The following is a 72,089-nucleotide window of genomic DNA, read 5'->3' as shown; positions in this document are numbered from 1 at the left end:
GGACAATGTTTGCCAGTTTCCAGGCAGCTGGGACTGTTCCAGTTCCCCATGGCAGCTTGAAAATCACCAGTTGAGCAAAAAATCATTTGCTATCATGAGATAATAGTAAAGCTATCATCCAGCTCCTTGAAGATCTTTGGGTGAATCCCATCAGGCCCCATAGAGTTATAGACATCAACAAATACAAAGCAGAGATTGATCTTACCTTATTATGGTATTTCCAGTGTGCCAAGAAGTAAAATGATTTATGTATCTGAAGCTCATTGTCAAGTTAATAAAGAAGTACCTAGCTCTCAGAAGTTACTGATGTTTCTTTAAGCAGAGCAAATAATTTTTTCCAGATGTGGTACTGCCTGCCATTCTTCCCAGTGTCATGTCACCTTGGGGACTGTAGTCAATTGAGAAAAACTGCAGGTACTCCATAGCTGCACTGCAGTAAGGTATGCTGGTTTCATACAATATGGTCTAATCATCTACAAAAGAAAATCTCTGGAGAAAAAGAAATATATTCTGCCAGGCTGTAAGGCTCTTGTACACTATGCTGAAAGAATGCCAGCATAATAAAACACAGTTCTGGAAATTTTGCAGTGTGTTGGCATAAATTTGTCTTTCACCTATGTAGATATGCATGCGCATGTACAGCATAATTTGAATTCCCCTATTTATGAATCTGAAGTAAAATATTGAGCCTGTCCAATTCTGGTGCCCCTACAGTACTGGCCTTTTTTAACCACAGCCCTCTGCACCTGCTCACCCAGTCTCCTACCAATGGGATTAGGGAGAGAATCATAAGGGCAAAAGTTAGAAAACTCATGTATTGAGATGAAGAGAGTTTAGTAGGGAAAGCAAAAGCAAAAGCTGTGCATAGAAGCAAAGCAAATCAAGGAATGAATTCAATTCTTCCTGCGTTCAGGCTGTAGTCCAGCCACCTTCAGGAGACCAGGGCCTCATCATGAATAACGGTTAATTGGGAACACAAACACTATCACTACAAATTTTCCCTCTCTCCTTTGTGTTTCTTTCTCCATATTATACACTGAGCATGAGGTTGTATGGTATGGAATATCCTTTTGGTCAGCTAGGGTCACCTGTCCTGCTGTACCTCCTCCCAATCTCCCAAGCATCCTCAGCTTCCTGGAGTAGGGAAAGCAGAAAGCATCCCTGTATTATTGATCCTGTGTTCAGCACAAACTCAAAACACAGCCTCATACCAGCCACTAATGCTACTCCAGCCAAAACCAGTACAAGTACTAACACAAGATACCATCAAAGAACATCTCTTGTTTTGAGTACATATTCCACTTAGCTGTCTGCCCTGATGTACATCCTTTCTGCTTTGTTTTATAGCTTCAGTAATGCATGCTGAACTGGAAAGCATCAACATCAAAAATACAAGAATACATAAAGAGATCAAGCGTATTGCTGGAGGTCATCAGTGTTTGCAGACTTATTATCATGGAAAAACCTGTAATGAGACAAAATGTTAAGACGAGCTAATCTGTGATGAACCTGCTGAAAAAAAATCTCAAAATTGTCCCATAAAAAAGAACAAATTGTCAAAATTTTAGGCAAATAGTTAAAAAATACTATTTCAATGCAGAAATGACTTCAGTTGAAGGAATTGATATCCCAAAATATATTAAACCAGTATGTCTCTAGCATTTGCTAACCTGTGTCTGATTTAATAGATGGTAGCTTTACCCCATAATTATTTTTTATATCATAATATATCTTCATTCACAACAATAAATCAGAGGATCTTCAAAGGACCATGTATTAAGAGTGAGGATGGGGGGGAGTGGGGCAGGAAATTCAGTGCTAAAAATCCTTGTATCAGACTATAACAGCCTAGAGTGCTAATACAGAGTTAGTGGGCTTGCATTGCATAGTTCTGTGGGATGAGAAAGGACTTCAGATGAATGGAAAATTTTTCACAGTGTTTTTTCTTTTTTTGAAATCACGTAAGTCTTTATTCAACACTAATGTTTCTTTCTACAAGCAAAATGTATAAGATAAAGTGGAGAGAAACATCTATGTTTAACTGCATGAATTGAATTCCTTTCATCAATAAAGAGTCAAAATTTCTTCGAAGCTGTTCATCATGGAGAAATTTTAGAGTTTATTCAGGTTTTGCTGCTACCCAGACATTTGTTTCTCTGTCTGTACTTTCACCACTGGCTCACATGAAGGCAAAGCATTTCATCCACATCAGTGCTCTTGCAGCACAATAATTGCTGTGTCCTAGATTCTGGTTCTACTACTTTAAATGAATGCCCCATTTTTTTTTAAGATTCTTAGAAGAAAAACTCTTTCGTAACAGATGTAAAATTTCATTTTTTGCCTTTAGTTTTCCAGCTGTGACAGCTCAATATTCTAATCAGCCCAAAGTAGAAAAGGGACTCAAGCACATCATAGTTTTTATCCCTTAAAAGTCACTTTTATCCTGATCTCAGTGATTATCTCTGTGCCACAGAGCAGTGAATATTATGAAGATGAATTTTATAAGTAACTATAAATTTAACTACAGTTATTAATATTTCACTTAATGGTGCATAAGAAAACAGTTTTAGAAAACATTTCTACATGTGAATATTAAAAAAGAGTGTTTAATAATGGATATTTCTTTTGAAAATTAGAAAGACTCACATAATAATTTTGTACTTTGAAAGTGCTGAATAAAGTATGAGGTCACCATGCACAGAACTTTTTCAATAAATCTATTTATTAGAGAACTAGATGCTTCCCACCTGTCTTTACCTGAGTTCACCCTGAAGTCTTTCACTCACTGGAAGGGGATGGATATTGTGCCCTTTGCTGCAACACTGAGAGCTAGGCCATCCAGGGCAGCTGCCTGGATTATGCTACCAGTGCCTCTCCTGCTTCACACTCTTCCAGCCTGAATAAACCATCCTACAGTTTTCCACAACTTCATGGTTACTTAAAAGTTTTCTCAAGTCATGGCATTTCAGCTCCTCTGCCTTGCTTTACAAATCAAAGGCTACTTACTATTTCATAGCTCCAGAGAACTCCTCCAGCTCTGTTTACAGCTTAGTGCAATTACAAAATACCCTGCTGTGTGCAAGCACAGACTACACTGATATTTTTTTAGACAGACAATCTCAAGTGACAAAAACAAAAGTTTCCCCAGCTTACTCTTTATTTCTTTCTGACATTTTCCCCTTTCTTGGACACTGGAGACATTCCCTCCACAGATTGAGACTAACTCCTGAGCCATCTTGAAAGTTTGCCTCTCTTCCAGGTTTTCAATAATTAGGGAAACTGGAAACTTTTGGCAAATACTACAGTACAAAACATACTCATATAATTCAGGCTTCTCTAAAGTCACAGTGATGGAGAAACCAACTATGTCACATACACTTCATTTGCAGACTGCAAAACTCCTTTCTATGTGGAAAAGTTTAGATTTTCCTCTCCTGTAAACTGAGGAACCTGTAACTTAATCTGCTCAGGAGACATAAATGTGCCAAAGAGCTGGAAAAGAAGGGGAAAAAGTGGAAAGGGAAAAGTTAGAATTGATTTATTTCACACACATCCCTACTGTTTGACTGCTCTTTTGAGAAATCTGGCATCAAAACTGTTCTGCTTTCCTCTTATCTGCAAATCTCTTTGACAAACCAGTCAGACAGACACTGTAAAACTCAGGATGGATAAGCTTCCTCATCAGTGGCATTTCTGGTATTCTAGTGTTTATATAGAGAATGGAGTTTCAGTCCATGTGATTCAATAGAAAAGAGTAATGAGGCTGTACGCCTTTTCAGACCTTGTTTCCCACAGTAAACTGTGTTAGTTATCCAAAAACAAAGTATAAAAAAGAAACAGCACATTTATCCTGGTGACAGAAAGTGGTTTTTTTATGTTACTTTGTTAAGCTATGAGACTGGTGCACCACCAAACATCTAAACACAGCAACGCTTTGAAGGAATCCTTAAAGAGACATTTAGTAAAGATTTACCTTCTTAGCACTTGCTTAGGCCTTTTGCATATCATTTCCATTGCCATATGTTTCGTGGAGTAGTGTATGTCTGTGGAGCTACTGGCAAAGGAGAAACAGGGAGAAATAAATAATAAATTCACAAGAAGTGCACAAGAGCTCCTAAAAGTCAGAGGTTTTGGAACACTTCATGTGGTAGATGGGCTTTATGGGGCTGCAAAGGGAAACTTCTCAGGCATGGTGGTGAAGGAGGGCTCTGGAAGGAGGGATTTTTTATGTATATATTGAAAAGCAGTTTAAAAATGAAAGGAAACTCTTTCAGTCCAAACATTACTGAATAAATAAAGTTTATGCCTACTGCATGCTTAAGTACTTAAAGATGTATCTCAGTGGATGGCAGCTTTTTAAAAGATGTGCAGTCTAACTTCACAAAGTGTTCAAGGTTAACTAATTCTTGATGCATTCTTTAATTTCACTGAAATATCTTAGAAGTGCAATGTGGTTCTCAAACTCTGACTGTGGCTGATAAAAATCTTCAATATGTGAAATCCATTTTAAACTTTTAAACATATTCATTTGTCTAAAATTTCTCTTCCTTTCTTTCATACTAGTAAAGATACTGACTGTGTGTTGAAGTACTAATGGGCCAGACAAAATCCATTTGGATTCCCTGTGTAATGACATGAGCATCTTCTAAGAGAGCCTATAATATAAATGTCCCATAGTCTTTCCCACTAGCTTTTGAAATCAGCATGACCAAATCTGAACAAATCCAGAGAAAAAGTCAGTAAAGTTTTATGATTAATAGTAAATATTTCCATGAAGAATAAAGTCTTTGTTTTAATTATAAAAGGGAAACTAAAAATTTGTCATTTTAACATTCAGATCTATATGTACAATAATGAGTTCTGAAAGAAATAACTATTTTAATAGGACCCAGTATGAATTTCTTCCTGATTATACACTAGATTCTGAAGGAAACATTGCAGTTACTCTTGTCTAGAGATTTCCTGAGTGAGCTGATACAGGATGCTAACATTTTCAAGAATAAGAACACAGAAGTTCACAGATTACTGAGGAAACAAATAGAATTCTGGAATATTTTAAAGATAGATTTTTTTTCCTGTGGTTAAAAGTTAAAGGGTAGTTTGCATTTCTGCACAAGCATTTTTTTTTTTTTTTAATTAAAAGAGATAAAATACGCAATGCATATAAGGTAAGGATTCTTGGGAGGAGCAGAAAGCAGTAAAATTGTATAATTGCTTTATAGCATTAGTAGTATTGGTGATCTTTATTTTCCAGTTGATTTGGTCAATTTGTTTCTCCTACCACTTCCCTCCAGAATCACAGTTGCATTCTTTAACCCCAAATCCTACATCAGAGTAAATTTTATAATATCTAAACCAGCGCATGGGAACTATGCTATCAAGTTCAAGGGTTTTTTTAATAAACATGATTTCAAAACATCACTCAGTCTGATACTCCTTAATAATTTGTGCCTGTTCAGAGACAGAAAACTTGTAAAGCACAGTACCAAGCTCTGCAGTAACTTACATTACTTGACATCCTACAGAAAATGCAGCTAACTGGTAACAGGGTCTCCTATGCTAAAGGCAGAGACCCATCTTACTTTGAGAAAAATCGAAGTGACATTGGCAAGTACCAAAGTTCACTGCTTACAAAAGTGATTTGCTTCTTGCAAATCTTGATTCATAAAATCTCTATTGTTATAAAAGAAAACAGACATCTTTTGCAGGAAAAAACAGCTTAGTAGTATTTCCTGGAGATAGAAATTACATTTATAAGAAGAATCCTTGAGCTAAAATAGTATTGTTTGTCACAGATGAAATTTATTTTGTGATTTCTTTTTAAAACACCTAATATTTGACCCAACTGCAGAGCACGCCAAGTTGTTCTTATTCATTCTGTAGGAAAGACTTGTGAGATCTCATCTTCATACTGCCATTGAGTAATTTAATTTCTGAGTTTAGTGATCCAGAACTCATGATTTAAGAAACTGAAGACAGCAGAAACTAATAAAAAATAGGTTGCATAGAAGCTTGGGGAATAGAAAACCAACACTGGCTTGCCTTGAGATGGCTGAATAACTCTTCCTTTGAAAGCCTTTAATCATGTTATTTCATAATTGTCTTATGTATAGTGTTAGATAGAAACACACACAGGAAGAGAGTAGAGACCTGTGGCTGTTGTCATCACCTAGAGAACCTTGCTAATCCTGTATATTGTTTTTTGTATTTCTAGATTTTGACTGAAGGATATACTGTGACTGGAAATTCTAGACTTGTAAAATTCTTTGAATAAATAGCAACATATTATGCTTTCATTGTTATGCTTGTACAATAGACCTAGCCTTGCATAGCCTTAGAAACTCATATCTTATTTGTCTTTTCACAGGGCTGAACAAAGAAACACAATTTTACAGATGACAGAGGTGACATATGAGGCTTTCAATATTCAGCCTTCCAGAGAATGATCAAAACATTTTGAGTTTTGGAATGGATAATAAAAAGTAAAACATAATAAAGAAGCATACCATGTGTTCTAAAAGCAAAGATCAGTGATAAGAGCAAATCCATTATTATTTAAAACAGAAAAAACTTACTCAGATTTACTATTGCTCTTTCACAAGGATTTTCTGTTACCATTAATTGAGCTACTCAATCTCATTTCAATTAAAACTACTTGCTATCCTAGGTTTAGGCTAATCTCTGAGAATTACAGACACAAATGATATATACACAAGAAGAGAGAAAATAGTTATTGATAGCTACTCATGGAGACGAGATCTGGGCTTTTTCAGGTTATCATGTATATGTTTCAGAAGTGGGGATTGTTGCATAGGTGGGCATTTAAGATTTTATTTCAAATTAACCCCAAAGCATAAATATCCACAATTTCTCTCTGGTCTAGATCTAAGTAGCTACAGCAAACCAATGCCAAAGAGTGAGGGGGTGTGGGAGACAGTGGGAGATGATGGGAAGAAAGGAGAGAAAGAATGTAAAAAAAAAAAAATGAGGCAGGTCACAAACAAGGACCACTACCATGGTACATTCAGTGAATTTTTTAATTATAATGATTTCAGATTTGCTCTGCTTCTTGTAGAGTCAGCAAGTAAAACATCTGTATTTACTACAGAGATACAGAGTGAAATATGCTCAGTTATCACTGGACTTTAAAATCCTCATGTCTCCTACGTGTGCTTGGGGAACAGAAAGCAAATTGAACCACAGAAAAGACTGTAATGTTGACTTCATCAGGGAGTCTCATGGTTACAGAGACAGAGGAACCAGAGACAGGTGAACCTGCACAAGTCATTTCAACCCAGAAATGAAGGGAAGAAGGACTTAACTCATACTATGTAATGATAACAAGACCATTTATTAAGATGAGGCTTTGCTCTTAATTTTGAACTATCATAAAGTGAAAACACCATGCATATTTGTAAAGATCATCTACAAACTACTGCTGTAGCCAGCAAAATGTAGATGGTGAAAAAACCTGTTTGTGACAGTGTGGCTGCTTGTTTTCTTCTCTTCTAAAACCTATTGTTTGAGAAAGTATTGTACACAGAAAACTGATAAATGGTACAAGAAATGGAGTTGCCATTTTGATAATTTATTAAATGGCAATCAAGGGAAATCTTTCAAAGCAGTAAACAATTTTTGATTCTGTACCGAGTTAAGATAAACATCTTCTATAAGGTGCCCTCTAAGAACTTCTTTATTGTATCCTAGGATCCTAGGTATATGGATTAAACTTGGAACAAATTGACAACAGAATTTTTGTTGTTCCATGCCAATGTTTTGTCAGGAAACAAAAGTATTTGTCTCTATAAAAGCCAAAGGAAATTATAAAGTTAAGAATTATTTATATATGTTTTATCATCTTGCCTTGCATAAGATTTTTTTCTTTAATGGACAGAAGGACAAAATAATAATTACAGAAAACTAATTGAAAGAAACATTGAAAAGATAAACCTTGAAATGGGAAATAGAAGTATCTTCATGTGTGCACTCCAATCTAAATTAATCCTGCTTAAAATCATGACTTTCATAAGATTGGAATCCCCTGGCTGGAACCAAGGAATGCAATGAATCTGGTTTGTTTAGCTCCTGCACCAGCCCTGAGGATGCCAAGTTTTGATAATTATACTTCATTAACTGGAGGAAAGGCCTCTCTAGTGCTCCCTGATAAACAGTTGTGATAGGAGCCTCAAGAGCCAGTTACCTGTCAGTCCTTCCTTTCTGCTATAATCTTGTTTGTGCATAAAGATTTGCTCTCCGGACTTGAATAACTGTGCCTTCAATTGCATGTATCAGAGTAATTTGTAAACAAGCATTCATTAATAAGAACAAATGGGTAGGAGATTAACTATTTTAGTTTATTTGTTTATAACATCCTTATTACTGATTTGGAATACTAAGCCAACACCAAGCCACTAACAAATAGAAATACAGTATTAATTCCTTGTATATATTATTCATTTCTTCATTTCCCACCATATAATTAAAATTATCTGTGGACTTATGACCAACACATTTTACCAGGAATTCAATGATTCTTACATGTTTGGAAAATTTTACTGTCTTCTAATCCAAACTGCTAAAAAATAAAAGGCTTATAATATAAAAATAAAAGAAATGGGTTAGGAACACAAACTTTTAGATAGGAAACACTTTATAGAGGAAAAGATAAAAATATTTTTTTAATATATGCTTTGACTATGGAATATTGTCTTTTAGAACATTTTAATGTCCCTTTTAATTGAGTAGTTTAGAAAGACCTGGAAACAGTCTTAAAAAAAGTTCTATGTAAAACAGATTTGTTGAGATTGGTTGTCCAAATGGTTTGTACTTGTGCAAAATATCCATAGCAGCAGAGGTTAAAGAAACCTATTAGAAAATGGCATTTTAGTCTTCCTAATACTCAAGGGAGATACTTTATGATAGCTAGGCTCTCTACTATAAACAGGAAACCTCTAACAGGTGATACAGCATCTATTCTTGAAACAACAATGAAGGGTTGTTTAACATCAGAAATGTTTTAATTGTGAAGCAAGGACTGATCCTGTAAGCCTGGAAACCTCCAGGAAGCCTGGAGGAAACCACTCAGGAGCCTCAAGCTGTTTAAAAGGTTAAAGCATAAAAAGAAACTATCCATTGCTGGGGAGATGAATCACAGTTTGGGGACAGGAAAAACCCTGGGATATAAAGCTGCTGCCCCTATAGAAATCACATTTTCCCAAGTTCAGAACAGCTTTTCCACATTTCATCTATACTGTCTCAGCCTTGTGGAATACAGGAGTACAAGTTTGAATGAATGAAGAGATAATTCTTAAATTTCTCTCAAGCTCAGGAGAACAAAGCTCATGACATGTCTTAGAACCTATTGGAATTTCACGTTGTTTGACCAGTCTCTTCTTCTGGAATGACAATATCCTTAATCAGTAACATGCAAGAGGTGCAGCACCCAGTGTCTGTGTCATACTGCCAGTGTCAGCTTGTAGATCTCTGAAACTGCACTGTGCATGGCAAAAATGTGTAGGATTCCTGGCCTATGGCTTTTTGCCTCCTGAATTAGCTCACACAAAAAAATAAAGAAATCTTAGCCACAATAGCCTACAATAGGCTGAGCTCTGAAGGATGATCTGAAACTTTTCCAGTCCACAAAAGAGAAATTAAGTTTTGAGCAACAGCATAACACTGGTATTTTTGCACTTAACTTGTCTTTTCTGTTTGAATTACAGAGTATCTTTTCAAAATACATATTATATTGATTTAGGAGTTTCAGGTGAAATGGAAATAGTTCCACTGTTAATACATTGCTTTATCTTTAGCTGGCATTCACCTCCATCAGCTTCCTTCTCTTGATCTCTTTACACTTTCTTTTCTGCTAAAAGTCATAAATATTTCCTATGTAGATACTTCAAAAATGAGATGAATTCACAGGCTAACCTCCTGTTAGATTATTTGATTTATACCTTAATTCTTCCACAGGAGAAGGACCTTAAATCTTACCGTTCATAGTCCATTATTCAGATTTCAGACCATCTCACTAGACCTTTTCCAATTTTATATATTGCTTTTAAATATGTCTTTCAGACATAGTAATAGCCTCAGTGATGCTATAAAGTGTAGGAGCATTTTCCTCCTTCTCCTAATATTCTTCAGCTGCTCGGTTCTCAGGCTGTATTTGAGATGTGTTTCTCTAGCTTCTTAAATCAACGATCACCTTTTTTAAAAAAGGTGGAAACTTTAGGAAAGCATGCCAACCTTGGATTAAATTTTTCCATGTATCTTTTCAACTGAGTTTGTCCATTCAATAGAGGCTATACTAATTGTATGTGTGTTTTTAAAATCAGAGTATGTGAACTGAGCCAAAAATGTTCTTGGCCTGATTCTCTGAACAGTGAAGATATCATCCTATTCTGCAGCACTGTTTTAAGTATTAAAAAATATGGTCCTCAGTTGATGGAGCACCAGAGTCTTACTCTGAAGCATTTTCCTCTCAAACAGGATATAAATATTTCTTCAAATATTGCTGTTCAAACAAATGTGAAAAACAAAATGCTGCATGTCAGTAAGCATACCTGGTGTAATCTTTCCTTCAAACACTTTTTCTCGCTGAATACTAAGAGCACAAAACACTGGGCCTGCAGTTTTACACACTGCACTTAGGGCGGAAAACAGATTGTAATCCCTTTTCCTCTGAAAATGAAAGAAGAAAACCAACCCCATTTTACCATATGGTTGGGAAGTGTAGAGGTAAAAGAATATGACAGGGGTTGTATCTGCCTGCATGTTTTGGACAAAAGCTTCTTGCTTTATATATTGTATAGTGCAAGAGGTGGGTGCCCAAGTGTACACCTATAATTATGTTGAACCAAACACAGGTGTTTTTTTGAGGCTATGAGGATAAAAGAAGTGAGACTACCCATATGAAAGCATAACATTTTTGAATTTTACCTCATAGTGGTTTACAGATATGGGCTCTTATATCACTAGATTGAAGCTCTGGAGATGGAACTACTTGTCCAAGGTCTGAAAAATGTTTAAGACAAAGCTGGTTTCACAAGCATTCAAGCATTTGTATCTTCCTTTGAAAGCTGTGAGAATGTAAATTATCCAGATCTAAACCCTTGACATAAGACCATTGCTCTGGGATATCTGAAAAGCATCTAACACATTTTGACAAAAGAATCATTATATTTGGGTTTCTAGTGAACGCCAAAAAATCTATGATGGTACAGCATGCAAACCATTTCTCAAGAACAGAGTTCAGTGAAATCACAGAAAAATAGGTCTCAATCTTCATTGCAGAATTCCTACACCAGTATCTACATTTCTTGAGATTTTATGTATGGTGACTGAACTTCCCCTATTCCATCTCATTACAGAATCAGACACACCAAGGCATATTTCAATGCTATTTATCATTAGGTCTGCTCAAACATTTTGTCTAGATTAATTCTGTTGAAAAAGATTTTTTTTTTGGTTTTTTTTGGTAAGGAAATACTTTTGTCCTGTGAATTTTTGCTGCAGAATAAGCAGGGATTCATTTACCTGTTTTCTAAAGTAGGGTTCAAAGTCACCTTGTTCCCAGCTATGTGCCAGATTGCAGACCAAATCAGCAGGGCCTAGCAAATGAGCCAGAAATTATTCCAGGCACCTGTCGTGATGTTTCTTCTTCTCCACAAGGTTTTGCAGGAATGCTGAATTTTTAAACAGTCTGCTTCCAGACTGTCTTGGGAATGGAATTGTCCATATAGATCTCAAAAAAAGAGGACACGTGATGATCAGATAAAAATACACAGCAATTTGCTGTTGCACAAGGAAGAACCCAGCCTTTTCCACTAAACACCAAGGGGTGGAATGCCTTCAGCAATACCTATAGGTACTGTCTATGTACCAAACATATACTGCCTAGGAGGATCATCTTTCCAGAAAACACTTGACTTTCCTGAAGTCCTTTTTGACACAGAGTAGGTCTTTGTCAATATCCATGACACTTTGGATCAAACTCTGTGATAGGAGGATATAAAATGTTTCAGAGCACCAGTTTTCTGATGTACCATTTTAAACTTCCAAGGCTTTCTCTGTTTTGCGCATTTTTTGTGGCTTTTTTGTTTGTTGTGAGTTTTTTGTTTGGTTTGATTTGATTTCTTTCTTAAAAGGAAAAAAAAACCAAACCAAATCCCCTTACCCAATAAATCTGAATTTCGAAACTTTAAAGCATCATCCTATTTTTTTTTTGTTATGAAAACCATTGGTATGTTCTAAGCATTGAAAGTCTTTGTAGGAATATTTCTACATCCTATTTGTAACACAATGTCAAGTGAAATATTATTTTCTCTTCAGCTCATAGACACCACATTATCAGTGGTCCTTCATTGGCAAGAAAGTGAAGTCCAGGGCTATATTTTATAAAACTGATGCCTTCCTGCTTTCCATACAAAGCTGTCTTAAACACTTTCCATTTCTTAAGAAACCATAAGTATTTTCAAGATTATTAGTCATGTATGAATTTTCTTTCCAAGAACTGTTATTAAATTCCTTTTGACACTTGCTCAGAACATTTAGAGTGTGGTGATTTTGCATTGTCCCAGCCTCTTTTTTAAACAGCATTATTATTAAAGAGAAAATATTTTGAGGCAGCCTTGGAATTAGTCTTCCTATGGGAAAATTAAATCTAAAAATACTTTTCTTTCTACAACTGATCACAGATTTTGAATCACTGGAACAATTTTCTATAATTAGTTTGAAGCTTCATTCTTGCATTTTACAGGACATATTTTTCAATTATTTCATTATTTAGTTTTTATGAAATAATATTTTCCTTTATTTCCAATACTTTAAATTTCTGCAAGGGTTACTTAGGATCAAGACTTAATATGATGTAGTGGTTAGGGTCCAGGCAAAACAAACCTAAATTTCCTCTTAGTCATAACTTCAGCCTTTTGTACTTTAGTCCTGAATTTACATTAGAACAGTAATAATGGCAAGTTAATTACATTTGAAATTCTGAGGGTTTTATATACAAAAATAATATATACCTAGAAATTCCAAAGTAAAGACATTGACACAGATAGGCCTCTAAGTTCCAAATTTATTTGACTAATCTGAACTCTTGTTTTACCAATTACCCCAAGAAGGAAACTGGACAAATATATATATATATATATATATATACCAGATAGCACATATAGAGATTACACTAGAAATTCTAGTAAAAATATTAATTAAAAGTAACATTTAAAATGGCAAAATAATTGATAACAGAGAGCAGTGGATGTCAAAGAGATCCACATTAACTTTTGTTTCATTTATTTTGCTAGCTGATGAACTTAAAGCAATAAGTGGAATGTGAGTAATATTTACAGATGTTAAGGTTTAAGCTGGTAAAAATAAAAGAACACCAAGACTAGACAAGAAATTAGAAGTTAGAAATTTGGTCATAAAAAAAAGAAAATGTGTCTGATTTGCAAAAGATGCAGGTTACTCCAGGGGATGATTAACCTGAAACAAATATCAGGAGAAGGATTCAGCCAAAATCCCTCAGGGTGACTCCAGATAGCAAATTCTAAGGGAATATTGCAAAGGAAGACAGCAAAAAAATGAACACCAGTGTAAATTTAGGGGGTATGTGTAGAGGCACAGTGCTGTGGGCTAGGGAAAAGATCGCTCTAGTCTGTGCAACATGAGAGAGACCACGCCACTCATACAGCTCATGGGAACTGGCACCTCTCTGCCAAGGAGCTTCAGCATGCTGGACGCAGCTCAGGGAGAGCAACAGAAATAAACATGTGGTTGTAGGGATTATTTTATCTGGAAAGTTCAAATCAAATAATTACCTTGATTTGACTTTGTAGCTACTGGGAAGGAATACGATTACGTTCTTCAAACACTTCAGGACTGTTATCATCAAGGAAGAAGATAAATAGGATGCATAGAAGATCTGGCCCTACATCTACTTTCAAAATGTTCATATGCTTGAAAACAACTTCTGTATTGTCCTCCAGATTAACTCTTTCTTCTTACATCAAATTTCTCACAAAAATGGAAGTATCAGTATAGAGATCAAACCTAAAAAAACAACAAAATTTTTTTGTTAGACTAAAAATATCATTGAACTTAAAATATTGTTTAATTTTATGTCCCTTTCTCCTAAAAGACATTAGGACAAAGGTTAGCTCTTTCATAGAAGATCAGCCTTTCAAATTTTCCTGATGATGTAGTCCTATTTTGCATAAAATACAAATCAAATGTTATTGACAGCAGGTCTGAAACTCCCATGTGTCAGTTCCTAGAGAAGTGGTTTAAACTATAAACCATATGACTGAATGGGGAAATAGCTAGAGGGAAAGAAATGGAAATTAGAGGTAGAATGGATCTCAGTCAGGATTTTCACATCTTAATGGTAGGCTGAATAATAGGCCTCAAGAAGATAAGTAACTTCCTTCTTATTCATTTGGGAGACAGGGTTTGGTCCCCTTGGTAAAGCTGGAGAGGGAACTTGAAATAGTATGTTCACAAAAATGAATGAGGAAACTTGAAATAATATGTTCACAAAATATAAAAGTGAAATTTCTTGCTATCTCAAAACTAATTGTCCATTTAGCACAATCTAAACCACTAACTGAATAAGGGCTGGATTTATAAACAGTTTTACTGTGACAAAGTCGGCATTTTTCAACTAAAACTCATTAGGCTGTAAATACTTCCTGTGCAGATCTGTTTATTCAATTGATATACACAGTTTAACTGACGTTCATAAAGTACAAGTCAATTTTAAATTTGATAGAGTTAAATTATTAATGGAAGTGTTCACTCATGTGCACATTTAATTGATTAATATGAAATTAATGGGTATTCTGAACTTATCTTCACCACTGGGGACTTAGAGCTGGTAAAATTAGTCTTTCTTAGTGGAAACATGTTCAATCTGGGTATGAGTAAAGCAACATGCCACAAATAAATCAACAGCCAGAGTCATCTTGGTAGAACTCCCAATAAACATAGTTGACCCAAAATCTTCAAGCTTACTGGGAAGAGCAAGAATTTTGGCCTGCTTTCTTAATTAAGGGACTTTATGATATGTACCTCATTTGTGCACTTACTACACATTTCCAGACACAATTTAAGACACAAACACAGAATTTAAAATGTTAATACCTTTCTACTAAGATGTTGTAATACATTCTGCCAAGTAGAAAGCAAAAATGTGATGAACATGTAGTTCCATGGTGCTGTGGGACAATAGACTAATTCCATGTTTGCCTAAATATAGATCTATTTGCTGAGTTTCAGGCAATACATTTTTAAGCTGTTGACTTTTATTTCAGGACAACTTATTCAAGTCAAGCTAACAAACTCACTGAATTCAAAAGTAGTTATTGCTAAAAGTAGCTAAACTGTATTATAATATTGGCAAGAAAATCAATATAAATCTATTTCTGTTGACAGAGGAAGTCAATCCACCATATAAGAGATTCACATTGAAAAATAATTGACTGTAGCTGCATAAACTTTTGAAAGCACCAGGCTACATACTTCTGTAGGGAAAACATAAATATGAGCCTCACGTGCAGTAATATCTCCAAACAGCAACAAAAAAAATTCAAGGACATTTCTATGCAAGAGTTTTTGACAGGGTTTGGTAGTTCTGTTTCCACTTTTTTGGGCAAGAAAATTGTGTTTTGTCTATGTACACTGATACTGTTCATGATTCAGTTTAACACTTCTGTGAGATGCTTGCCCAAAATATTTGTGTTCTTCCACAACAATCTGGAAGCATTTCCCATGTAATCAGCACAGAATGTCCTGCAGCTATTTTGCTACACAGCTTTACAGAGTGAAGTGAGTATAAATTGATGGTTTACTCCTAATGAAATTAAAGACATTCCAGCTCTTGTCAGACTAGATTGGGCCCTTTTAAACATTTAGACAATTCTGAAAGTATTTATTCCATCCGTATTTTTTGCCACAAAGATATTATATTTTGACAAGAAAAACTGTCCCCATACTGCTTCTCCCTCTCAGAGAAAGTAACAATTAGGTTAGGTAATAGTTCCAAGGGCTTTTTCCTATGCATAAACAGAACAAAGCTTTGAAAGTTAAAACACTTGCATGTATTTATATGCTTATACCCTGAGGATGCAATATACTGTAATCATTCTTTTTTCAACAGCCATTGATTCTTCTGAACTGGTCAATACTTACTTAATTCCATAGCCTATTATACAGATTCCTTGGTTCTTGCATTCTATTTGGTATAATCCATTAAATGTGATCCAGCCAACCATTTGTCTGAATGTCCTTGAGCTTCACAGTGAATCAAATGATAATTTCCTAAACAATCTTGCATTTCCAACAAAAACAAAACAAAACAAAACAAAAAACCCAAAACAAACAAAAAAATCAAAAAAGTGCAGATTCTGATAAGCATGAACCACTTTTATTATTAAAATGTAAATGATATTAAAGAAATAAGGAATAAATAGCTGGAAATTTTCTTGCAAGGCAGTTTTGCATTTAAAATAACATAAACCCTCATCAGACCACAGTAGAAATGGATTTGATCTGTAAAATGAGGGTTTGGTTCTCCTTTTTTTTGTGAGACAGCTTGTTCCAAGCCTACCAACCTTCTGGATTTATGCTGTTTGTGGTCTCACACTAGAGTTTGATTCTCCCTACCAGGTCTAGGTTAGTTAGAAGTCACAGTACACACGTGTGAGAAGAAGACAGTACAACACATTAAAAAAGAGTAAATTACATAAGTCACACGTTGTGGCACTAATATTTAGTATACTGTGTGTCCTTTATTGTCACACAAGTCATTCTGGAAAAATACCTGGAACAATTTGGACAAATAAACCTCAGCAAGTGTGCAGTTTTTGGTGGAAAGGTTAGTCTTCAAGCATTTCTAGTGGATTTTGTTCAAGCTAAGATCTTACTGTTATATTTTAATTTTAAATGTGAGCTATTTCTGCTGGCTCACCCTAGAACCACAAAGTCTGTGTATTTTCTGCTTATGGGGTCTGTGAGAAAGCATGGAGATAGGCCACAGTTAACTTTTTCTACTCATTTTAAGAGAAGAAAGGAATCTTTTAGTTAATCCATACCTAACTCCAGAGACACTCTATGAAAAGCTGAATAAAATGTCTGAACTTCTTGATCTGAAGACACAAATTCTGCTCCACAAAGATACTGTGTACACTTATATAGCCCCAATTAGAAGGATACTTTCTGATTAATTTACCTCTCTTTTTCTGGGATAGTCTAATGGCTCTAATAGGAGAAAATTAAGAATAGGCTTTTCTTACTTGTTCTTTATTGACAGGCAATAGTATAATTCCAGCATAAGAGAAGCATTAGCAAAAAGAAAATCCAACCTTTACCTATAGTCTGAGTCACGACCAGTTGGCAATTCATGGAACAAGGATATGACTAAAAATATTATCAGTGCCTAGGAAAAGCATTAATACAGAACAGACAGAGAATGACAAGTGGATTTGTCATTCGTTTTCCTGATTTCACTCTTCCATATTTGAATTACACTTTTATCATCTTCAGGGAGAACACTCCAGTATGTTAGCACAGAACTCAGGGGAGTACATGCTAGCAATATTCAGGATTTATCTCCAGGGAAAGAACTATGAAGTGTTATCTTTACTCAATAAGATGAAACAGCTTCCCTAATCCTTAAAAAAAGAGAGGGGAAAAAAACATTTGTAGGTCTGGGTTTTTTGTTTGGTTTGGGGGCTTTTTTGTTTGGTTGGTTTTGTTGGGTTTTTTCTCCCCTGCTCCAGCATAAGGTGAAGATATCTGGCAAGTTGACAAAGAAATCAGGAATTTTAAACATCTTAAGCAGGTGCCATGATATACAGTAGTACTGAATGAACTATGACTGAATGATTAATATTTTCCCTACTCCTATCACAATGCATATTTTCTCTTCTTTTTGAAAGACTGACTGAAAAGTTGGCCTAGATTATAAAAAACCTTAAAAACAAGCACTGGCATTTAAAAAAAAGCTAACTCATAATCTGACTAATAAACTCCATGCATTTTGACTGAACCCTGGTATAGCCACCATTTCAATTACACCATCATCAGAGGATATTGCTACATGATGATCTCTGTAAAGATTAAGAAGAAGACAACTGAAAGGTGAATTGTCTGTCAGTAATGTGGTGATAACAGAGGAATTTTAGAGGCAGTGAAAACAATGAACTCTGGATACTAAGCAAAGACCATTTGGCAAACTTTCATTTGGAGAGATTCAGTGTCTGCACAAAGTTGTCTCTGTGCAGGCTCAAAGGATAACCAGAAGGAATTAGTTCCTGATTCAGCCAGGCATTTAAGGCCATGAATAGTCCCATTGAAATCAATGAGATTACTCACTCACTTGAAGTTAACCACATACTTAAGTATCTTATGAAGTGAATACCTAATGGATGCCTACACTTGCAGAACAGTTGTAGGAAACTGGTTTGCCAGAGACCGGCTACAAATCAGCTTTGTAATGTTTGCTTGGAAAGTTTGTCAGAACTTTCCCATGAATAAGTTCCCTTTTCTACCCTGCTGAACAGCCAGAATAGCTAGAGGCAACTAGGTAAAACAGATTAAATAGTCCTTTGCACTATTCTTTAAGAAGATTGTGCTGCAGCAGAGAGTAAACTCTTCCCACTTTGCCTAGTGTGTCAAGAAAGCCGGCTGTTTTCCAGACTAGATTTTCTTGTATTTGTCTCTTAATGAGTGAGCTTATTAGTGTAGCAAATGCTCCTCGTGGGAAGCACTTCTAAAGTGAAATTAAAGTGCTGATTGGTTTGCAAGATTTGCAAAATATTATTAATTTCTTGGTTTTTTTTTTTTTTCAAAAAGGCCAAAATATCCCAACTACATTACTCTGAAAGTTTGAAAGGAAGTCTATCAGTGTGGAAAATGAGCGTTCTCAATTGAAAAGAAAATGAAGCTAAACGGGAAGATGAAACTATTAGTCTTATCTAAATTCAATTAGTTCAATGAAATGGAGAAACTGATGTCCATGTTTTCTGGTTATGAAAATTATAAACTCAAAAAAATAAATTAATCATTAATTTAAAATAATTTTAAACTATTTTAAAATGTAAACAGTAACTGCTTCATATTACTTAACAATGAACAAAAGTCCTTCTAATTTCCAAGATGAGGCTAACTGTTCAAGAATTCTACACATAAAGCATAAAATACACAGAAAAAACATTAACATATATACAGTATAATTTTTTTTCCTTACAGTCTGAAAGTCATCAGCCATTTTTGAAAATGAGATACTTATAGCAGAGAACAGTATATTTTCAGAATAAAAAGGTAGCCCTTGATAAAGTTATGTGACTTAGGTACTCTGGTCTTTCTCCCAATCTGTACTTTGAACTTCCCTCACTATCAAGGAAAAGTGACAAACCTTTTTACCTTATTGCTCCATATAAAAAACATAGAGAATTATTCTTTCGTTTGTTTGTTTTTAAATTTATTTTTACTTTATTTGTGGAAGAGGCTAGACTTTCTGACCTGCTATTTTGATGTTTTGACACAATAAAGACCCATTTTGTATACAAGTTGCTGAAAAAAAAACAGACTACAAACTGCTGCTGCATTATGGAATGATAAAAACCTTTAAACTTCATCCTTCACTACTTTTTGGCTAACAAAATTCTGTTTACTGTACTGATTAACACAAATCAGCAGCTGGTAAAGCCTGGAGTGCAGTTCTGAGAGGGCAAGGTGAGTTGAGTAGTGGCCAGCTCTTTCTCTGCCAGGATTCCTTCCTGAGTGCTAAAAGACAGAGAAAAAGCTTTTTTCCCAGGGTCTTTCCAAGGTGAAAAAGGAAAACAGCCTGGGACAAGAGGTAGAGGAGACAAGCAAGATGTAGCATTTTAAGTGGTTTGCCAAATTATCCCCTATATGTCCAGAAAAAGTATCTGAAAAGGTGTCTTGTGAGTGTCACAAGACACATATATCTCATGACAACAGATATCAAGAGACCTCATATCCATGAGATCTACAGTGGAGATAGAGTGGACAGATGAGATGAGATTGTTTTGCCAGTTCCTGTCTTTCATGACTGATTCTGCTTTGTGATTTTGGTTCTTAGCCAACATCTGGAACCTACATGACACCGGCATCTATTGACATTAGCTGTGTTATAATCCTTTCTCTCCTCTCTCTCCAGGTCCTATACTTTCTCACTAAATAGTCCCCTTCAATATCATACAAATGCCAACTTTAAGTTTCACATAAAATAACCTGTTGCTGATGGAAATGTGTTTTCCTTTTCCGGGCCTGGTTGTGAGAAAACCCTGCAAAGCAAGCTGTAGTTTTTATCTGAGAACATGGCTTCTGTTCAATAACATGTCAAGTTTGTCAAAATGGTCTGACTGAAGCCTTTTATTATCACACAGTGGTGAAATGACTTGCCTGAAGGGGAAACAGAGCATTAATAAATGTAATGAATTGTACATTGTTCATGACAGTCTTTAATAGTACAGTCCTCTGTATACTGTACATTCCAGATACTACCTCAGGTCCTACTAATTAATATTCATCCATATAGAAGCATCAAACTCAATTTGGGATTTGCAGCACAAATCAGCCATTCCCAGGATGCCTCACTGAAAGCATTTCCCAGGCTAGATCATATGCCACCTAGTCTTTAAACATGCCAATAAATTCTGTTTACCTTATCAGTGGTTCATCAGCTTGATGTCACGGCCAAACTAGCAATTCAGACTTTGAATACTCATGTTATAATGTCAAGATTAACATCCACTTAGAAATGTGGAGGAAACCAGACTTGTTTCTTTTACTGCCCTAATTGCCATGGTAAAGGATCTGAAATCATGGTTGCTGCCTTGCTAACTCCTATAATAATTTTTAGCTCTTTGAAAAAAAATATAGGAAATCTGTCTTTCTAAATAACTCCAATATCTTCAAGAAATAACAACAAAGCTTTAAAAGCCTCGCTAGAATTTTGTTGGCCCAAATGAAAGAGGTAAGGGAGCCCTCCACCTGCCTTATAATTTACTGTATCCTGGATTTATTACATTATGAAAAACTGAACTACAAAAATTAATGAATTCATCCTGTGCAGAAATGTGAGGAAACCTTGCTCCAGGATTGATTTCCTTAGCAAATTGCTTCAAGTTGGTTTCCCACCATAGAAATTCAAGTACATACTAAAGTATTTCTTGCTTATCCAAAGGTACAGAAATGCCAGCATTTTAACAGAAAGTCCAACTTCTGGCATGGTGTTTAATGTTATTCAGTAAATGTCTTGGCAGTTCAAATTGCCAAACACTTAAATACACAGACAGAAAAAGGGAAGGTATTTGATTCCATCAACCACAGATTATTACAAACATAAGTTTTTTACAATACCATTGCACAGGGTAGAAAAGAGCCACCCAAACAACCAAACCCCACCCCCAAGCGAACCCCCAAAACCTGCAGCCACCAAACATTTGCCCATAAGGAATTTTCCACACATACAATTTCAAATTACCTGTTGTTTATAAGATTCACCTCTGGAAACCAATCCAATTGCAATTGTCTTCCAGGACCTTTGCATACTTAACTGAGATTAATGGCATAGCCTGTTTATTCAAACACTCTATCCATATTCAGTCACTCCCTCATCTGTGTGCTTCACTTCACCAAGAAACTGCACTCCCTGGATAGCTTAGATTCTCTCTCTGAGATAAAGAAAATGACAAAAATTGTCCTTCAGCAAGTCCAGGGGAACATTATAAATTTTAATTCATTTCAGAGCAAAAAGTATCATGGTAATATTTTCATAACAGTTTTGATAGTATCTTTCCCTTTTATATGTATTTTAGCATAAAGGGTCACAATAAATCAGTCTTTCTTTTAAAATCTGATACTCAACGTCCAGCTTTCATCAGTGAACAGATTAATTTAAGCTACTGTGAGACAAGTGGAATGCTAAGACTGAAACCTGCTACACTATTAAAAAAAAAAAAAAAACACTATCTGAAAGTGTTTCTCAACTCTACCTTTCCTGATGATGGTGTGCTGAAGAGCAATCAGTTCTATGTGAAGATTAAACAATTTGGTAACCTCCCATATAGCCCTGTGACTCATTCTGAAAATCTCTGTGCTGATATCAGCATGTTGAATACCAGAAAGAAAGTGACCCAGCAGTGACTCTGGGTAGCTTCATGGACTGAAGCAAATATTTACATTAATTCAGACAACGAGGAGGTGGGGTGGCACAATGAAAGCCATATTTGTCCTAAGAGTTATGTCACCGTTCCAAACACAGCTTCTCTGTGCAAAAAGCGAGGAGCATTCTAATTACCCTTCTCCTCCTCCCTCATCAAAATATTTTTAGGATTACTTGACTGTGCAAACTGTGATAGCCAGTTGTCAGGAACAAAGGGCACTGTATTTCTGAGAGAAGGAAATGGTCTGAGCAATCAAAACTCTCAGAGATGCACAAAAGATTAAGAAGTTCTCCTTAATTTGATCACTTGTGATATCAACTGGGCAGTTAATAATGTCACCTAAAAAACTGGATTGTAAAATATATACATACTGTGAAAATCTTCTCATATTCACTACAAAATCCTGCCTTTCAGAAAAAAGTGGGTCTCAGAAAATCAGTAGGGGAAAAATAAATATTAACTACTGTTAAACAGCTTTTTATATTCATGCACTACTTTAATATAACTGTAGCAGTTTTTCTTCAAAGATTTGAACAGTTCCCCAAAAATCAGTATGTCTTAAGGACAGAATAAGCAATCTGGAAAGCCAGACTCCAAAACACCAGGTTCATATTTTTTTTCCTTGTATAACAAACACTTTTAGATAGAATTCAGCAAAATGAAAATGCAGAGGAAGTATTTAGGTTGCCTCCTGCAAGCCTGGCCATAGGGTCAGATCTGTCTGTAACATTGAGATTCCCTACAATTTTGATGCACAGAGCACTAGGTGTATTGATAACTGTTCTGCTAGTGTCTCCCTTCCTTTCCTAGAGATATGTCTTTGGTTTGCCTTTCTCTCTCTTTTTTTTTTTTTTTTTTTGTGGTTGTTTGTTTTGTACTTTTTTCCCCGAAAAAGGCTGCACTATCACATTACAAATACTTCTTTATGCTGTATTGCATAACTCTGATTTGCCTGATAAGATATATGCTATTATTTAGACATCCACACAGTAACATGATGGGAATACTTCTGACAGTAAAAATTGAACAAAGAATTAACCAAGTGATTTTCTACAACTTATCTCACAGATAGCATTTATTGTTCTCTTTACTCTGTAGAGTTGGTTTTTGGAAATTCACTTAAAATGCAAATAAGATAGTATATTTAGAGACAAAAAGAAATTTTCTTTCTTTAAAATGAGACCAGTAGCAATGGCCATATTAAAAAAAAAATAGAGCAATAATTTCTAAATGTTAAAAACCTATTTTTAATTCAATATTTCATGCATTGTTTAATGCTTTTACAACATTAAATAGTTCTGAAAAAGCCTCACATAATACCATCTGAGAAAAGTAAACTGTTTTTTATTATTTGGGGATAAAACATGAATTGAACATACAGTTTCCAACAACATTGAAGAGAAACACAAGGTATTACAATACAGATCTAACATAAAAACATTTTTATTTTTGTTGAGTACTTTGTTCTTTGAATTCATAGTTCATAACCCTCAATTTACTGTATTCTAACAATAACACTTTCCTTCAAAAATTAAAGCAGTATCCTTTTTATATTTGAAAGGTTTCCATCGTCTTACAGTTTTCCAGAAGATGAGCAATGGGGTCATTGTGTGAAAGGATTTAAACGTATTATGTTTTCTCTGTTAGCCATAAAATTTTGGACCCAGCATTACTAACAAATTTGCTCTGAGGATAAGGGTTCACAAGTAAAAGCATGATTTCAAACCTTTGGGCTCAAGCTTGATGCTCTCTTTTTGTATGTATGTTAAAAAATGGGGGAAAAACTTCAAAATTGCTCATGAGCACCAACTTGATTTTAGCAGCCAGCTCTTGAAAAAGAAAAAAGAAACACAGGAAAAAAAACATCTACAAACCAAGAACAACCTTTCCCTCCCTGTCCTAAACAAAACCTTTGTTACTGGTATTTATTATTAGGTATTTGTATCATGTGTACCTTGTCAAACATCCATCTTTTGAGATCTAATCAACATAACCAAGTAAGATTATAAGGAAATATCACTTTGGAAGACCAGACATATTTGCTGGAAGAGCAAGGTTTTAAGGAGACTCCATAAAGATTGCTTAGCCAATTGTTGGTATGCTATAGCATAGAAAATTCCATAGTGGGGAGAAAGAAATTGTTTTATTTGCACTCCAGACATAATTCATAGGGAAATTTAATCTCTGGCCAATGGGAGGGTCAAGTGCAGGCAGCATTAATCTCTTTTTAATTTATGTAAGGGAAAGGCTTCTGTTTGTTTCAGGGTCACATGCTCTTAAACTGTTTCTATAGTAAATTCATAGGTATTCTGAGAAAGACAAACTTGCTGTAAGTACATTTAAAGTGAAACAAAGCTTCCTTTGCTGTAAGGTGATTGATGCTTTCTAGTGATCTCATGTGTATTTGGTATTTGGTATATGCTAATTCTTTATGTCAAAGACACATCTTTTAGACTTGGTTCACAAGTTTTGGCAAGATGAAAAATACTAGCACAAGCTTTTTCAACAGCTTAGTAACTGCTTAAGATTATGAAGCAAAACCTTCTCAGTTTCTCAGTTGATTACATAGGATTATATGAGATGCAGCTACCAGACATTATTTCAGACTTCACTTCACCCACCTTGACTAACCAGTTTTCTTTTTCAAAGAGAAATACAGAGATTTTTTATACTTCAAATGATTCAACAGCATTTGAACTTCCACCATTTTACCACTCTCTTCAAAAGTCAGGGTTTGCTTTAAGAAGATACACCAAATTTCTGTATTTTATAGGAATCTTGTTTCTATTATAGGACAATGATAGTTCACCTTCTGAAGGCAGAGAAGCTTTTCTCTCTTTGGTCTCTGGCCTCCTGATGGATGATTCAAGAGCTCCTGCTTGGTTCTTCATGAGCCAATGCAACCTTGAGATCAATACTAGACTTGGCAGCTAGCAGGGAGATTTCAAAGAATTTTAATTGGTCCTTTGAAAGTGCCTCAAAATGTTGTAACAAGACTGCCTTGGCAGAATCTTCAAAGTCCGAGTTTTCAGATGAGAAAATGCTAGGTTTCCCCCCACCACCTTCAATAGGTTTTTTGTGGACCAGAGCACATCCATTTACTAGCTGGCCCCAATTAGCAGGAAACAATCATCCTAAAACAGAAAGTGTACTAAATTTACCTTATTTTTGAGTGTCCTTTATTATCTCTGAATTACACAGCTTACATAGCAGAATGCCTTTCAAAGACAAAACGTCAGTCAGTGGTATAGAAACAGGAATGGGCTGGGTGTTGCTCATCACCTGTGATTTTACAAAGTGTCTTGAAACTGTCTGTCATTCCTAAAGCAAGCTAAGTCTCAAAAGAGCTAAGGTGATAAAAAATGACAAAGAATAAATGAATAACATTTACTACGCATCCATGCCTTTTAAAAAAATTCTCTTGCTTTTTTATACATTTGAAAGACATAGTTTTGTGCTTTCATATACTTTGCCCTATTGTACTCAATAATTTTATTTTTTTAGTTCTGGAAATAGATCAAAAGCTAAAAGGAAGTCCATGCTGGAAGAAGGCATCCAGATTCCTTTATGCCACACAAGAACTTCACGAGAATAAAGTCAAACAGCTAAAGAGGAAGCTGGAAAAAAATGTAAACTTTTTAAAAACAAAGTTAACAAGCCAATAGGAATAGTTGTTTAATGAACATTGGATTTTCCATTGTCTAAACAGTCAAGTTGTAGTTCACTTTAAAATTATTTGATTAATTTTAGGAGATGTTCAAATTTCATGGTCTGTCTTTAAGTGGCAAGACAAGAGTATATAATTATCTTTTGACTATGAAATCCTGTTAATTCCAATTAAGAAATACAAGTCACTCTAAATCTTTGAAGCTCTTATGTTTCAGAAATCAAAACCAAGATGTTCATGTTCTTTGATATCAGAATCCCAACACCTGGAAACACTTGTTTCCTTCTAGGAGTCTTCTGACATCTTTGTTTTGGCATTGTACTCTTTCCCCACTACCAGTCAAGAGATATAGAGAAATAAAAGCTTCCAACCACATACAGCTCTTGCTTTACTGCTTCTACTAGTAGGCTTTTTGTTTCACTATCATGGAATTCCATTTAAATGGACTTTTAAATCATCATGTGATAAATCTATCACTGATTACATTACTCTTTATCCAGAGCTACAGCTGGGAGTGAGTAGGTGACAGATACAGCCTGTATTTTCCTTCAAGTAATTCCAGCATAGTTTGATATTTGAGAAGCTATGTTAAGAATATTCTTTGATTTTCTTCATAGTGAAAAAATTTTATGTTGTTGGCCTGCTGCCCAAAATCTCAGTCGGAGAAGGAAAGACTGTATATTGCACATTCACATTTGATTTAGAGAGTGTATACTTCCTGATGTTCAACTTCTATGCCAAACAATAAAGTAGAAAAATTTTCAAGAGAGTCACAGTTTTATATCAGGGAGTTAGGTCTGTTCCCTAGATTAAAATAACTGAAAATAATACAATATATTTTGAATTCCCAGTCAATATATTTTTCCAAATTCTCTATCATGATGACCAAAGAAAAGTATACATCTTGGTTTTTAATTCTGAGAGACAGAGATATCTGTACTGAAGAGTGATGGAATTGGTCACAAAGCACAAATTACCACTTCAAATTTCTTGATTTTTTACCTTTTCTTTACACTAGATGTTGCTCAAGACTGTACAAGATGGATCCCTAGAAACATGGCTTGAATGAACAGAACCCCATTGGACTATCTCGGAATGAACTAAATCCACATACATCAACTGCTGCAAGTACATGTAATCCTTCAGAAAGTTTACAGTAGTTTTTAAATGGGAGCCTGCCTTATACTTAGTAAACTTTACTTTAACGAGGGGATTTCATGCTTTCACTGGCAATGGGAATACTTTCAAACTTGGTGAAACAGAACACTTTTAAATAATGTGTAAGTAGCAATACCTCTTTCAATGTTTGTACGCTGGAAATACAGATTCATCATCTGCTAGGGTGTCTAGTTAAATTTTAGTTCTTTTACTCTAATTTTCTTCTTACTGTAGAAGGATAAAATCTTGGGGGGTTTCTTATGATTCTGAAGCACTTAAAAGAAAAACCTACCATCTAATCTTCACAAAAGCAGGGACCAGGGCAGCCTCAAAAACAGAGGCACTACATGAAACAGTTACTGTTTTACTTCTCAGCTACTTCCAACGTAACTGATTAGCTGCAGGTCTTAACTGCACTAGTAGATACAAAAATGTTAAGGCAAACTCGTAAAACAGGAAAGGAAAAGACAGCAGGGCAACACTGCTGAATTAAAAAGAAAAAAAAAACAAAAACACAACCATTTAGAATCAGAATTTAACATCAAATTTAGGCTAGAGACAAGAGAATATTGCAAAATTAAAGAAATCCCACACAGAAAAGTTTAGAATGCTTTATATTTCAAATGAAGACAGCTTAACAGAATCAAATTTCATTGCTTAGAAAAGGAAAATTATTTTGTAGAGGTATTTTCAAGATTCAGATTTAAGGCTCAATAAGAACATTCTCTTTGGAAAGGCCAGATGTGGTAGTCAAGAAAATTTATGACAACATATATTTATTAGAAGATGCTTTATTAACAACAAATACAAAATTGTTACTCATTCCCTGATGTTTCATTTTAAAGATAAAGCTTTTCCTTGACCACTTTTACAGACTTGTGAATACAGCATTGTAAAAAATTAAAACAAAAAAAATTGTGACAATAAATTAAGAAAATGTGAGGATGAGACAAGCCCAATACATCAAGGACAAAATGCATTAGAAGAAATAGAAAAGTTATGCAATAGAATTGAAGTATCATATTCTCCTTCCAAAAGGACTTTGGGGGTTTTGCATATGAAATAAAATAGCAGCAAAGAAAAAGAGTAAGTACAAGTGCATTTGTGTCCCACTGGAACTTGTTCTTATTAACCAAAACAGTAGTACTCATCAGAATCAATTTTGGGATGCTTATGCAGAGACTGTGAGTCCTCTGTGACAGAAGAATCACTGAACTTGTCCATATCTGAAGGAGTTTGGTGACCAGGGACATCATCCACTAAGGTGTCCAAGTAACTCCCCACTGATATTCCATCCAGTCCATCACTACAGTCTTGCAAACTGTTACAGCTGCCATGGAGGGATGTCTCCTGACTTTCTAGCAAGCTGCACAGGCTTCCACTCAAACTGCTGCCTCTGCTGGCAATGGCTTTCTCTTCAATCATCCACTTGATTGATTCAATACTTTCATTGATGAGTAGGAGCTGGCGCATAAGTTTCACATCAGTGGCTCGAAGATTAACCTAGAAGGCAAAAGTGATTTAAAAAATTACTTTTCATAATCAAGCCAAAGAGCAGGCTAAAATGGGCTAAAATAAAACACATAAAAAATATCCAACTTTCCTATCTAGGACAAATCTATTCCAGTCACTAGTAAAAAAAGCTCACAACCAACCAAACAAAAAGCCCCCAAAGTATACCTATATTAACACTTTCAGTTAAGGTCAAGTGGGAACCTGGTCGGCCTCCCTAAGCACTCCATTAACAGGACTGATAGTCAATGGCAAGACTTGTATGCACAAGGATACAACACTGTTTAGATGAGAAACACAGCTGCTATGACAACTCCTGGGGACAGCCTTTCACTAATCAGAGAAGCAAGACACAAAGCCATTTCTATTTACCCTTACTCTAAGCTACTTACAGCTACAGATATCTATTCACCCCAAGTTATCCTTACTACGGCTACTTGGGCAACCTAAAATTTTCAGATGTGCATAATTTGGAAAAAAGCTTGTGGGTATTTAACTTTTACTCACACTACTCCTGAGTGGACATGAAAATTTGCTAAATAAATGTCTGAGAGTTGAAATCTTTAGCTTATTGAAACTGTAACTTTCAGTTACTTAAACTCGTATTAGATGAAGGTGATGAAATTCAGAGGTAACCACATATTATAGACATGGAGCAAGCATTTGCCACAGCTATCTAAATAAAAATTGGACATTAAGAACAAACTCCTACTTTCTCACTTAATTGTGGTGGTTGATGCAAACACACAGAAGTGTTAATAGTAATGCACAGTGAAATATTACAGTGTTGCATTTGACAGATTATTTGAGTTAACCATCTTAATGTTTTCCTTAACAGGCAAACTATATAAACAACTTTTTAAGTCACTTCAGCTGACAAATAAAGACAAGGCTTATATTCATAGCTTCCTTCTCTTTATCTGAAACATCACAGATACTGGAAAAAATAATCTGAAGAATAAAAGACCCTGATTCTGAACAAAAGACCCTGTCTTATGTGCCACATTGAAAATTTGAAAGTCTTCACTCAACTGAAAAATAAAGAAAAAACAAGTAAGATCTATTACACATCAGACAATTGATATTTTATACAATTCTCCAGTTCACAATTGTACAGAAAAATAGCACGTGTATTATTCATAAACAATGGTCTGGAACAGAATGAGTATTCTTAGGAAGCAAACACTCTATCTTATTTTGCCAAGAGTATAAACTGAACACTATCCATACTCAAATGCCATCTTCTCAGTATCCCAAATTTCACTGACACTGATCTGTACAGATGTTCAAAAATTATTTTAATGTATTTTTATTCTCTTAGATACTGCAGAATATTGTAGTGGATCCAGCTAGAACTTTTCCTAGCAGCTGTTATGGTTTTGTTCCCTGTATCTGTGACCAAAGTATGTCAGTAGCATTCCAATGTTTCAGCTCCTGCTGACAAGGGAGAGCAATCAAGGCCTTTTCTGTTTTTCACTCTGCACCCTCAGGAGGTAGTCTACGATTCAGAAAGATGCTTGGAGTGAACAGAGATGGGACAGTTGACCAGAATTCATTAAATAGATATTTCTTGCCATACAATGTTGTGCCCAGCAATAAAATCTGAGCATTTAATATTTCCTTTGGGGCTGGCTTGGTCTCCTGGTGGGATAAGGTGTGCCACTGACTTTGCAACACTTGTTCATTTATTTCCTTCATTTTTAAACTGCCTTTATTACAATCTAAGTTTTTCTCACTTTTGTTCTTCTAAATCTCTCCTCCAATGCCACTGAAGAGGAGAGGAGAGTGAGTGAACAGCTGGTGCATTCTTAGTTACAGGTCAGGAACAACCCAACAGAAAGACATTCCAAGCTTTGCCAGTAACAGACGGCCTATGTAACCATCATATGTATTCCCAGCTTCCTTCCCCAATCCCCAGAATGATTTCTGAATTATTCTCAATCCAGTATCACAGGATTTAACACAGTTAAATCTGTGCAAAACCGTGCAAAACAGTTCTACCTACCATTCATGGTTTTAACAATACTGCCCATCTATCATTGTTTCAGAAGTGAGGTTATGAAAACAGATTGACCATTTTGTAGTTCTCCTGCCCAAGCCAATTCCTCTACTCTAACCAATAAATCACTATAAACCATTTGCTCAGCAGCTAGACTGTCATGAAAGTAGTAAATTACCCAACTTCACAAATGCAACTACAGACTTCAGCAACTTGCTGAATATAAACATGCTCGGAGACAAGTTTCCCAAAAGGCTGATTAAGGAAATGTTTAACAGAACTAGCACCACATGACACAAATGAAACAGTCCCTTTTAGATAAAGTGGACATCTCATATATTTCAGGTTCAGTTCACAGGAAATAATTTTTTTTCCTCTAAATACAGCAACAGCTTCAGCATTTTTGTGGAATAGCCTTACTGGAAGCAATTCTTTGCATTCCTGAATAGCAGAATCATCCTCCTCCTAACTACCTTGTCATTCCAAATCTCCCATATCAAGAGCGTGCTTTTCCTAAAGCAAATATTAAAAAGTAGTTTAACAAGTGTCATCTTTCTTTAATATGGCTTACTTCATCATCAGTTCAGTAACACAAAAATGGCAAAATGACATTTTTTGCCTCTTACACGCTTTAGCACAGACATAATCACATCAGCTTTTACTCACTTATGTAGTTGCAACCCATTTATTTTGGAAGTTGTTGGAGTATACAAGTTGGAGTGTTTTTGGAGTAAACAAGTCAGTCCAAGACAGTTCAGCTAACAGGACTAAACACAATAAAATCTCACCATGCTTGACAGCTCCATTTGTTATGCACAGTAACAGGTGCATTTCATGAACAATCTGAACAGTGCATCATAACTAATACAGGCTTGTCAGAACAGTTTTTATAGCTGTCCTTTAAGTTAAAGCTAGAGCATAGGACCACCATAGGGAAGGTGTGTGTTATTATGGATCAGTCCTCAGGAAAAGCTTATGGCATATAAAGAAAACTACAAGAGAATAACAACTAATTTCCTGTTACAAGTTAACTTTTATATATTTTTGCTTAGTCTTGCTCCATATATTTGCAATAGTGCTGATCACAAGAAGGATACTAAATGTTTAACATTAAGAGCTAGTCACAGCAGGAGAAAATAATGAAATTGAAGTGATAGCATTTTTCTTGCAACACATTCTGGTAGCATAAGCGCACACATTAGCATTCAGAAGAACAAGAACTTTAATCTGGAAGAAATAGTTGGACTAAACACCTGTCTGTGCCTCCTTCTCCTACTTGTCATTCTAATAAAATATATTTTCCTTTCTTTTGGTCTTCTGTAATAATATGTAAAACACTTATAATTTGTTCAAGAGAATTGATATATATGGAAACACAAGGGCTTTTGTGTAATACTTATATATGCAGAGAGACACACGGATATTCATGCTATTTTTTAATATAATTCAGTGTTTCTGAGAAAGATTGACTAGGTTATTGCTTTTAGAATAAAGCTTTTAAAGACCAGGACTGCTAACAAAGACAATTATTGCTTCCTGGCAGTCACCCAAAGTAGCGCATTGATCACTTAGCTTTTGGATCCAAGTCAGATCTGGGCAAAACAGCCTTGTTTGTCGCTGCTGCATGTTCTGCAGACATAGCTTCCAGTCAGTTACAAATAGAGTGGGTCACCTTCCCCTCTGCAAATGAAATGGCAAACCTAAAATGACAGCTAAATAGGTGTGAAAGCTGTTTGAAACTCTAGATTCTTCCTGCACATTACTTTCTTTTAAATTCCTGGATTCACATGCTGCTTCTTCCAGTTACAGGAATTCTACAGGGATATTAATGGCAACCATAAAAAATGGTTTGTGGAAAAGTGATCCCTAAGTTTATTTAAATAATTTCAGTTTCATTTTTTTCTCAAAACTTTTATATTCTGTGCCATAAAGAGTCTACTAGTAAAAGGAAAAGAATTGATGGAACCTAAATAATAAAGTATTTTTCTCAGGATAAGTTTTGTAGCCAGAGCACAGTGAAGTAAGTCCTCACAATAGACAAAATCTTATATTTACAACTTAAAATATTCAGAGGGCTATTTAAGTCACTCAGATTAGAAGCTCTGCTCTACACAGAATCTCAGAATGAATCTGGGGTTAGCTGTTCTGCAATCTGCGTTCTAAAACATCTTGAGTTTGTACACAAATTCCATGATAAGAGGAAGTGGATGGAAACAGTACCAAAATACAGTACTCCTGGGAAAGCCCCTAGGAGGTTCAGGCCTGGAAGTCTTGCAGAAGGTAACAAACACAGGGAAAGGTTAGATGAAACTACCTGCAGCCAATTACATCTGTTGCTAAACACTACCACACCCATCTCCATCACACTTTTTACAAACAGAATTTCAACCAGTAGAACTATTCCACACCAAACAGTATTGTTTAGTGTGCATAACTACTATGGTTCATGAGTATTAAATACTATTACTGTTTCCATTTCCTAGGAGGTGTCAGAGATAGCTTTCTGCTTTCCTATTAATTTCTTCTATTTCCCTTATCATTCAGGATGAAGAGCTTGCCAGCTATGTGTCCCCTTTAATTTTTAAAAGGGAGATTATCTCAGCTTTTCATAAAATAGTAAATTCCATCAATTAATTCCAGATGCAATTAAAAATATCTAAGAATCAATATCCAAATAATAGTTTGTTTTGCATTCTGAGATGTCTCTTCTGAAAAAAAACTGACCTTATTCCATTTTCTCCTGTTGTTACTTTTACTATTACAAACACTGAATAACAAGTTTTAAAGTAACTAAGGAAATTAATTTACAAGGCAAAAGATAAGGGTGAGGGAATTAAAAAAATGGTTGGCAATTACTCAAGTTTTATCAAGATACAAATACAGTAAGAAGATATATAAGGATAAAAAACTGGTCAATAAAACCTCATTGACTAATTCTGTGAGACCATAACAAGCTAAAATACCATAAGCAACTTATTCAAAATCCAGAATTCAGAATATGTGAACTCATGTGTTATTTAACTGGAGTCACCAAGTTAACATGGTTACAACAGAGTAAGTCTGGAGACACGCACAGGACTTGTTTATAAGCCACCATCTCAAAGCATGAAACATACCATTTGAAGATGAGAAAGCTGAAAGTAATACTACAACAGCTTTCCAACACCGGCGAGCAAAAGAGATGATATTTTTTTTCCCCATTTAACATGTCTAAAATAAAATAACACCACAAATAATGTCTGCTCCTTTAACACACGGGATGATTTATAGGCTGTGCAGGAGCTACATCCTACTTAAATTAAAACATATGCATGTGCATGTCTTTAAACTTCTCGCTGCTTCTAAATTGTCCCACCGATTCAAGGTGTTTGCATTGGTTTCTTCATACAATTATGCTGCTTTAGACAAAGGTATTTCAGGACTAAGATGAAAAAAATTAGAATGCCTAGGCTGACTTCTGAATTTGAACTTCTCCTGAATTTGAATCGTCAGCATCTCCTGTTAAAAATGAAGTGAGTTTTTTGTGACAGAGAGTAAGAAGACAAGTTTACTGTCATTAACTGGAAGGAATCTTCTGTGGACCAGAGCAACAGTAACTTGACTGTAGGAATGTGCCACATGCACTCCACAGAAAAGCCAACTAACTGTGGTAAATTCAAACACCACAATAATTCAAGCTAACCCAACCAGCCTGAATGAAACACTGTATAAGCTCTCTCAAAACAATGGAGATGTGGACTAAAGCCTAGAAGAGGATGAGACTGTTGGAGTCAAGGTAGGCACTGTAATGTTCATCATTATGCCTTCTGACTCTGTGACTTATCTCACATTGAGCTAGCTAAATTAAATTCCAGTCAATAGTAATAAATGTAGATCAACAGCTTTTTCTGCATCTTCTGCTGTTTCTTTAAACATGGACTTGTGTTACAATGGATTGCTGTATCATTTTCCCATTTATTTTCTCCTGATTTTTAGGCTTGTGGTAAACGTCAGACAATGAAGAGGGAGCTCCAGAGGGAGCACATGAAAAAGCTACATATATATATATACAAACACATACAATATACATACAATATATATTGTACATATACATATATATACACATACTATATATAGTATCTATATAGTACATACATATGCATATATATATTGTATATATATATATATACACAATATCTACTGTACAATATATATACAATATAGATATACAAAAGCTAAATTTTTGTGATCCATTGTCGATTTTTAGTTTTGCTTCACTGATTTACTTTTTTTCTGCAAGGTGAGTAAGTTAACTGACCTTTCTCAGCTGCACTTCCATAAATGAGTCATAATAAAAATACTGTGGCAGACCACAGAAGTTTTGATCACTTAATTTTTTACTTATTTTGCAAGAGTTTGTTTATAATCTTGCATCTCTTGAAGATTCCAAATTTGTTAAAACCCTCACATCAGATTTTTAGGTAGCATTCATTACAATTGTTGAACTCCCAGCTGCTCAAAAATTGAGTAGCCATTGAGTTTTCAGTTTCTGTCTGCACCCTTAGCTACTTTAAACAGAGGCACTAGCCTAGTCATTTTCCTGCTTCAAATTCCTGTATTTCCACTGCAAGTCCTCACAATAAATATTTCCACAGGTCTGTGTGTAAAATTTGGCAGCCACATAACACAGCTTAGGCACGGTGACTTTTAATTAGGAAGGAGAAAGCGAGACCTTGTGATTCCATATATAAAAGGAGATATATATAAAAGGAGAGCTTACCAATTCATTAGCTAAAGCAAGGAAGTGGGCAAGTCAGGTCTGAGCCACCACTGGAATAATGTAGGAGAATACACCAGAATAATTAGGAAGCAAAGCAACTTCATGAGACAGCAAGTTAGTTCAGTAGGCAATTAGAGTAAATAACTCAATGAGCAGGTTTCAAGGACATTTCTTGCAAATATATGAACAAAATATTATGTTAATATGGTCACTATCTGGTACAGGAAATTACAGTATTGGCGATTTACATTTCTCTAGTTTAATATTTTAATTTTATGATACTAATTGTTTCCCTTACACTCAACAGGAAAATACATACTACCAAGCTGTGCAATTGTTTAGTCAAATTATCTCTGAAAAACTAGAAAAGATGAATCTCAAGGCCTTTTTTCACTGCCTTGAAAGATGCATGGTCCTTGTCTGGGAAATATGTATGGGTAGACTGCCAAGCGCATTAATACCTTTGATAATAACATACCAATGATTAGGATGAATCATTTGATCAGTAGGATGCATTTTTTCTTTTAACATCATAGGTTTGTGGTATCTTGTATGCTTAACTGTAATAAAAAATGCCCGGGGGGTGGGGGGGGGAGGGAGGGAAAGTATATTTTTATTTGTTTGCTTTAGTTTTTTGGCCATCTCTTCATTTTGCTGTGAAAAAGACAAATCTATTTAAGTATCTCCTAAGCAGATATGACAATGACTGTGAAAAGGAAACATGACATAAAACTGAGAGCAAGTAGAGGGAAAAAAAAAGTTAATTACTTAGGTTCTTATTTCCTCTCCTTCTGTCCAAATAAAACAAATGTTAAGTGAGCTCTTTAAATAAATGGAAGTACCACAGAATTCAAAGAGAGAAACATCACATCACAGAAGGTTAAAAAATATAAAAGGAAAATCCTGACAATTTTAAAGTTTAATTGAATTAACATGAAAGAAAGCAGTGAGGAATGTAGGGATTTGTGAAGAGGAAAAACTTCTAATGCTGCTGGAAGATTCTACTGAATATTTCCAAATACCTCAAACTATTGTCAAAAAAGAATCATCTGACCTCAGAAATGTATCTACTGTGACAAACATGAACATGTCTGGAACAATCCATAATATAGACCCACATTTGTTGATAGAAAAGATAACTCCATTGCAAACATTCAGGTCAATATGAAGCTGTAATATTTAGCTGTGTGTGTCAGAAAGTGTTACAACAGATGGATGATCACAGCATCATTATGAAGTGCTCTGGACACCAGCCACAATGCAGGACTGCATGTGTCTTCTGAGCACTGGGGCTCAAGAACATATTTAATTTCCTTTCTTCATTGAATTTCACTCTCTGCCTTATTTATGTTTGTCCTGAACAAAACATAATCCTACAAACACTATGCAAAAAAATGAAAAAAAAAGTAATAACTCCATCCTGGTTCATCCCTTCAAAATTAATTACTTTTAATACTGGCTCTGTGGAAATATACTCAAAACAATATAACTAAAATAAAAGAAGATAATAGGGTTTGCTTACAGGTATATGCAAAGTTTGAAAATACTGCCTTTATAGAGATACCAGCAAAGTTTGAAAATATTTTAAAACCTAAAAAAACCCCCCAAACCAAAAAAAACTATTAAAAAGTCATCAAAACACATAACTTATTTCATTAAATTACAACTGAAACACAACAACAGTAATGCTGGGGAGAAATCTGAAAGTTCTTGAAATTCAAGTCTATTTTCGCAATACTGCTGGAGAGACACATACAATTAAAAAGCAAAACCTTTGCCTGAATCTCCCCAGAATTCAAAATGGAATTCTGTTTGAAGCAATTCTGTGTTCCTGGAGATGGGGTATATCCTATTGAAAGCACATTTCTAATCTAACCATCTGATCTCTTGTAAAGGCAACCTGCAGTCCTATTTACTGAAGGCTTATCTGGATAAGAATAAGAAAAGAACTTCAAGATAGCTTTGGTATTATAAATTATATGTGCTCCTAAAAATGCTTCAGTAGCCCTAGAAGCTGATTTGCAGATAACTGGAATTCTTCCCCTATTAAAACATTATGAGCATTATGTTTCCATGCTGAATTTTTGAATAAAAATGAGTAAATATCTTAAAAAAGTAAGGGGTTTTGTTTTGTTTTTGTTATGTTCACTTTGTAAGCTATTTGAAGTTCCATGTCTTTCAAAGTCAGCTTAATTTTTCCTCGTCCAAATCTCCTTAGTGCTGTAATCACCATTCTCCTAAAACATGGTCCCTACACAGTCTTCATAGCTCTCTAAAAGTACTAGCAAGTTTGAGGTCTTTAGGTAACATCAAATTGCCTATTTTGAGTCTTTGAAACAAAAACATCCTTTTAAACCTCCAGGTATCCATAAAAAAAATAAGTAATTTAGTTATTTCTCACCACTAAGAAGGTACCAAACAGCCAGCAGCTAACCTGCATCTGGGACCTACAGAATACAAATCAAGAAGCAAACAGGCTACAACCATTTCTAGCAAGCTGAAATACTGAAACTGGCCAGCACAACGGGCTGAGCAGGCTGTTGAGAACTGCAACCAGCTGGAACCTTTGAGCCCTTTTGGCTCAAAACCCCACAGACTCCTTTATTTCCCACAGAACACACTAAGGCAATTCATTCCAGAGGTCACAAGGTGTGATTATCAATTAATATTAACAATTAGACAAACATACATTTTATGCTTCCAGGCAAGTAAGTGAGAAGGTAGTAAGAGTAACCAGTCATGAACTACAAACTACATGGCAAGACCAGGCACTCTAGGTAACATTTTCTTTCCACATTATTTGATCCCTTCTCTGATCAATATCTATTATCCACACCATATAGTGCAGTCCTCAGCTTCTCCTGAACAACTGTTGCTCATGCCATATTGCTCTTTTTATACTTAAATCTGTTCCTAGCAAAGATTTCTACATAGAAGAGCACAGGGGTATTGTAGTGTGACTCTAGCTCAGCAAAGGATATTAATCATAGCTGTCAATGCAGTTATCAGATGTATGAGTAGCTTTAGAAGGAATCAAGGTCATTGCTTGCATTTCTCATTTCTTCTTCTACAAGGAAGTACTAGCTACTAAGCTAGTAGGGGAGGAAAAATAAGGTGCAAGACTTGCAAAACATGGCTAGGAAAAGATAAATATGGCCTTTCTGAATAATCAAGTATAACCTGGGAAAAGAGAGAACGAGTCAAGGAAAACACAGAAAATTTGGACTAGAGAAATTTGGTTGTATTTCAAAAGAGCTGGTAACAGCTCTTCTGAAGTAATCTTGTTATTAAACTTCACCAGAGTACAAATTAATAAAAATGAAGGGGGAAAAATTACAAAATATTAAAGATCATAGTGTTTCTTTGGTTGCATTTTCTTTCTTGTCTGAAATGCATGGACTGATGCTCTGCACTGAATTAGGTGAATGCCTAAGCAGCTTTATGAAGTTATCATCACAGATGGCTACCTCATCTGGCTACAGGGAAAAGAGCAACCTGCTTTTATTTCCCTGCCTCAGTCACAGCAACCAGCGACAGGTGGTAACAAAGGAGGATGTAAATTCCACATGCCTTTGAAGAATTATCACTATTACTTTGGTATGCTTTTCTCTTGCAAAGAAGCTTTCTCCTCTCTCTGCTGTAGCAGGATCTACAGTTTTCTACTACAAACCCTGTAACACTAGAACCTTGCCACACAACACCACTTGAAATAAAAATATTTCAGTGCACTGCACAATTCTGCCAGGACATGTGGACAAGCCATTAATCACAGTGGTTGAAGCAGCCCTCTGAAGGCAAAATGTAGCTGAAGTCACAGAACAGGGTGAGTCCTGTAAAAATTATTCTGTCTTCATATTTGCTCCTCTCATAGCTGTATAGTTTCAAGAAGAATAGAAAATCAGTCTAAAGTTTACAATGACTCCTTGTATGACTTCTCCAAGTTGTCATGTTTTTGTGCAGGTCCATCTAAAAAACCTTTCTGCCCATGAAAAGATTTTCAACACCAAAAACCAACCTAAACCCTCTACATTGTCACTGTTTTATTATCAAGCACTCTGTTCTAAACAGGCACCATTTGCCTTTGTCTAACAAAGAAAATGGTCTCTAGTAGCTGCCAAACTCAAAAGGATGTTCCAGCCTTTCAATGCAGCCTTTCCAGGCACACTTATAAACGTACAAAATAATCTCATTCCGGGAAGATAGATGATAGATAGATAGAGAGATAGATGATAGATATTCAGAATCAGAGAATCATAGGAGAGTTGAGGTTGGAAAGAACCTCTGATCTAATGACACCACTGCTAAGGCAAGCTCAACAGGATCCAGTCCAGGCAGGTTTTAAAAATTTCAAGAAAGGCAGACTCTATAACCTCTCTGGGCAACCTGTTCCAGTGCTCAGCCATCCTCAAAATAAAAAAGCTTTTCTTTATATTTGGATGGAACCTCCTGTATTTCAGTTTGTGCTCATTGTCCCTTGTCCTGTCACTGGGCACCACTGAAGAGAGTCTAGTCTCATCTTGACAGCCACCCTTAAGACATTGGTTTAGCTGTCTCTTCTCCAGGCTAAACTGGCCCAGTTTCTTCAGGCTTTCTTCATAAGAGAGATGATGCCACAGACCTCTACTCATCTTTATTGCCCTCCGCTGGACCAGCTCTCCAGTAGTTCCTTGTCTTAAACTGGAAAGCCCAAAATGGATCCCCACACAGCACACCAGATATGGCCTTACCAGGGCTGAGTAGAGGCCTGTCTACACAATTTTCACTAGTTTTCTAAAGGGGTGGCTGAACAGTACAGATCCTATTCTTCCTTCCACAGAAATGCTTCCACTTCCTCCTTGGTGTCAAGACTGTTTTTTTCTAGTCATTTAGGATCATTGGAAGGATCAGGGTCTGAGTCTTAAGTTTTTAAATTAAAAAGTCTTTTAAGCTGAATGTTAAGAAAGTAATGTCCAATGTTTGCTGTAGCTCATAAGCAAGTGTCTGAGCTAACAAGAGCAGTGCAACTACCTCAAATACAACACTTCTTTAAACCAATGGAAATCCTGTAGGAAGAAAAAAAAAAAAAAAAAAAAGAAAAATACAAAGCAATCAAGCTGCTCTATTTTTTTCTATCTTGGGGTAAAGATGTGTGAGCTTGAAAACACTTGTTGCATTACAGTTCTTAGCTGTGTTTCCTTGTGTACCTATAAAGAGGGCTCACAGCTAAACCAGAATGCAGTAAAATGGCTCTTCTTTTGGAAGCATTTGAATCATGAATGCAAATGATATATAACAGAAGCAAACAAAATCACAAATTATGCCAGTGAAATGTTTATAGAATCTGGAACCCCCAGTAGTTAAATAGCAATTTACCATTGTTTTAAAATCACTAAATGCTTTCACTTCATCTGGCACTGCACCCACCAAGGCCATACTCCTCTCAGTAGAGGAGTCTATTGTACAGCATGGTAAATGAAATATTCTGATAACTTTTCTGGCAGCTTAGCTAGTTTGTGTTTACAGTTAATTAAGAAATGTACCATACCATTCTCTTGACAAATTGGAAGTGTTAAGAACAGCTAGGTTGGTAGGAATAGACAAGGATTGGATTGCTGAGGCCAGGGTTGCATTGGTGTGCCAGTATGCCCTTTTCCATGTTTATGGAAGCTGTAGGCAAGTTTGCATATCGTGAAAAAATGGAGTAGCTGACTTTATACACTTATATACCTGACATATATATACTCTCTAGTGTCCTTCCTTATCTTCTTCTATGATAGAAGATAAACTTCCTTGAGAGCTACTTCAAAGAGGGAGATTCTCAGAGACATTTTATTCCACACATTCACTTTCAGACAGTCACCAGAGGGACTCAGGACTGAAACACAGAAAATGTGACCTGTGAAATAAATTACTGTCCCAATATCCTACTAGATTTGAAAAAGCCTGAAAGGTTGAACTATGTTGTTTATCTTTCAAAGATGTAATACAAGATGGCTTATGGACCCTCTGGATATGTTTTGGTCACACGTTTTGGTCACCCTCCGAATCAGAGCTGCTTCCAGCTACTTACCACAAAGACTTGCACCACAGGAAAAAGCGTATAATTAGAAGTCACATTTATGGGAGTAAGGCTGGATAGCAAAGGCTATAAGTCTGTCTTCACAACAAAAAAGTTTCCTTTTTATTATGAGATTGTCTTGCAATTTTATGATCAGAGCTCTTCATCTTTACAAACAGTAAATTGAGAACCATCTTTTGGAACTGCTTACATACAGTAAGCATAACTTCCATGTTCATAAATGCAAGATAAATTCATCAGAGAAATTGCACTCAATTTAATTGAACTACAATTGCTTTTCAACAGCTCAGATCCTCTGTCTTTTTAACTTCATCTTCATTTGCTTCAGATTCCAGTAATTGGCCTCCCTTCCAGGATATGGACAGAAATGTAACACATGGATAATAAATATACCCACTGTGGAAAATTTACTAAGTTTTGACCTTGAGAGTAGAGAACAGACAAATAATCTAGTAACCTGTAAAATATGAATTGAAAATCCATTATTTTTCTTTTACTGTTTCCTGTTAGGAAAAAGAAAGTATTCAAGAGTAGAAATGCACTTGTTGGCAATCACCTCTGCTTAATATACGTATTTGGTATTGTGCATTTCAAGTTTTTCATGCTAATGCACAAAAGGTAATTTTAATTTGTTGTTGCCATAAGTAACCACATAAAAGAAAGCATCCACACATAGTTACAATGATCAAAGGGCTGGAAAATCTGCCAAAGGAGGAAAGACTTAAGGAGGTAGGTGTTTTCTCCCTAGAGAAGGCCTGCGGATAGGAGTATCTCCTCACAGCACTACAGTAATTTGGGCTGATACAAAGAGAACCAAAACTTCTCTTAATATGAGATCAATGTTTTTCAGTGAAGGCAATCAATCATGAGAATGATTGATTCCCCAGTTACACAGCTGAGGTTTTCAAGATGGACAGGGTGATTGACAATGTCACCCAGACGCTCTGTCCTTCTAAAGCTGAAACCAGATGGTCTTCTACAAGTCCCTTTATGAAACAGCCCTTCCACCCCAGGGTATTCTATGAAAGCCATGCTGTTATGATGATTTCATCAGACAGGTTATAATCTATTTGCTAAAAGTTATCATGAACTGTGCAACTCCGTGCAGAAGTGGTTTCGTATTCATATAATTACAAATTGTCAGGAATCAGACTTCAAAAATCAACTTCAATGGTTCTACTCTTGAAAAAGTAATCAGGAAGGAAAAATGAAATTATAATAAATATTCTCTGAAAAAAAAGCTGGAGAAAGTCTCACAGTACATGGCCAGTCTAACTGGAAGTTTTGACTTGAGTATTCCTGATGCTGCCGTGATGATTCACACCAGACAGATGCATGTGTACTGAAGTATCTCACACTGATGCTACTTGCTAAGGTGCCAGCAAGGTTTTATTGACTCTTGGCCATGCAGCAGCTAAAGCTGAGTAAGAACAGACAAACTCTTCAATTCAAATCTTTCTGCCAGGCACTGAGTGAGATTTGCCAGTCAAAACATATGTTTAAATATGCATTGATTTAAATAACCTTGGTCAACTCATCCTACCAGAGATGATCTGAAAAGATGGAAAACTTGGCAAAGTTCTGGTGCTATAATTAAGTTGCGTTTTTTCCTTATTAGATTTGATTATTTTCCCTAAGGATTAATCTACAACACCGTTTAAACGTGAGTCACTGTTATGATCACTGCTCAGTCTGCATTATATGCAAAAACTACCAACTCCTCTACTACTACATCATGCAAATTGGAGGATATGGAGAGAACTTGCTAGCAAGATACAGGATTAACCCCTTTTTCAGTGAACTTCATGAGGACCTGGAGAAATAAGTTAATTTCTATTTCTGTATGCCTTCTTTTTGTCTAAGAACCTCACTTCAGGGATTCACTGAATAACGGCTCATTAAGAAAAAAAGGTTAATCAAACTCACCTACATAGTAATTTTATATTTAAGATTTTATCTTCAGTCAAGTTTTTAAGCAAAAACCACAATTAATCTAACAGAAAACCAGCATCTGATACACAGCTTTGCATTGCTGAGGAGACACACTGAAGCCAGATCTTGGCTTCAGTTAAGACAACTGATGTTATCATACAAAAAAAACAGTTTATGTGGCAGCCTGCACCTACAGCATGTGTTAAAGGTCTATTTTAAGTCTACAATTGTAGACTTTTTAAAATCAGTCCTTCAAAGAAACAAATAAATGCAGATCCTCCACAACTGTGGGTCTAATAAATCTGAGCAAATATGAAGTTTGTCAGACTCTCTAGAGCTGGTAGAATAGGGTTACAACAGCTCAGTCCTCCAACCTGAACCTTCATTAATGTGCTAGGGATGGTTAAAAAAAACCCCAAAACCAATACAAAAAGCATAAAGAAAACAAGACAAACCAAACAATCGAAAACACCAACCAAGAAGAATTGTCATTGTAATAATTACATATGCCTTAATTCCAGTTTCATTTTTTCAGGGATTGTTAATTAACAATGTTAATTGCCTTTAAAAAACAGTTATACTAAAATTGAATAGGAGAACTAAGGAGAAGAAAACTCAACTAATGAGTTAGCATGAGGAATATTCCCCTATATTAAATGCCTTTAGCATGCTCAGCTCCTTGAAAATAGGATTATTTATCCTTCAGTCTAAAAATTGCTGCACTCAGTATACCCAGCTAGATGTTCAGACTCACTAACAAAATTTGTTTCTTAACAATGCTCACTGGAAGGAATCTCATTAAAAGTCCCAGCTTTGCCATCCACCCCTCACTTCCAAGACACAGCTTATCTTTTCTGCCTTAAATATTTTGATGTAAAACATTTTTAAAATTTTTTGTAAGTAACGCAGACTAAACTGTGTTTAAATTTCTAGCTTGCAAATAGGCATTAAAGAGTTGATTTAGAAAACTTTTGAATTAAAGGGAAAAAAACCCCACCCAACCTCTTTGAGTGTTAAAAAAAATCTCCCTTTGAGTAATGCCAGAACTTGTGAAGGAGAAATGAGGTTTTACAAGCAGTATCATTTCAGGCTGCAGAATGAAACTCACAGATTATTTACTGCACTGAAGGTGCATATGTTGATTGGTGTCCTCAGGAGCATGGTACACTAGAAAAAAGGATGCAGCTATAAAGGTTTATGTTCAACTCCCCAACGGAACATTCCACCTAAAAGACCATAAGAAGAAAGATTTTAATAGTGACAAATTTCATACTGAATCAAGGGTCAGATAGTGGGAGGTATTCATTCCACCCAAGTTTGACCAGAGCACAGTGTTCTGATCCACGCTGGCAATTACATTTTGCTTGATCTTTAATTTATGGCATTATAACTCAAAGGTTTTCAGGATCCAATGTAGTGTCCATCATGGGAAAATGAAGGATAAGAAAAGTTAAGTAAACCTGGCCAAGAAATTTCATATTTCAAGAATGATTCTCTGTGTGCTTTGTGTTTGATTTCAGTGGCTATTAGCAAAATCAGGCTTGACGTAAAAAGAATCATTTTCAACTGCAAAAGAATCTGAAAGAGTAAGGGAAAGACTCAAGTCCTTCACACAGCAGATGGACAGTTGTTACATACACCCCACCTATTTGCCAGGTACTGTAGCTCACAGTAAACCCCAGGATTTCTTTCTTTATATACCACTAGAAAAGGACCTGAATAACCTTGGGGTTTATATGTTTACAAAAAGTTTTTCTCAAGTCTGGAATGAGCAAGTAACAAACACAGAGGGAAGTCTATCCAAAATTCAGTGAGGAACCTGCCATCATTGTACAACTAGAAAAATGAAAGGTGAACACATGATGCTTGGTTTTCTAATTATGTCCATTTTTTGCATGTTTACTACTGCAGCAGCTATAAACGTCAAAGACCTCCTATGCCTTGCACCAAAGCCAAAGAATAATGCACTAGAAAGAGGCGTGAAATAAGAAAATAGAAAACAGATATTTGAGCTGCATTTTAGAAATTATATGCAGTAGAAAAGAAGAAAGAAACACAGAAAGTAACTACAATTTTTACCTGATATTGTTCTTAAATTTATAAAGTATGTCCACCAAGAAAACTGCAGAGGGGAAAGTGACAGATTAAGAAGCTGAAGAAACCCTTGGGGTTGAGGAAAATCCTGAAGATGCCAGAGACTAGAGAGAAAAACCCAGGAAGGTAGTCCACTTTCACACTCTGGATTACAGAAGACAGCTGAAAGCATGGGAAAGGTATAGACAGGGTACCAATACTTCATAGTTAGTCATTGTACTGGTGGTTTAATGGGGATATACAGACCAGAAATGATAAGAGCATTGTAACCCAAGTCCTCTTACTCAGCATGAGAAATTAGTTGAGGAAAGAAAAGTCAGTCGTTGAAGTGACAAAAAACAGGAGAGGAACTAAAACATGTTTGTGCTTATGGAAGGGAGAGAAAAGGGACGCAGGGAGGAAAAAGAGGCAAAAGAGAGCGTGACATGAAATTTGCAAGTGTGAAGTAATGGACAATTCACTTAATAGGCCTAGTTTTGATGTGAAGTCATGATCTGTCAAAAACTCTGGTAATCTTATTTACTTCCTTTGCAGTCTAACATCCCATGCATGATAAGCTACCTGCAGGTCATTTTATTGCCATCATGCAAGTTTAAAATTAAAAAATAAGCAGTGTCTTACTCAATATTAAAACTGAAATTCCCAGTGATCGCTACCCTAAAATTACAGAAACACAGAATTGCTTTGGTTGGAAGTGACATTAAAGATCATCTAGTTCCAACCTCCCTGGAAGGGGCAGGGACACCTTCCAAACGACAAGCAGAAAGGCACTCACAATGTCTCTCAAGCAGCCTGTCCCAGTGTCCCGCTACCCTCTGAGTAAATAACTCCTTCCCAATACCTCTGCACCTACCCTCTTACAGTTCAAAGCTGTTCCCCCTCATCCTGACACTCCATGCTGCTGAAGTCCTCCTCTCCAGCTTTCTTGTTTGGCCCAGTCTGGGTACTGAATGGTGGCTAAAACAGCTTCACAGAATACACTGACAGTTTGATTTGTAGAGATCTCTTAAAAAGTATTAAGCCATACAACACCAGGTGTAATTTCTAACCTCAAGTTTAACATTAACGTCTTGGCTGTTAACTCTCAAAATAGTGCTACTCTTCCCCTTTTTGCTCAACATACTTATTCTTTAAAAACCCTTACTAACCCACACAACTATGTACCTATATATAGCACTGTTGAGGGTCTTGTGGTAGGCATTGAACTTGTTCACATAGAATGATACTGATTTATTGGCTGTAAATGGCTGAATTCCAAGATTGATGCATAAAGTTATCTCAACATGTTGCCAAAAAAAAAAATCCCCATCCCAACCCAATCAAATTTCATCCTATTTTCAATTAAGCTTAGTGGCAGGAGCTATGGAAAGAACTGCTACTAAAAGTGTCTTCTGGGACTTTACATTAACACACACTAAAAAAATGGAAGCTATTTGTGCTCATATAGCTGAGATACCCTCCATTGTCAAGATCGTATTTGCTGAGTGTTCACTAATCATTTTGTCACTTGCTTGCAAAGAGTTCCTTTTGGTTTGTATTAGAAAAAAAAACAAGCCAGTTTTATTGCATCCTTTTATGGCAAAATCAATTTATTGAGATGGTGACATACAAAGTCGGACAAGCACCTGCACTAAGATAGTAAACAAGTCAAGGATCTAAACTACATACAGCATAGTGCTATCACAGATCACTGGCGGAAGAAAACATCCCATTCAACCAAAGTAGAAATAGTTGTTTTTTCAAGAATTACTCTTCATAATCTGCAGACTGTCTGGAACTAATTAAGTCTCTGACGACTTAAGTCCAGCAATCAGGTCCCTGAGTTCCAGGCCGAATTTCCAGCCTGAAAATATCCTGTGTGTCTTTACGTGTTAGCCATGATCAGGAAACAGGTGCAATTCAGAAAATGCAGCTACAACAACGGTAGAGTGCCTTATTTCTCCCACTGGTACTCCAGCTTTCAGTACTTCTAGCGAGCTGACAGGAACAGAAGCCAACTACGAGTCCCTGCCGAACTGCCCCGTTGCGAGGAGAAGAGCCAAGGAGGCGACCAGCGGCTCGCTCTCGGAGGCACGGAGGAGCGGCCTCGCTCTCCCAGCGGCAGCAGCCCCTTCCCGCGGCGCCCGGCCGGAGCAGCGCGGCCCCGTCCCGCGCTGCCGAGCGGGAGGCGGCGGTGCGCAAGGCTGCGCCCGGCTACTCACCATCTCCTGCCTCAGGAGCTGAAGTTTCGTCTCCAGCCGGGCCAGGGCGGCAGCGCGGCGGCGGCGGGGCCCGGGGCCCGCGGCGGCGGGGCGGCCCGGGAGCTCCTCCCCGCGCAGGGGCCGCGCCAGGCTCTCGGGCACTTTGCGCCCCAGCTTCTGCTCCACGTCGCGGAGGTCAGGCAGGGCGCCGGGCTCCATGGCTCGCCCTGCGGGGGGCCCGAAGCGGCAGCGGCGGCACTACCCGCGCCCGCCCTGCCGCTGCCGGGGCGCGGAGGCGCCGGGAACCGCGGCAGCGCCGGGCACGGCGGGTGCGCCGCGCGGGGCAGCCGCGGCGGGCATGGGCATCTCCCGGGCGCACCAGTCCTTCCCGGCCGCCCGGGAAAGGAACAGCGGCTCGGCAGGGGCGGTGGGGAGAAACGGCCCCGCTTCGTGTACGAGACCGTGAGGCGCCCCGGCAGCGGCGTCCGGCACGGCGCGACCCGAGTCATGCCGCGTCCCGCCCGGCCGCAACTTTAAAGGCGCGGGCAGGTGGAAGAGGCGCGGCGCGGCGCGGCCCTCCCCCCGCGGTGCCCGTGCGCAGGGGCGGCGCGGCCGCGGGGCGCCGCCGCACGGCGGGGACCGCGCCGCACCGCCCGCTGCCGACTCGGGAACGCCGCGTCCTGGGAAGGAAGGGAAGGAAGGAAGGAATATTGCACTCAAGTAGTCAAGTGCATTCCTCTTAATTTCTTTTTTTTCTCCGTCCCCCTCCTCTTTAAGAAGCAAAAGCTTGCAAGCTGAGTCAGTTGCTCCAACTGATAGCAAGGTAAATTTTGGCTGTGCAGATAGCAGTGCTGGTTGTGTCCTGTTGCTCCTTGCCCCACGATGCTCCCTCTCCCATGGCACTAAAAAACATTTGAAGCACTAAGGTATGAATAGCCGCATCTGTGGAGCTACAGCTGACACATTTAAAGGGTGTTGAGAAAGTGAGGCCAGTCACTCTAGGTGTCAAGTCCTCTATAACAACTAGAATCATAAAGTATGGTGTGGTGAACTTGGGGAAAAAAGATGTTTTTACAGCAAACTGGATGCTTTTGGTGAAATAATTTAATCCGTATATTATCAGGGACCTTTGCAAGGTTTTAATACAGTCAAATAAAAAATCTGCAGATGTATCCGATATCTTAAACGCACATTGATTTTAGACCAGAACCCTTATTTTGTCACTTCAACCATCTGCAAATACCTTGTGAGACACATATGAAAATACATTTATTTCTCTCATGTTTGTCATATATCTTAAGTTCATATGAAAAATCTCCATTAATATTCTTCTCAGAAAAGAAAGCTAAAACCAGCCGTTCACAAATAAGAATCTTCCTTCTTATTACTACCACTCCCAAATATTTCCTGAATTTCTATTTTAATATATTGATAAGTAAGACTAGCTTCTATATAATCACATGTTAATATTGATTTATGCCATTCTGTAAATTAGTAGGGATCAAATTGAAAGTCTTCCTCTCTGAGCTATGAACACCTTGTTAAACAAAATTTGAAGCTTACATGACTGTTGTTACAACATGGAACCATAGAATTCACTTGTTCTACAAAGGATCTTAGAAAAAAAGTCATTATTCAACTGTATTGAGACTTTGTTTGAAGAAACTTAGAAATTCTGAATTTTTAAAAATATTTCAGATTACCTGAATTATCAAGCTTTTAAAAATGAAAATGGAAGAGAAATAATACAAATAATTTATGCTAGTTTGATGAAAAGTTTTTTCAGTGATGAAAAATTTCCTCAAATCCTACTCCAAATAATCTAAAAATAATGAAAATAAGTCCTTTTTTATAAGGACTTACAAACAACATTCAGAAAGTAAACTACATAAGGTACCCTATGCATTCATGAATTTATGCTTTACCATCTGATGGCCTGATTCTTACCTTCCACTGGCCTTGCATTAGTACAGCAGCTAGCAACTCACTGGGTACTTTTGAATTACAAAGATTAAAAGATATGCCTATGTTGCAGTCACCTTGCTATATCTTCGAGGTTGCCAGTTTTGCTAAACTAGTAAGTGTTTCAAGGAAACAGGTTCCTCTTTGAGTAAACAAACCCAGAAAATATGTAAATTCCATTTTTGTCTCATGGGACAGATCCTCTGTCCTCATTTTAGAATAATAAAGTGTCCTAATTTATAAGGGGTTCATAAAGATCATCTAATACAATGCCCTGCTCCTTGCAGAACTACCTAAACCTAAACCATATGATTGAGAGCATCATCCACACACTCCTTGGACTCTGACAGACTTGGAGCTGTGACCAGTTCCCTGGGAAACCTGTTCCAGTGGCCAATCACTCTCTTGATAAAGAACACTTTCCTAATGTCCAGTATGAAGTTCCCCTGATGAATCTTCATTGCATTTCCTCATGTCCTGTTACTGATCACCAGAGTAACAGAGTAACCTACTGCCTACCGTGAGGAGGCTGTAGTCTCTGATAAGGACAACTCTCAACCTTCCCTTTTCCAAGGTGAACAAAGTGATCTCAGTTGCTCTTGAATGCCTTATCCTCGAGGTCTTTCAGCCCTTTGGTCACCCTCCTCTGGACACACTCTAACAGTTTGGTAGCCTTGTACCTAGGCACGCACCCACAGCTGCACACAGGTCTTGAGATGGGCTACACCAGTGCACAGTAGAGCAGAACAATCGGCTTCCTTGACCAGTCGATGGTGCTATGCTTGATGCACCCAAGACACATCTGTCCCTTTTGACTGCCAGGGCATGTCGGTGACTCATCTCCAACTTGCTATCTACCTAAACCATCAGATAGATGCCTTTCTTTGCTTTTCTTCAGTCTCTCATCAACCAATTATATATAACCAGGATTACTTTGTCCTAGGTTTAGAATCTGATGCTTGTTAAATTTCATGCAGTTGGTGATTGCCATCTCTCTAATTTAGTCACATCTTTCTGTAAATTCTCTCTACCCTTGAGGGAATTAAGAGTTCCTCCTACTTTTGTATAACTGGCAAGCTTCCTTAATGCACATTTAATTTCCACATCCAGATAATTTATAAAAAACACCAAAGAGCACTGGCCTAAAATTGGGGAGCCCCACTGGTGATTGGCTGCCAGCCTGATAGGACCCCATTCTTTGAGTCAGTCAATTGCTCACATAACATAAAATGAACTTGAGTAGCTGTGTGCTGGACATTTCATCCAAAAGGATACTTTGAGAGACAGTAACAAAAGCTTTGTTAAAATCAAAGAACCCACATTACTGCCTTTCCTTGGACAACTTGATGGGTATCTTTGTCATAAAAGGAAATTAATTTAGTGAAGCAGGACTTTCCCCTTGTGAATCAGTGCTGGTTATGAGTAATGACTGTATTGTGTCTCAGGTATTTTTCACTAACTCTCAGAATAAATTTATTCATAATTTTGCCAGTCACTGAAGTGAGACTTATAAGCCTGTAATAACGAAAATCTTCCTTCTTACACTTCTTGAAAACAGGGAGAACATCTGCTGTGCTTCCAGTTGACTGGGACCTCTCCAGACTCCAAACATTGTTGAAAAAATAATAGGAAGAGTTTCTGCAATGACATTAGACAGTTTTTTTCAGTACACTGGGATAGGTCCCATTGGGCCACATAAATTTATATGCATCCAGCTGGAGCAGCAAGTCTCAAGATCAGAGTTAGCTGTGAGTTTATCATTTCCCTAATCACAGCCTTCCAAAAGAGAATTTAGGACTCAGTGATGTTAAAGACACAGGCAAAAAGGCAGTAAAGTCCCCTGCTTTGTCTACAGACTGGTTTTGAGATGACTGGCCTGATCAAGTAATGGACCAATATTATCTCTGGTTCCTCTTTTGAAGTTAACGTATTTAAAAAAGAAGGCCTTTCCTTGTCCTTCAAAGTTCTACTCAGTTTGGACTTTAGCTGAGCTTTAGTCATACAAAGTTACTCTATATAGTGTTGAATAGTATCTCTAGTCCTCCTCCTTTTTTCTGTATTCTTCAGCCCTGTGCTGTCCACTCTTTGGGTGAGATTTAGAGATTTTTGAGTATCTTACAAAGTAAGGTAATTTAGATCTGTGTTTGCTATCTTGGTTTTTTCTTTCTTTCTTGTTATTTTAAGTTCAGACAGAGATATTCACTAATTTTAATGCCTTGTAAAATACCCCTATCAACCATTCAATTCCTTCTGTAGCCGAAAGTCTTGAGATTTCAGTCCAAAAAAATGTGAATGTTTCTATGTATAAGAGACCATACTATCTAACAGCCTCTTGTTAGATAGGCTTTCTGTTGTCACATGAGATCATCTGCATCTCCCACAGGTTTTAAAAGTAAGGAATAAAAGCTTCCTCATATTACTCTACTGAGCACAGCCTTAGACTTGTGTTAGGTCAAACCACGATTTTACATATGAAATTGGAGAGTGGATGTTATGTTAAAAATTTTGAAAGTAAACTGAAATGGTTTTGGTTTCACTGTTTTTGGGTTGTTTCTTTTTTTTTTTTTTTTTTTTTTTTCCTTTTTTAATGCTTTGAACATATGAGGTATGAAACACAGTACTGTTTTTGTCCAGGAAAATGAAAATACTTTTTAAAAAACCCTATAGTACCCATCAGGCAACATACCTGTATTTCCAAAGATCACGCTGTCAAGTTGATTTTATGAGATTCACACATGTAGTCTAATCAGACAACTACTTTCAAGCCTGTATGCTGAGCTCTTTATTTTAATGGTAGTTCTTCTTAAGATTTAGTTCTTGAATGATTGCTTAAGATAATCACATGGGAAATGAGAGGACAAAAGTCATGAAGCAGGGCAACAATAGGTAGCTTAAGAAGGAGAAGGAAGGGGATTAGAGGTTTGTTTTCAGTTTATTCCTTTTTTTTACTTTCTATAAAAGATGATGCTTATTTAGAAGTGCTAGACTTCAAAATGGAAAAAGACCAACAAAACAAATGCAAATTTATTTACAGGCATATCATATTTAAGGGATGAGGCAGAGCCTCTCACATTATTTATATAACTTATTTAATAATAATGTATTTCTTTCATAATAAAGTATCTCTTTATTTCTTTTCCATTTATATTGAATACAGTCATTAGGATGTCTTAGAGGACCAACAGTGTTGTAATAGGATTCTGAAATTTTGGAATTTTCCCAAAGCCAGGTGCAAAGCTAGGCACCTATATTCAGGCCCCAGAATTCATCCAGCTAGAATTCATCCAAGATGAATTTGACTCAGTGATGTGGGAAATACTAGCCCAGTCCAGAGACTACTCAAGGTTTTCAGTTGACTGACTGAACAATCAGACAGATCTCAACTTTTGGCCAACATAAAATCCTCCACCATATTGAGCTGAATTCTCCAATATGGTCATTTCTGGCTCCCCTTTATAAAAATAATGCTGCAAAAATATGTTAAAAGGCAGACAGCAGGTGCCTTAGGCCTATAGAAGTTTTCTATTTCCTTAACCTGTCAGGCAGATTCCAATAGTACAGTAAGAATTTGATTGTGATTTAACCTGGAGTTATGTTATATCACACTGTGAATAGTTAAGGATTTTAAAATCATTTCCTGGAGGACAGCCAGTTTTGTGGGATTTACTTCTCATATTGTGGTAATGTACTTCTCATAATAACATACCTGTGGAGTTTGGGCTACAGAAATGGGGCCTTTGACATGTCTTCAAAGGCTGTAGGAGCATTAAGAGAGTTCCAAGTGCATGACATTATAGGGTGTGGTAGACAGGAGTCCTGCCTTTCCTGCTTTCAGCCAGTTACTTCACAGTGCCGATAGTCTTTGTCAGAGGCTTCTAGGAGCAATCATTTGTTTATTCAAGCCAACACCCAGAGGAGGGTGAGGTGTTTTGAGAGGGATGTTCATTGGTCATGCTTCAGTGTCACATTGCGTGACTCCTACTTCGGGAGAGTAAGGCTGAGCTTCCTAATTAATTCCTTTAGGAGGAATGAAGATACTCTAGAACTAGAGCAAGTGAGTATGGCCAGAGAGACTAACAGGAGATAGATATTAATAATTATCATCAAGGTGACTATTCCTCAGATCCACTAACAAAATGAAGCCTAGTGCATGTTTATAGAATTGGAGAAGTTTGGGTCGTAACAGCCAAAGTCAGAACTTTAATCTGGGGCATTGTGTAGGGAATTCACCCCAAAGCAGGTTTCCTCCGAATTTAAGACTGCATATAGCTGTAAGAAAAAGAACTGTGAACATTTGAAATAGCTGTCAAAGTATCTTGCACTGACAGAATGTTACCACCCTAGCAGCCTCAGGGGTGTTATGCTATGCATTGTCCTGTGTCCAAAATCTGGTGAACAGTGGAACATGAACATGGTAGTGAGAAAGTAGCAGGGCATTTTACTTCTGTCAGTTTTGACACACTGTCTCAGTGACATCTAAAAGCTATTAATGCCATTCTGGAACTCTTTGCCATGATGTGGAAGATGAGCAGAAAAAGAAATGCAGGAGAAACATTCAGAAACACTGATTATTATTTTCTTGGTTTTGTGTAAAGGGAGGAGATGAGACTGCAGCATTTGCTGTTTCACAGGCTTGTACAAGAACCCAGATGAATCAGAACCAAAGACATATTCAGATTTTCAATGTGTTCTGAGCAACTGTTTATGCACTGACTCCAGAGGCATTAATCATTGCACACAGAGAACACAGAAGTGTATCTAAAACATTATTATTCTTTCTCTGTTTCTTTATCTATGTACATACATGATTTCCTTAGCCATTACTGCCCCTGCAAAGAGATTGTAAATACCATTTATTCAATCCAGACTTTAAAAATACATGAAACAATGTACTGCACCTACAGGTCAAGTTTAGTCTCAGGACCTTAAAGGCTATGCTACACATTCATCTCAGACTTACAATGGTATTGATTTTTGTAAGACTGTAAGCAACACTGGAGACTGTGTGTAGAATTCTGTTCAACAGCCAAGAGCATGCAACCACCTCAACAATTTCCAAGTTCAGTGGTTTATTTTTTTTTTCCCAATTGTGAACTTCATAATATTTTCCTGCAGGAAGATCGTCACTGCACAATAGTTTGAAATCTACTGACAGTATTTTATACAGAGCAGTTGGTAAAGGAAGCCTAAGAAACAGGCCACACATCTCCCAAGGATTTTAAGCCACTGATTGAAAAACTGTTTCATTGTGCTGTAATCCCAATACACCAACAGAACAGGGTTCTTTAGCTGTTGTGAAATTAATAATGTGTGTAATTTTTTAGATAAAGTAACAAGAGAATGTTACTCAATGCAGCAATCTAAACTTAAAAGTTTTTCCTCTTGGGTCAAAAAATTTTCAATCATCCAGTGTTTTTGTGCCAAAACCCTCCCACCAGGCCCAAGCATTAGGTTACATCACATTTACATTAAAAAAAAACAAAAAACAAATTAAACTTCTAGAATCACTCAGATCTGACACATTAGGAAGGAGAAGAATAACAAACTTCTGTGAATCATGCTCGTCCTTTGCAGTTCTGACACATTACAGGAAGAATTGTGAGAGTTGCCTAGTCATATTTATAAATCCTTTGACTGTCTGCCCTTCTAATATCACAGATACGTCATAACATAAAGCTTGAATATGGGGATAGGTTTTGTTATGAAATTTAATGTTATTTTATTCTGACATCACTTCAAAATGTCACCAGTTTTCTGGTGCCATTTTCATATTTACTGCTGACAGAGTTGGACCTACACACAAGCACTGATAGTTTTTTTAAGAATCATCCTGAGTGAGAAAATAGCATCCATAGTGGAAAGATCAGAGGAAAGACATTTTACATATTAACTAGAGAAAATTTGTGGGGATGATTTTTAGTCTGTTACGTATTGATACAGAAATGTTACGTAAGGATAATTTATTGTCCTAAATAAGGGAAGAAATCTTGGGGAAATAGGGTGCATCAGCATAACAGAGTCAATACTGAATTAGTGTTCAGAAGACTGTAGTTCTCTTTCCAGGTATTCTGAGGCTCTCAGAAAAATCACTTCAAGCCTTTATGTATCATGTTCCCATCCACAGAGTGAATTTAACTTGGTCTCTCAGTTAGTAACTTTCAAACCTTATTTTTGCCTATCTGGATGTAGAATTATGAGGTATTTTGTTATTACCAGAAATTCTCACTACTTCAGTCTCTGGTACTTTGCTTCCAAATTATAATTTGCCTCTGTCCACAGGGAAGGATTTTCCTTTTGACCGAAAGCACAACCACCTTTATGACTCAAAATACCAGGGTCTTTCTTCACAATGCTCATGTATCCTCATGAAAACATCAAAAGTATGCCAGCCAAGTAGAAAAAATATTCTTCCATGCAGCAACAGTTTGTATTTAGTTTATATGAATACAGCTTTTTGTCCTTCTAGAAGATAATCTCAAATAGTAGACTAAACATGTTTCTCTAAAATTTCCCTAGCAACTTAGAAAGAAAAGTAAGAGTTGAATTGGGTAACAGTACAAGAGGGTGGTCTCAGAAACCACACACTGTTCTGTTTACAAAACAGAAATTATTTTGGAGAACTTGTCCTGAGCACATAGGAACATGCTAAACTTACACCTTATGTGTCTTTTTTCCAATACCCCCTTCTTTTCAGAGTGTGTCAGCAGCACTATGTACTCAAATGCAGCCTTATTCAGTTGAGTCTTGGCCATGAGCAAGCCTGTGCTACGTCCTGGCTCAGTTGAGTGAATGGGTCACGGTTGGGTGAAAAATGCTGTAGTGATTCTTATTAGCTCAGGAATGCAATGAAGATTTGTGGCAGCCAAGGACAGAGATTTCTAGACAGTCTACATTTTTAATGTATTCTGTTACATGCTTTGAATTTCCTGGTTGTTTTGCCTAAGTGCATCTGTGCCTGTGGGATCCTCAGGTTTATCTGGTAGAGCCTGAGGATACTGATCAGTGGTACAGACCTATCTTGCTCTCTCAGTAAGATCTCTGCTAACATTAGTGCACCCCTTATGTATAGCACTGGTGGGGGAAAGCAGCTGTTCTACCATGATTTTATAATTTTGCTTGAACAGATTACGTGCACCTGGCTCAGCCATTGAACATCTTTCTGAACTTGATGGTCCTGAAGGTCTTTTCCAACCCAAACAATTCCATGATGCTACAATTTTTTGCTGTGAAAAACAGTTCTTTTGATTGAACTTTGCTTCTTAAATTACTAGGTATCTAAATTATCATGGTTTTGCAACTTCATTTCTTCCTATTATGTATGTAGGCAGTATTTCTCTGTAAAATACTTGGGAATGTAAGTAATGGGATAAACATATTTTTACAAATGAAACCTGCAATTTTTTTCTTACCATTTCCAAGACTAACACACATGACAAAATGCTAAACCCTTATAACATATGATGAAAACATTCTTAACCACATGGTTTATAATACTGGTACTCAGTGGCTTTAAACCTTTGTTCAAGTCCTTGGAGAAAATATGTATTTTCTGCTATAACAACTGCAATTAAAGGACAGACACAAGGCAGCAGGAGTATTCAGTTAAGATTTAGGCTTGCTACCTCTTTCCTTGTTGGCAAAATTACCTTTTCTTGCAAACAGTATGTATCCACTTCAGTAGTAGACCCAGAAATTAAGTACTCAGAAGTTTGGAAGTGTTGCAAGTAGAAATTCAACTCTTTGAAGCATAGCTCAAACTGTTTTACTCTGTATTTTCAATATTGCATTTAATTATGTGATCACAGGCTTTAGTTTCAACCACATCTTACTTTTACACATTCAGTTCCTTTCTTTCTAACATTCATTTACTTCCTGACTCAACATAATTTCTCTCACCCATGTCTTTCAGTTCCTCCCTTTTTCTAAGCTTTGTTGTTTCAGTCTTACTTTTCTTTCTCTGCTGGTCCTGAGCTTATGAATGACTGTCTAATTTCCATTCTGTCACTGAAGTGCCAGTTGAAGTCCAATGACATCAGACTCATAAAATGGTTTGGTTTGGAAAAGATCTTAAATACCTAGTTCACTCCTCCTATCCTGGGGACGGACACCTTCCGCTTATTAGGTTGCCAAAAAAATTTTTAAAATTAATTTCTTCTCTTTCTCCTCTTTTATTTACAGTTCAGTCAGCTGTTAATTTCCCCATTATAACTCCAAGCCATTAAGAACCATCATGTAAGATCAAGAAGCCATTTATTTTCCATCTCTCTTTGCTTGAACCTAAATCCTTTCTAGTTCACTTTCTACCTACCGAATTCTTCAGAATCTCCTTCACTTTTTATTGCATAACACCTTTTCCTCTCCTCTTTTGTCTGCTTACCCTTCCACTCAGTCTCTTCCAGTCTCCTTAATCTACACTTGACTTCTAGGGTTTTGGTTTGTGTTTTATTTGGTTTGGGTTTTGATGGAAGGCAGGAATGACTGGAGGGATACTCTGTTATTGTCTGTTGTTGGTTTTTTGTTTTTTGTTTTTATTGGAGGGCTCAGTAAAAATAAAGAAGAGAGTAGTTTTCTGCTTTGAGTTCTAGCATCTGTCTGCACAGTTGGACTTGTCAAAAACAAACATCAAGGCCTGTTCTAGCAATTAGTGACAATTAATGGGTGCACCTACCTTCTCATTGCACTTGGTTGTAGCAAAGACCCTCATATCATTAAAGGAGCATGTTGCATGAGGATATAGAACTCATTGAGGGAAACCTTTAGGAGCTCAGGGTGGAGAAGGATAACTGACCATAGGTAAGGTAATATTTTCAAAAACAGTCATAAGGTTTTTGGTTGTATTACACATATTTTACTTGGAAAGCCAAAGGTTGCTAGAGGAGAAGCAACACTTTTTAAGAAAAAATATTGTATATATCCAAACAAAACAAAAATGGATTTGTTAGTTGTATTTTTTCTAGCATCTCCCCCATTTTCATCCCATGGTAAAAAAAACTTTCTCCAAGTTTCCACATGGTAAAAAAAACTGTTTCTCCGAGTTTCCACATCTCTTCCACACTGATATTAAAAAAAAAGAAAGAAAAAAACCCAAATCCTTAAAACTTCCCTTACTTAAGTAGCTGCCATGAAAATCTACTATTTTACTACATGTCAGGCTACATAGAGTTGCCCAAGGTTGCTGCAGAATAGGGAAATGTGCTCAATAGGCCAAATGTCAGTGCCATGACTCATTCCCCTGTGCCACCTCAGATACACCCTGTATCTAGCTTCCTTGTTGAGTGATGCTAATATTGTTCCAGGTTTCAGTCTTGCTAATGCAAATTGACAGACATCTAGTGCTCTCATTGTTTCACAGTTTATAGTTTCTAATATATTTATAGAAATAAAAAGCATTTTGTGGCTTCAGGATTTGTGATTTAACCCTGGAGAGAATGAAGATTAAATGGCTGAAATTATACCTCAGGGATATAGTAGGTTGCTGAGGTTTTTCTTTAGAACTAGCCATTTTTACCCTTCTAAGTTTGCATATTAATTTTGAGATATTTGTCCAAGATCGACTGAGGTGAAAGGAAGGCTGTATTTTAAGAAAGGCTATCACTGCTGTGAGGCATAGAACTGGACTGCAGAAAATGTGACTCTATTCAGGGCTTGAATTGCTAAAAGGAACTCCTATGCTCAGTAAGTATTCCTGGGAACATTCTAGAATGGCTATTCTAGAAGTGTGAGAAATGCCAAAGCATCTATATAGCATTAGGTTTTAGCAGAGTCCAGATAGGTCCAGTTTACTCAGTAAGCTATAGATACCACACCCTTCCTTCCCCTTGAGCATTTACAATGGAAACGTCTTCTCATTTTATATTGAAATGGATTTTAGGTTGTTGGTTTGTAAAATAGCAGCAATTAAATAAAATTAAATAGAAATTAAAAGAGGAAAGCCTGTGAAGTGTCAGCATTAATGTGAAGGAGATCTACAATAATAACACATACAATTGTGCCAATCTAGCCAATAAACAAAGAGTAGTGTAAGGTTCTTTTTATTACATTGATTCATAAGGAACATGTGACTTGTACAGCCATTCAAATTTATTTTTCTTCAACCTAGATAGACAGTTTAAGCTTTCTGGCTTTGTAAGCCAATTTTAATGCATTACTAATATCTGGAGCCATAAAGACATTCAGGATCCTGAAACTTTTCTGTCTTACAAAACTGAGTGATGTGAAGGTGCCTATTTTCATTTTCAGCAAAATATCATGGGACAAACTGTGCATTCCTTTTGTTGTTTGAGCAGGATAGATTTAAGATATTCTATATATCTGTCATGTTAAGATAAGATTGTTTTTAATTATATATTTATTATCAGCATTCTGCATATTTCTAGACTTCAATTAAAAAAAAAAATCAGTTTAACTATATTCCTAACATGAGAATCTGGTCATGTATTCACTGCAAAAACAACTCAAAGAAAAAGAATCACACCCATAAAGGGCAAAACTATATAATCACAACTCAGCACAGTTTCAACAGGAGCTAAAGTGTATTATTCTCAGGATCCATTAACTCAGTCTCTAGAGAGGGTGCTTTCCAGTTCTTTGTATGTGAATGAACTATTTAGGCTCACACATTAAAACTCATAACACAGCAAAGACACTGTGTAGCTTGACACAGGCACCCATTAAGCCTGATTAAATTCTTTTAGGATTGCTTACCATGATACAACATTCCGTGTAAAAACTTGGGCACTCTCCTTGCTTCTTGTGAGTTGTCCCCAGTACCCAGGAAGCTGCTGATCATTTGCACACTACTGCCTTCTGCCACGTAACCCTTCCTCTGGAGGAGGGCCTCTATGCAATGCAGCTCAATGGAGCTCTAAACTTGTCATGGATCTTCCATCCTCACAGCATTTGATTGCTCTTGCGAGGCCATGGCTCCCAAATAATGGCTGAAAACTTTGGCAGTGTGTTCTGTTCCATGTTTAACTTTACTAGGAAGAATTCCTATTTTCTTGAACATCAGGAAGAAACAGATTTATAGGTCCAGTTTCCAGCACAAGAATTCCTATGTCTATCTACTGTGGATGGGTTGAGGGGTAGGTGGAAGGAAGGCCCAAAAAGGTCAAAATCTTTTGACACCAGCAGTCAGTTTGTACAGTTTCTAAAGGCATACTTACTTTCCAGTCTCATAAAATTTCTGTTGAATAGAAGTTGTTTTTAATTCAAGTATAATGGACCTTAATTTTTACATTGAAATTTTAAGTCAAGGAAGCTGTTTAATTTTTGAGACAAGATATTGTATTATTTTATTTGTTAATTCCTCCAGATTCTAGTCTTTTATAAGTTCACTTCTTGAATTCATAGACTCCTAGAATGGAAAGGATTGAAAATGACCTGGAAGAACCTCCAGCTCCAATGCCCCTGCCACAGGCAGGAACACTTGTCTAGAACAGGTTGCTCAACACCCCATCCAATCTGGCCTTGAAGTAGATTTCTTTCAGTATTTATGCTAAATAATTACTTGGATTTACGGATTTCATACTGTGTATTAACTGCTATTAATGGTGTATTGTCTTGCCGCTAAGACAAAGCTTATTTCTTCAAGACAATAGCAGAAGGATTCTGTCTTCTGAACAGTAGTCCTTTTGTTTGTAGCTTATTAATAGCTCTTCAGCCAGTTATGAGTTTTTCAAGTAATGTCTCCAAGGGAAATGACAGTAACTCAGACCCAGATCTGACATGAATCTTCTGGGCTCTCCTAGAAAGATACAACACTCATTATTCAAAGCACAGAGCTTCTCATTGTCCCCAGGCAGACAGTGGAAAAGCATGGGAGGTCAGGAAGTGCATGCAAAACAGGTCATGATTGCTGTCCTACTTTTTATCTTGCTGTTGAAAGATTCACTTTTGACATCTTTAAGGTGTTGCACATGCAACCTCTCCCCTCTTTTTTCATTTGCACATCACTCGATGTCAGCTAATGTTTGCTTTATTAGGTAAAGGGGGCAGATGTTTATGCAGTACAATAGCAGCTGTACAGTCAGGCTCAGGACCTGTCACTAACACAGTAAGGTATATGTTTGGCCTTGCACTTATTAAACCTGTAGAGTCACAAGATAAATGTCAATGAAAGTGGCACTGAAGGCTGCTCTTATTTATTATGGGAAGTGAACAGTGTTATCATAGCTGTCAGCAGTAGAAGAGCCATTTATTACAGACAACCTTGATATCGTTGAAAGGAACAATATGAAGAGAACATAGTAAATTATTGCCAGGAATGACTCTTCACCCTCCCCAAGACAATTATTTTAAGTGCTATAAGGGGTGGAAATAGCTCATTATTTTAAGTGTCTTGAATTGCTTTCCATCCCTCCCAGTTCTATCAGGAAAATATTTAACATGGAATAAATACATCAGTTGTCTCTCTCTTGTGAGCTTTTAATACCTTCACTAACACTTATGGGTAGGCAGCAAGGCATAAAATATAAAAAAATTCCTAGGCTTATTTATTTCCTGCTAGATTGGTAAAGCACACCAAAACTCTAGTTTATTTCCAACTTGGTTATATACAATTTTCATTTGAATACTTTCACTTTTCCCTTATTAAGTATAAACAAACTACTGGCAATCACCAGTGTCCATTAGGGTCAAGCAAAATATCATTCTCTTTCAGTGGTTCTCTTTGGTTTTGCAGAAAGTGGGGATCTATTCCATGCAACTCTGCACCAGAACCCAGGATTGCTCGATTTGCTCCGGTGGAGTGGCAAGTGTGGGGAACTGCCCCAGCAGGGGTAAAGCCAGAAGCAGAACCTTAGAGCTAGCAGTGCTCTACATGGAGAGACAGTGTTCCTCAGCAGCAGGGCAGGGGCTGGGTAAAAAAGGTAGAGGAAACTCTCTAGTCGTGAATTTCCAACCCGTTTTTTAGAATCAGAGGAGTCAGGACACAGAGAGCCTCCAGCACTTCTGTGCGCGGGGGTTTTAAGCTACAGCAGAACAGGGGCTGGGCATAAGATGACAACCAATAAGGTGGCACTAGAGGCAGAACTGAAGTGCAGAAACCGGCTAGGATAGGGGGAGGAGGAAAGTCTCTGTTGGGGATTGGTCCAAGTGCAGAGCTGTGGGGAAAGTTCTGGAAGAAGGGGCAGGGTCGCCTTGACAGGCAGGGAAGGGTCTGGAACAAAGGGAGGGGGTACTTTGAGGGACAGAGGGAAGGGAGGGTACAATTTAGGGAAAAAACAATTCGAGAAAAGCATGGGAACATAACAGAATGAACCATTTAACAATAACTTACTTAAATAAACATGAATCACAAAAATTCCAATTATAAGTAAATGTGCAGCATGATGTTGCTGTCGAGGCAGGACAGGAATGAATAGACTCTGACTCAGAAGGCTGTAATACTAAAACTCCGATTTATTCAAAATACACTGCTCTTTTATACAGAGCTTTGCAAGGACCAAATCCATTGGTTCTGAAGTGAAAACAACCCACACCATTAGTGCAGAATGCTTGACGCACAGTGGTAGAACTTAACTATAAACAATGTGAAAAACAAGAGAGATAAAGAATTATTTACATTTTCTCCAGCTCTTTCCCATGTGTCTGCCTGGATAGAAATTCTTAGTTTCATTCTTTGACTGAATCTGAGTCCCACAGCACACCTCCTACCTCATTAACAAAAGGCACTGTGAACATTAAATTCCCTACAAAGCCCAACTTTCCAACTCTAGTTGACACCTTTCTACTGAATTGAAATGGTTTATCCATAGCTTGCTTTAGTTAAGCAAATGAAGATATTAATAGCCTTTGATAACAGCAAAGACTTGCCTGAATCACCCAATCTGATATTTCCTGATCCTAACTAAACTTTACCTACCTCAGGAGAAGAGGTGAATTGCAACCTCAGCAGGTGACTAAGCCTAAAGAGCAGGTTTGAGTTCAGGCTCAGGTTGATTGCAGCCAGATGATACCAAAACATTGCAACAGTTGATGCAAATTTTTTCCAGGTGGCTAAGGGTCTTGAATAAAGTGAGATATTTCAAGCCTGCTTTTCTTGTTTTTGAGATAGCTCTAAATGCAGTTATTGAAGGATCTCCTGACACCAGCCTTTCATATAGCTGAGTTTCTCCATCTTACGTTTGTTTCTCTGATAACCTAGGAAGGTGGTGTCTGAGAGCACTAATTTTAGATGGAAGGGCATCATGCTTAGCCGTAGGTGAAGAATGTGTTAAGTCCAAATTCTGCTTGGGAATTTAAATTATTTTTCTCCTCTGTATGGAAGTTACTCTCTGCACAAACTGAGAAGAGGTCCTGGCACATGGTTGATGCAAATAAATGGCCTGGGGCAGAGAAATGTAAAGGTTATACAGACTGGCTTTATGTGTTGTTTAGACATAAGGAAAGTCTTTTGTCTTAGACACTAATAGCATCTTCCTTATACAATGAAAAAGCAATTAAAAAAAAAAATCTTTAGAGAAGTATCTATTCACTTAATACTTGGTGATGTCAAGCAATAAAGTGTAATGGCTCGAAGTAAAGGCAAGGCCAAAGGCACAAAGTAGGAAAAAACAGAGGCTTTTAAGTGGGGGCTGCCCATAGGAGGAGTATGGGGTGGATATGTGTAAACATCAAACCAATAGGGAAGGGGAAGGGGAGAGCGCATACCTAATGTGCCAATGAGTGAAGGAAAATATCACAGCTGACAGGGAAGCTTCCAGATAAACGGGTGTAGCAAATAATGACAGACAAGATGCAGGGGCAGGATTTGGAAGATAGACAGCAAAAGGTCAGGAAATAAGGGAGGTATATCCCAGGACTGACATGGGGAAAGGCAGGAAAGCAGATGGAAAACAACTTTGGGGAGAATTTAATTGTTTAAAATAATTGCAAACCATTGCAATTATTTTAAGTAATTTCTTAAACATAAACTTCAAAATCCCACTACTACAGCTTTTGAGGCCCCAAAGTGTTACTCTGAAATTCTGTTTTATTTTTAATATCCAGTCTTTGGTCTATAGACCTTTCTCACTCAATTAAGTACAAATTCAGAATAAAATGTGGTACCTCATTGACTAGTTTTATGGTGTCACAGATGTCTTTCCAGCCCCTGGTTCCTATGGAGGAAAATAAGCTACAGTCATTATCTCATAGGGGTATCTTGGTCTCACTCCCCCAGATGCTGGAGAAGACATGTCTACACATACCATCCATTATGTGCTCATCTCTTGGGGACTATCACCAGTGCGTCCCACAGGTGATATTCCAATGTCACCAACATCTGGTTATAGATGATAAAAATTTCTCTTTTCTCTTCAGACTCTGCATACCTGGAATATCAACAAAATGTTATTTGAGAATTACTGGGCTCCATTTTCTTCTCTGTCTAGAAGGTGATTGAGAAACCAGAAACTGTGCCTGAGCACAGAGACTGAAGTTGATCTGCTTGTTAATGGCTGTAAAAAAGATTCAGAGGGCCTGGAAAGTCCCAGGCCATGTCCCTGAAAGCAGCCCTTTGACAAAATAGCTGCACAGGCTGCTATATCCAGCTCCTGGAGAGGACCCCTAAACATCCAGTGCTGTACTGCCTGTCTGCCTCCTCCTGGGGTTGTAGGAGAGGTTACTGTCTGCAGAAAGGGGTGATAAGAAGAGGCTGTTTTTCAGTTTGGATTTGTGCCTTTTGAGAAATTTAATGGAAGGCAAAACACATTATTATTAGCATAAAACAGTATTTGGTCTCCTGAAAAAAGGCTGTGCTAGAATGATATTGCAAGAGCTACTATGACAGAAAGGTCCATGCAAGAGGGAAGACAACTATAGCTGTTTAAATACAGGCAAGTACCACAATGGAGTACTTATTAATCCTTTTTTAAACATAATCCAAAAATTTGATTAAAACAAGCATTACTCATTTATGTTTTAGTTCTCATTTCTCTTTGTGGCTTCCCTTCCCTCAAGCTTTCTTAATAATCTGGTTTTGGTTTTTTCCTCTTTTTTTTATTTTTGTTCTTTTTGTTTGTTTTTTGTTTGTTTTCCATATTTTTTCATTGGTTGGCAAAACATTTGATGTTATACTTTGGATGGAAATTTTCAAGTCAAAACTGGATGAAAATATTGGGTTTTTTTTTTATAAGACAAAGTTTCTTCTCAAATCAGCGAAGTTCATCCACATTCAGAGGGCCTGCTTTCAGTCAGACAGGATGCCAGCTGTCCCAAGTCCATTGAAGATGCAGATAATGAAAAGACATCATGCACAAAGATAAATTTTTGCCTGAAATAAATTTCCCCTCAGAAATAATTACTGTCTTCCTCTCTCCCATGTTTAGGGTGTTTCCCTTACCTGTCCATCCCTCTGTTACTGACATGATCAGTAACTTTGTGCATATTTCCAACGTGCAGGCTGGGGAAAGGTTTGAAAAACAAGCCATCACCGTTCCTGTGGTCTGACCCATTAGCCTCTGTGCTGCTGAGCTGCACCTAAATAAAGGCTGAGAGATGAGGCAGAACAGGAGGGATCTTTTCTGGAAAAGCAGTAAAGTTTTAAAAAAAACCAAAAAAAACCCCAGTAAAAGCCGGTGAACTACTGGTCTCCAGCCAGCCAGGCCTAGGAAGCCCCTGTAGCCGTACATGGCTCAAGCAAATGTCAAAGCTAAGGCTCCTTCTCTGTGGGATGTAAAATTATAGAATCACAGAAAATGCAACCCCTGAGGATGATACAGGACGTGACACTGAGATGTTAAGATTTACAGAATTCATTCCAGATATCCACTATTGGTTGATTACCATGAACAATGTTTGAACTCTGCTTTTTCATGTAATTTTCCTTCATTGTCTGTCATTTTGCCTTATCTTGTCTTCCATAGCTAAAAGAATAGACTTATTTTTCCAGTCACTTCACTCACACCTGAAGGATAAGAGCCATAATTAACATTTATGACTATTTTCCTCTGAGTCAGAAATAGTTTTGGGGTAATTTTGAACAGAATACACATTTTTCTGTGTGTGGGAAGCTGAAGTATGAAGTAGTCTTTTCTCTGACCCCAGATCTCCACTACTAGAAAAGGTAAGTAAAATTCACCTTATTTTAGGCAACACATATGCAATTTCTTAGTAGCTGTTAGTGAGAGTGCTGTTTTCCCCCATTTAAATTAAAAAATAAGAAGTATGGATGATCCCTTTCATTCAAAGTCCAGCTGAAACCAGCATCTTTGCCTTTGATTAAAGACATAATTATTATTTAAGCAGTCAATGCTATTTAATTATATTTCATTATTTGTATTTAACTATACTGCTCTTACTGAGAAGTATTCCTAAATATTGATTTCTATAAGGTGTTACAAGAACGTAAAATTCCACTTGGAGACCTTGGATGCAATGTTATTGTTTGGAGGGTTTTCTGATTTAGAGTTTTTGGTTTGGTTTGGTTTTTTTTTTCTTTGTTTTTGCTTTTTTTTCTTTTTTCTTTTTTTTTTTGTAATGTCTGCTCTAGAGAGAAATATTGTCTTCCTGCAAACTACAAGCTTAACGCCCTGAGTCCATTTTAGCTACAGCATGACTTTCAGTTTCTATACAAACACTTTATCAATCTCTCTTCTCCCTTGAGGTTTTTTTTATTTGGAGAAATTCTCTTCAACATAAGGCCTTTTATCTATATCAGTAGTTTTCTCTGAAACTTTCTAAACTGAAGCAAAATAAAACTTAACATCAGTGGTGAACAGACAGGTTGAACGGTCAACTTAAAAATTCTCTTAGGCAGTCATCCTATCCCTAGGTCAGCCTCAAATGAAGGTTGGTAGATTCTACAGAATTGGTTATGTCTTCCTTTGCAGATTTTTTAGCTTCAAGCAAGAACCATGAGTCCCACTTGTACTGAAGTAGGGGCACGGATTTAGCAAGATACCAGCTGTATTTCTGGAAGAGATGTTATGAATTATAAAATCTAAATCCATTCTTGGCTGATTGCCAAAGGTCTTGAAGTCATTTTCTATTTACATGAAAATTTAATGTACTATAAAATTACTGTTTAGTTCCTGTCCTTTGCCCCCAGCATTTGAGGGGTGAAGAGGGAGAAGAGATGCACCTAATTGGAACTGGAAATACCTTACCTAAGCATACTCTGGGTATTAAAGGTTGCTTTGGGAGGATGACACAAAACAATGCACAATATGTTCTATATTTAATAATCTACACAGAAATCAGTCCAAGGTTTATTTTTCTTGAAATTTTGCTAACTTAATTTTCTCCAGTGAACACCAAGAAACAAATATTATGAATGTGATCTCTTTCACTTTACCTGGACAAAGCATTTGCTAAAGCCAGCATTTTCATTCTGATTGGAGGTTAAATGAGATACTGAGTTAAAATTTAGTTTCTGTAGAGGAGATCCATACATTTTGTTTCAAATTACCATTTTGAATCTAAATGTCTGAGTTTTACTCAGGCTCCCTTGCCAGATTATGCATTTGATTGTAAAATATTTAGCTGATAGGCATGATTCAAACACTAAAAATATTAAAGTGGCAATCAGAATACACTTTGGCAATAAGTCTTGTTTTGGGAGTCATTCTAATTCTCTATCAATAAAGCTATTATTAATAAGTGTTGCTTAACCCTCCCACACATAGATGAGGTGAGACTTCTAGAAATGTTTCTCTAAGTTATAAAATTATTATGGATTTGTTTGCTATACACTGGGCTTCTCTTTGGGGGCTTTTCTGATAGGGGAAACTCTTGGAGTAGTTCTGTGTTAGGAAAAGGAGACGTAGAGGTTTTCTTAGTGTATAGCTTTTTTGTTTTATTGTTATTTTATCAAAACTTTAGTACATTGTTTGTACTGGACTTTGTATGTATGAAAACAGCACAAAAATGGCTAACAATTTAGTGTTACAAGGTTTTTTAAGATTAATTAAAAATTAAATTTAATTAAGAAGTAGCACTTAGATGATTTTCTTTTTTAACTTAATAACTGACTTTTAAAGATTTGTAAAGTGGATTTTTTTACTCAATTACAAGACACTACTTAAACTTAGGAAGAAGAAGGAAGAAAAAGGAAGAAAAAGGAACACGAGACAACACTATATACTTTCTATCTTGTTTCTATCTACAACATACTAAAAATCTTAAAACTTAAATTTCTCACCTAAGTGACATACTATACTACTATTTATGTTTTATTTCACACTTTTGTGGTTTCTAGTTTATTTTGAGGCTTTGGAAGCCTTCTCTATGAATGTGGGTCAAAATTAGTGGTTCTCTGAGAGTTAGAACCTCTTAGGGCAGACAGAGAAATATTTCCCTTGCCTTAGGTCACCATAAAAGTTCAGCCTAATGCCCAAAACAAATTTTTACAAAAGTTATTATTTTACTACCCACCATTAAGAGGAACTTAACTGACAGCCTAATCACCTAGCAGCTTCCACTAAATTCTTTAATCTGCCTTTGAAAGTCTTTTCTTTCATGTAGAAATACAACATGCAAGCTTGTTTGCAATATTGCTTTCCTTACTGGAAAAGTTCGAATGTGGGAATAGAAATTCTTCTTACTGGAATCTAGGGAGAGAGAGGAGATATAATTGCTGTACTGTCTTGCTCCCTCTCCTCTTTCTTCAGGTTTCAAGTTCACAAAATATTTTGCAGACTATCATTGTGCCTCTGTATGTTCTCTACCAGTATTGTCCTAAGGTGGATGACCATCCACTTAGTGCATTTTTGTGCATCGAATCTCTCTTGAAAGAATTAAATAAGGCTGATTCAATCTTCATACTTCTGCTACAGGAACTAGCCCTGTAGCCCTGGTATATCTTTCAGTAGTACATTACTACCTCTCCTCTCACTAATTCTCTTCCCAGTCCACATACTTCCTCTTTCAATTCCTAATATTTCAGGCTTTAGCACGTGGAATTTTATGAAGCCCTCAGAGTCAATATAATTCCTAAATAAAATCTTTGGTTTATCTTACTGAAGAAAGGCATTAAGCTGACTAGCATGGTCTAACTTTGATAAGTCTGTCATGTTAGATCCAAATGTGTATTTCCATGGTTTCTTTTGAAGACTGTCTGCTATTGAGTCTAATTTACAAGTTTGTAATTGTACAGAACATTTTTACTTTCCATCCCTCACAAAATACTTCTACTCTCAATTACACAATATGCAAGGTGACCTGATAAAATTGTTCAGATACCTTACAGATGAACTTACAATTTCATAAGTAGTTTTTAGGCTCTTGGATGAAAATTACCTTTTGTCTTGATGCAGATATATTTTTTAGTTCCTGTCTTGTTAGGCAGTTTCTATCTATCATTCTATTAGCTTTTAACTCTTTCTGTTCAAGAAGCATAGCTCATCTTACAAAAAAGCAGAAATAGAATATCATTGACATAGGGAAATGTGTCTTTATTATGCTAATCTTGACTCTGCATTTATTGCATTTTCATTTACATGGTTAAAGAATGTTTTCAATATTTCCTTTCCAAGGTCAAATGCAGCTTTGGTGGCCTTCTTTTTGTCTCTAAAATTAATGCATTTAATTTCTTTTCTGTCTTGAGTATACTCAAAACCTGAATTAATCTAATGCTGTCTAGAGAGAACCCAAATTACTGTTTCACTATTTGAATTCCATACTAATCTACTAATTTGGTTTTCTGTAAAAGAAACAAATTTTGCAAACCAAACTTAGGGAGCTAAGAAGGCAAATTAATGTAATACTCATTAATATCCCCCTCTGGTAGGGGATTAGAGGCCTAAATTGTTTGTGTGTTTGGCTGGTTTTTTGTACTTTTGTTTTGTGATACAGTCACTGCAATATAAGTCAAAAGAATAATAATATGGTATATAATAAGACAAATAATTATACGTGGAAAGAGGATCTACCAGAAATTACATCCCGGGGTTTTTTCCCCCCCTTAACATCATTATTAGTATTTATTCAGTAATCTCCACTTTTTATATAAATTTCACAATTCTAATTTGTGTGAGAATTCCTGCCTGACAGATCTTTGAAGAACTATACTTGTATCCAAATCTGAGATTCCTTTCACTTTTTCCTTAATGGTGCCAACTTTTTGCTATTTATGTCACAGTTCATTTTGTCATGGTCATCCGTTCACCATGCTCTATGTTTTCATCATTTCCAGGTATACCATTTCCAGGTATACTTTACACTTGCTTTATAAAACTTTTGTAAGTATAAACCTTCAGGAGAAGAACAGGGAGGAAAAATCATGGTGGGAAGTGACACCATATGCTTCATAATTGCTGCACCTAGGACTTCTCAGTTAGTATTTTTTCCCACAATTTCCGTTCCTCTCTTCTTGTGACCTTTCGTACTTGTTTTTGTCTTCATATAAAAAGGTAACATCTACAATTATGACACAATCTATTTTCTGATTTTTATTTATTTTGCTTCATTTTTTAATATGCTGGCCATCTCAGATTTCAAATCCAAGCTATTTTTCCCCCCATTTTATTAGTTCAGGAGCAAGAATCAAGCAGCTTCAATGAATGGCAGGAACTTCTCCACTCCCAGACATAGTTCAGGTACTGCAAATAGTGACCAAAGGAAGAACTGATGAGACTATTATCACGAATGGGTCAAGCACACAGTTCACCACTTTTCTTCTTTCTGTAATTCTTGGGTGTACTGTCCCTTTTGTTTTTCCTCTGCCATGAAAATTAACTTTGCTTCTTTCATTTAGACGTGGCAGCTGTAACTAGCAGGTAGTTGTCTTCAAACTCTGACCCTCAAGACTTGTGCCCTCCTCAAAGCATGAGTGTATGCTTTTACTTTAAGGACTGAACAGCTTTAATGACTAACATCCTCTTCTCAAAATCTCATTTTGCCTTGACATTTCCTTCTCCTGTCAAGCTTCTGTATGTTTTTTTCATCCATTGAAATAAAATCACTTCAGAAAGGGAGCTCTATTTTTTTTCAGATTATAAATGAGTCAAATGAGTCACAGTGGTAAAAATGTGCCAGCTAAGAACATTCATCAGGTCAGTAACAGCTAAGAATAAAATCCAGGTCTCTTGACCCCAATCCAAACTATGTTGGATCACCCTATTTTAATCCACTGAAATTAGTAAAGTGGATGACTTCTTAAGTTGCTAGTCTGTATGAGAAAAAATGGCAGGAAAAAGTATTTAAGTTAGAACATAAGCTGCTGCTTGCACACGTGAAAAACCCGTTTCTAATTAACTGTGCCATAGGTACTAGAGGTGGAATTTGTCTTTCTCAGTATCAGTTATGTGTGTTAATTTGAGTTGCTCTCCATAACTCATGCTTGGTAAAGTGGGTTGAGATGATAGCCCTTCTTCCACTTGCCTAGCCAAGAGTACTTGTCTTCCTGTTTGCATCATTCTCAATGTATCTCCTTGCAACTGTGTGTGTCCTGAGCACACCTGGTACCCACTGAAACTCCTGAGGTTATCATGGTATGTGACCCTTACTTCTACCTAGTAGCTTAGTGTCTAGGAGGGCTGCCCCAGACTGAAGGAGCTCAGTCCAGGTTGCTTGCTGTTTCTGTGAAGTTGGGCTTAGACAGAAAGAGACACAAAAGACATCTTGATGTAACATTCAGTTAAAGTTGAGTGC

The 72,089-nt window shown here is 36.8% G+C and overlaps 1 protein-coding gene across 1 annotated transcript; it reads right to left on the bottom strand.

The window, feature by feature from the left end:
• Positions 1-27,622: 27,622 nt before the first annotated feature.
• On the bottom strand, positions 27,623-47,774 carry LURAP1L (leucine rich adaptor protein 1 like). The gene is made up of 2 exons (XM_021525576.2): positions 47,577-47,774; positions 27,623-28,524 (listed from the first exon to the last, which is right to left on the bottom strand). The coding sequence occupies exons 1-2, from the start codon at positions 47,772-47,774 to the stop codon at positions 28,150-28,152; spliced, it is 573 nt and encodes a 190-aa protein (XP_021381251.1). The 3' UTR covers positions 27,623-28,149.
• Between the last annotated feature and the right edge of the window lie 24,315 nt (positions 47,775-72,089).

Source organism: Lonchura striata, chromosome Z (assembly GCF_046129695.1).
Source record: "Lonchura striata isolate bLonStr1 chromosome Z, bLonStr1.mat, whole genome shotgun sequence".
NCBI lineage: Eukaryota > Metazoa > Chordata > Aves > Passeriformes > Estrildidae > Lonchura > Lonchura striata.
The sequence above is the reverse complement of the archived record's forward strand: the minus strand, read 5'-3'. Positions and strand labels throughout refer to the sequence as shown.

Excerpts from the sequence above, each read along its gene's own strand:
- LURAP1L (XM_021525576.2), bottom strand. The coding sequence starts at position 47,774 with ATGGAGCCCGGCGCCCTGCCTGACCTCCGCGACGTGGAGCAGAAGCTG. Across the intron at positions 28,525-47,576 it reads AGCTCCTGAGGCAGGAGATG|GTTAATCTTCGAGCCACTGA; the intron begins GTGAGTAGCCGG and ends TTTGCCTTCTAG.